Here is a 72,089-nt window from a genome sequence, read left to right as displayed (position 1 = left end):
GACAATGGGCATGTTTTGTACAGCATCTAGATGTTCAAACGGTTATATTCCATTTTGGTCTCAAACAGTGCTAAATTTAGGAAAAGTTTTAAAATACTGTCTAATGATACAAGACAGATTTTGAACAAAACAAAACAAAGAAAATACTCATGACATTGATAAAACAAATTAGGATTAAAAAATGTTTGTTTATTTTAACTATTTAGTTTTATCTGAACACATTTTATTGCCTTTTCTACCAAAACAAAGGGATTGTATTAAGTTCTAACAATGCTGATTCTCTTCCATTGCTTGTTCAAGATTGCATTAAGTTCTAACAATGCTGATTCTCTTCCATTCCTTGTTCAAGATTGCATTAAGTTCTAACAATGCTGATTCTCTTCAATTGCTTGTTCAAGGTTGCATCAAGTTCTAACAATGCTGATTCTCTTCCATTCCTTGTTCAAGATTGCATGAAGTTCTAACAATGCTGATTCTCTTCCATTGCTTGTTCAAGGTTGTATTAAGTTCTAACAATGCTGATTCTCTTCCATTCCTTGTTCAAGGTTGCATTAAGTTCTAACAATGCTGATTCTCTTCCATTGCTTGTTCAAGGTTGCATTAAGTTCTAACAATGCTGATTCTCTTCCATTCCTTGTTCAAGATTGCATTAAGTTCTAACAATGCTGATTCTCTTCCATTGCTTGTTCAAGATTGCATTAAGTTCTAACAATGCTGACTCTCTTCCATTGCTTGTTCAAGGTTGCATGAAGTTCTAACAATGCTGATTCTCTTCCATTGCTTGTTCAAGGTTGCATGAAGTTCTAACAATGCTGATTCTCTTCCATTGCTTGTTCAAGGTTGCATGAAGTTCTAACAATGCTGATTCTCTTCCATTGCTTGTTCAAGGTTGCATTAAGTTCTAACAATGCTGATTCTCTTCCATTGCTTGTTCAAGGTTGCATTAAGTTCTAACAATGCTGATTCTCTTCCATTCCTTGTTCAAGGTTGCATTAAGTTCTAACAATGCTGATTCTCTTCCATTCCTTGTTCAAGGTTGCATTAAGTTCTAACAATGCTGATTCTCTTCCATTCCTTGTTCAAGGTTGCATTAAGTTCTAACAATGCTGATTCTCTTCCATTCCTTGTTCAAGGTTGCATTAAGTTCTAACAATGCTGATTCTCTTCCATTCCTTGTTCAAGGTTGCATTAAGTTCTAACAATGCTGATTCTCTTCCATTCCTTGTTCAAGGTTGTATTAAGTTCTAACAATGCTGATTCTCTTCCATTGCTTGTTCAAGGTTGCATTAAGTTCTAACAATGCTGATTCTCTTCCATTGCTTGTTCAAGGTTGTATTAAGTTCTAACAATGCTGATTCTCTTCCATTGCTTGTTCAAGGTTGTATTAAGTTCTAACAATGCTGATTCTCTTCCATTGCTTGTTCAAGGTTGTATTAAGTTCTAACAATGCTGATTCTCTTCCATTGCTTGTTCAAGGTTGCATTAAGTTCTAACAATGCTGATTCGCTTCCATTGCTTGTTCAAGGTCGCATTAAGTTCTAACAATGCTGATTCTCTTCCATTCCTTGTTCAAGGTTGCATTAAGTTCTAACAATGCTGATTCTCTTCCATTGCTTGTTCAAGGTTGCATTAAGTTCTAACAATGCTGATTCTCTTCCATTGCTTGTTCAAGGTTGCATTAAGTTCTAACAATGCTGATTCTCTTCCATTGCTTGTTCAAGGTTGCATTAAGTTCTAACAATGCTGATTCTCTTCCATTCCTTGTTCAAGGTTGCATTAAGTTCTAACAATGCTGATTCTCTTCCATTCCTTGTTCAAGGTTGCATTAAGTTCTAACAATGCTGATTCTCTTCCATTGCTTGTTCAAGGTTGTATTAAGTTCTAACAATGCTGATTCTCTTCCATTGCTTGTTCAAGGTTGTATTAAGTTCTAACAATGTTGATTCTCTTCCATTGCTTGTTCAAGGTTGTATTAAGTTCTAACAATGCTGATTCTCTTCCATTGCTTGTTCAAGATTGTATTAAGTTCTAACAATGCTGATTCTCTTCCATTGCTTGTTCAAGGTTGCATTAAGTTCTAACAATGCTGATTCTCTTCCATTGCTTGTTCAAGGTTGCAAAAGATTGACTATCTACAAAATGCATCAACCAATGACAGATTTTAAAAAGATATTTATGATTTAAATAGCTAAATATATTCTATCTACTAAACTTTCTAAAAATAATATAGTTAATGAGCTTATTGGACCTAATTCTTCTAAAAATAACATCCAAGTCCTTTTTCATCTCAAACAGCAGCTGAGTGTGTTTGCGAAACTCCTGAGTTGTCACATCAAATCTGGAAGCTGACAAAATGTTAAAGTTGATTAACATCTCATTGGTTTTCTCATATCTGGAGAGCCTAGAAAATAAAATATGGATTGGTCATCATATTACATAGAATTAAAAGAAGAATTCTAGATAGAACTTCTGATGTTAGTTACCATATGCTCTCACTTATAACTTGAGTCCAACTGCAAATGGCACAGACCCAGATCAGCAGTCAAGGATCAATGCTAAATGCTGCTGGACTTGACTATAAGCAAAGATCAATGCTAAATGCTCCTAGACTTGACTACAAGCAAGGATCTATGCTAAATGTTGCTGGACTTGACCATAAGCAAGGATCTATGCTAAATGTTGCTGGACTTGACTATAAGCAAGGATCTATGCTAAATGTTGCTGGACTTGACTGTAAGCAAGGATCTATGGTATTTATTTAAAATAAGAACCACCAATATTCAATCCAATGAATGCCACAAACTTGGAATCATGAAATAGTTCCAGAATCAATGCTTTTTTATTTGAATAATCATCCTCTGTGTTCATATTGCACAGACCACTCTGGTGGCCTAAGTAGTTAGAGCATCCACTTCGGATGCAGGAGGTCGCAGGTTTAAACTCCAGCCTAATCATACCAAAGATATATAAAAATGGTACTAGCAAGTGCCTCACTTGGTTATCAACATTAAGAGGTTAGTGTTAGGACTGGTGTCAGGATAATATGACTGGGTGGGACATGATGCTATGTGTCTGCAGCATGATGCCCCAGAGCTAGACATCATTATAAACTGCTACACTGCAGACATCATAACGATATGACTGATTTTTTTAAAAGCTACATAAAAAAAGTCCAAATCACCCCCCCCCGCTATACAACTGTGACCCATGTGGCACATAAAGACCGTCTTACCAGTCATCTCTAACTGTGACCCATGTGGCATATAAAAACCTTACCCGTCATCTGTAACTGTGACCCATGTGGCATATAAAACCTTACCAGTCATATGTAACTGTGCACCCTTTTGGCACATCAAGATCTTCATACCATCCATCTGTAAGTGTGACTCATGTTGCACATAAAGACCTTATCAGTCATATGTAACTGTGACCCATGTGACACATCAAGACCTTCTTAGCAGTCATCTGTAACTGTGACCCATGTGGTACATCAGACTTTCTTACCAGTCATCTCTAACTGTAACCATTGTGACACATAAAAACCTTACCAGTCATCTGTAACTGTGACCCATGTAGCATATAAAAATCTTACCAGTCATATGTAAATGTGACTCATGTGGCACAAAAAGACCTTACCAGTCATATGTAACTGTGACCCATGTGGCACATAAAGACCTTCTTATCAGTCATCTTTAACTGTTACACATGTGGTACATCAAGACCTTCTTACCAGTCATATGTAACTGTGACCATTGTGACACATATAGACCTTAAAAGTCATCTGTAACCATGACCAATGTGGCACATAATCTAGGCATAATGGTATTGGCCTTTACAGTGACACTTTTGGTAATCTAGGCATAATGGTATTGGCCTATACAGTGACACATTTTGGTAATCTAGGCATAATGGTATTGGCCTATACAGTGACACTTTTTGGTAATCTAGGCATCTTTTAACAGGAGGAAATGTTCATTTTGAATGAGCTATATTTTATTACATACTAAGTCTTATAGTAACATCTACTGATATGTTTACTTTAGAATGACAATATTTCAATAAAGATGATGCCTTTACATTGGCATGACCATGTATCAATAAAGCTGATGCCTTCATATTGGCATGACAATGTATCAATAATGATGATGCCTTCACTTTGGCATGACAATATATCAATAAAGCTGATGCCTTCACATTGGCATGACAATGTATCAATAAAGCTGATGCCTTCACTTTGGCATGACCATGTATCAATAAAGCTGACGTCTTTACTTTGGCATGACCATGTATCAATAAAGCTGATGCCTTCATATTGGCATGACAATGTATCAATAATGCTGATGCCTTCACTTTGGCATGACAATATATCAATAAAACTGATGCCTTCACATTGGCATGAGCATGTTATCAATAAAGCTGATGCCTTCATATTGGCATGACATGTATCAATAAAGTTGATGCCTTCACACTGGCATGACCATGTATCAATAAAGTTGATGCCTTCACACTGGCATGACCATGTATCAATAAAGCTGATGCCTTCATATTGGCATGACAATGTATCAATAAAGCTGATGCCTTCACATTGGCATGACCATGTATCAATAAAGTTGATGCCTTCATATTGGCATAACAATGTATCAATAAAGCTTATGACTTCACATTGGCATGACAATGTATCAATAAAGCTGATGCCTTCACATTGGCATGACCATGTATCAATAAAGCTGATGCCTTCATATTGGGATGACAATGTATCAATAAAGCTGATGCCTTCACATTGGCATGACCATGTATCAATAAAGATGATGCCTTCATATTGGCATGACAATGTATCAATAAAGATGATGCTTTCACTTTGGCATGACAATGTATCAATAAAGTTGATGCCTTCAATTTGGCATGACAATATATCAATAAAGCTGATGCCTTCACTTGGCATGACAATGTATCAATAAAGCTGATGCCTTCACTCTAGCATGACCATGTATCAATAAAGCTGATGCCTTTACATTGGCATGTCAATGTATCAATAAAGCTGATGCCTTTACATTGGCATGTCAATGTATCAATAAAGCTGATGCCTTCACTTTGGCATGGCAATGCATCAATAAAGTTGATGCCTTCACTTTGGCATGACCATGTATCAATAAAGCTGATGCCTTTACTTTGGCATAACAATGTATCAATAAAGATGATGCCTTCACTTTGGCATGACAATGTACAGTGTATCAATAAAGGTGATGTCTTTACTTTGGCATGACAATGTATCAATAAAGCTGGTGCCTTCACATTGGCATAACAATGTATCAATAAAGATGATGCCTTCGCTTTGGCATGACAATGTACAGTGTATCAATAAAGGTGATGCCTTTGCTTTCGCATGACAATGTATCAATAAAGCTGATTTCTTTACTTTGGTATGACAATGTATCAGTAAAGCTGATGCCTTCAATCTGGCATGACAATGTGCAGTGTATCAATAAAGGTGATGCCTTCACATTGGCATGACAATGTATCAATAAAGCTGATGCTTTCACTTTGGCATGACAATGTATCAATAATGCTGATGCTTTTGCTTTGGCATGACAATGTACAGTGTATCAATAAAGCTGATGCTTTCACTTTGGCATGACAATATATTAATGAAGGTGATGCCTTCACATTGGCATGACAATGTATCAATAAAGATGATGCATTTACATTGGCATGACAATATATCAATAAAGCTGATGCCTTCACTTTGGCATGACAATGTATCAATAATGCTGATGCCTTTGCTTTGGCATGACAATGTACAGTGTATCAATAAAGCTGATGCTTTCACTTTGGCATGACAATGTATCAATAAAGCTGATGCCTTCACATTGGCATGACAATTTATCAATAAAGGTGATGTCTTCACTTTGGCATGACAATGTATCAATAATGCTGATGCTTTTGCTTTGGCATGACAATGTACAGTGTATCAATAAAGCTGATGCTTTCACTTTGGCATGACAATATATTAATGAAGGTGATGCCTTCACATTGGCATGACAATGTATCAATAAAGATGATGCATTTACATTGGCATGACAATATATCAATAAAGCTGATGCCTTCACTTTGGCATGACAATGTATCAATAATGCTGATACTTTTGCTTTGGCATGACAATGTACAGTGTATCAATAAAGCTGATGCTTTCACTTTGGCATGACAATGTATCAATAAAGCTGATGCTTTTGCTTTGGCATGACAATGTACAGTGTATCAATAAAGCTGATGCCTTCACTTTGGCATGACAATATATTAATGAAGGTGATGCCTTCACATTGGCATGACAATGTATCAATAAAGATGATGCATTTACATTGGCATGACAATATATCAATAAAGCTGATGCCTTCACTTTGGCATGACAATGTATCAATAATGCTGATGCTTTTGCTTTGGCATGACAATGTACAGTGTATCAATAAAGCTGATGCTTTCACTTTGGCATGACAATGTATCAATAAAGCTGATGCCTTCACATTGGCATGACAATTTATCAATAAAGGTGATGTCTTCACTTTGGCATGACAATGTATCAATAATGCTGATGCTTTTGCTTTGGCATGACAATGTACAGTGTATCAATAAAGCTGATTCTTTCACTTTGGCATGACAATATATTAATGAAGGTGATGCCTTCACATTGGCATGACAATGTATCAATAAAGTATATGCCTTCGCTTTGGCATGACAACTTATCAATAAAGGTGCAGAGTTCTGAAAACAATGGTGACCTAGGGTGAACTTGACATTGTCTGACCTGGAGAAAAAAAAATCACAAAATTGTGACATTTTTTAGTTCATAACGTCCCTAATTAATATTGCTGTGTGATAGCTCACTGAAGAGCAAAAATTCTCCTTATTAAATAGTTCATCAAGTACTAAAACTTGTCACTGTGAAACAATTCAGAAATGAAATGCCATGTGTGAAATTATTCTAGTTACAAACCTGGATTTTCATTATGTAATTATTTACTGGGACAAGTGTTAGAATGGTTGTAAACTTGCTGTCTTCACCATGAACTTCATATTTTCATGGTGTGGGCCCATTTTGATATCAAACGTGCACTGGGTGACTTTGATGTTCATGTTTTGGACCTATTCTGTGTCTGTGCGTGTGATTTGGATTTTTAATGTAGCTTTAACAAATTTTCAGTCATACTGCTACAATGTCTGCAGTGAGGCAGTTTATATTGAAATCTAGCACTGTGGCATCATGTTGCAGACATGTAGCATCATGTCCCATCCAGTCACATTATCGTGATACCAGGCTGACCAAACTCTAACCTCTTAATGCTGAGCACTTAGCGAGTCAGCTGTTAGTACTATTTTTTAAAAGTCTTTGTTATGACTCAGCCAGGATTTGAACCACGACCTCTTGCATCCAAGGCTGATGCTCTAACCACTAGGCCACCAGTGCAGTTTGGACCCATTTTAATAACTAGCTTGTACTAGGTGCCTTTGCTGTTCATGGTGTGAACTCTTTTAAATAACAAGCTTGCATTGGGTGTCTCTAGTGTTCATGGTATGGAGCCATTTTAATAACAAGCTTGCAGTGGGTGTGTTTAAGGTGAGCAGCCATTTTAATAACAAGCCTGCATTGGGTGCCTCTGGTGTTCATGGTGTGAACCCATTTTAATAACAAGCTCACACTGGGTGTCTGTAGTGTTCATGCTGTGGAGCCATTCTAATAGCAACCATGCTATGGTTGTATTCATGGTGTGGACCCACTTTATTAACAAGCTTGCATTGGGTGTCTGTGGTGTTCATCGTGTGGACCAATTTTAATAACAAGCTTACATTGGGTGTCTGTGCATTATAGGAAGAGCATAAGCACTGGATAAATGTCCTGTGCTAACCAATGTCACATCTCTATAATTATCCTTATCATGCACCTATTACTCCTTCTGCTTGGTTTCTTCGCTATCACTGATCACATTTGCAAAGGAGTATGATAAAGCAGTGATTCATGTTAGATTATGTTGCAAGTGTGTACACTGTTCTCAGTATTCAGTAATCAAATGAAATGAGACGACTTAAACAAAACTGTGACTGCTAGTCCTTACACTGGTAGGATCTGCATAAATTACCTTTTAACCCTTTTTCTTTAGCCGCCTGTAAGTGACCTCATACAAAAGACTAATTGGGGCCCCGAGTGGCCGAGTGGTCTAAAGCGCTCTTCGTTACGGATCACTGCCATCTCACGTCTGTCTGCGGCAGTTCGAGTCTAAGATTCAGCCAATGTGGGCATGTGAGAAAGCTTGCCAGTAGCTTCTCGTGGGTCGGTGGTTCTTTCCAGGGTTTTCCTGGGTTCTTCCTCCACCATTAATACTGGCCGCCATGTATAGCCTATCGTGCTGAAAAATGGCGTTAAACCCCACAACAACAACAACAACAAAAGACTAATTAATGTCTTAATACAATGCAGATCAACTTTTAATTGATTCTAACAATTCAACTAACACTCCTGCAAACTGGAGGCCAAATATTGTTTAGTACTTATAAAGATTTTCACAGAAACGCTCGCAGGCATTGCTGTGTCGGGTGACTGACACTATTCAGGAGTGATCACAAGTAGGCATATCACATTTACGATGATATACATTGAAGCTGTATTAAAAGATATAACTAAAATATCAATTTCACTTGACAAAACTAATTGGTATTAATTTTTTAAGTGCTGTCACCAATATGCATTTTTACACACCTTACTATCTCTCTCTTCCTCTCACTCTCATTTATATATATATATATATATATATATATATATATATATATATATATATATATATATATATATATATATATGTGTGTGTGTATCTTCTGCACAACCATACAAATCTGCTGGGGAACTAGACTTTCAAAGCTGGTTGCTATTGTTCTTGTCCTTGGTTTAATTTCTCAGAGAAAGGCGGCCAGAATATCTGGTGAAAAGATAACCCAGGAAAACCAAAGTATGAGCCACCAACCCACAGGAAGCTACTGGTAAGCTTTCTCACATACCTGTATTGGCCAAGCCCAAGACTTGAACGCGCATGGACAAAGGCGAAATGGCAGTGATCAGTGATTTACATGTTGTCAAACATACGATTTGATCCGGATATAGTACGAGTATATTGCCTGAAGAATCCTTCAGTCAATATAAATTCAAAACATTATATTCAAAATATAAGTGCAAGTGTATAAAATATACACCAATGTGTGTTAATGAGAGTGGCTGCAGATTTTTGCAGGTTTAATGAATAGGCAATATCAACCATTAAACAGCCAGGCAATATTATTATAGGTGTAGTGCTGATTTATCAGCCTATGAGTCCTGCTACCCCACAAGCCAATTCAGGTTTCCTCTGACCTTTCCCACCCATTTTCGATATCTGAACATTTTTGTTGGGGCATAGAGTCAGAATCATCTTCCCATCTAAAAAGTTGGAATTTTCCAACATCATGCTGTGTCACCATTGGGTAACTTATTATATTTCGGTCAAGCAAACTTCAACAACCTTTCATTGAGATATAACTACTTGAAATGGATACAAATACAATTTATTTTCTCAGAAACTGCAAGCATTCATTTATCTGCTGACATACAAAAACAACAGATCTTATGACATTTGTATTGCTAGTCACATGACTATACAAATCTCAAAAATACATGTCAATGACTTCAGAGATCTAACAGTGACATGATATAACAATAATCAATTTCCAATGTGTTGTAAGAAATAAACTATAAAAAAAAAAAATAATAGATGAACGTCATGCAATCTTTACAGAAAAATGGGAAGGTTCTGAGGCTTATAACTCGGATTACAAATTAAGACGTCTACCCTGATATGTATGTTCTTCTGGTCGACCCAATTAACATAAATATCAAGGTACACGTCTTACATCGTATCTTACAGTGTATGACTATCCACCGCACCCCCCACCCACCCGGACATAGTGTGTAGGTTAACTTGCTGGTTTTGTGCTACACTTTGATCCTTACATATCCCTTTGGGTTTGAACCATTGCTACGACATCCTCTCTATTTAGCTTCCCCATTAGGGACCTTGCAAACACCTCTGCAGAACCAGTTTCATCTTGTTCTTCTGATGAGGACGGTACAAGATGTGTTGTCATTTCGTTTTGTCCCTCTGTTTTCACGTTAAGAGTCACCTCCCTTTGATTTGAAGTAAAATTCCGGTGCCGTTCCAATTAGTTTCTTGTCAAAAACGGTAACATAAATTATGATAAGGTTTGTTTGTAGTCGGTATTATTAAAATAACAATTGATTATTATGAAATAAGCTGATGTTTTGTTACCAATATTACATAAACAATAAAGACAAAAAAGTCAACATGATTTGCAACAAGCATACATCAATGGGAGAAATCAGGTATCACATAACTTAAAATTTATTTATATAGATATCTGTCATAATGAGCTGGCCAAGATGCCAAGTATACTTTACTTGTGGGAAGAAAAAAAGAAAGAAACAAAGAGCAGAGAGGAAATAGAAAGACACGTGACGGTCATAGATAAGAAAATGTATTGTCTTTCAGACAATAAAAATATGTGACAATGATAAAACAATTACTAATTACCTAAAATATGTATATGAGATAATACAGTGAAATAAACAGCGACACAGATATTATTTGAATGCTGGCTTGTTCCGACCATGTACGGGCTGATTCAGACCAAACGCCAGGCTGATTCTGACTATTGCTGATTCCGACCATTTACGGGTTGATTCGGACCAAAAGCCAGGCTGATTCCCACCATGGCTAATTCTGACCATTTACTGGCTGATTCGGACCAAAATGCCAGGCTGATTCAGACCATGCAAACTATTATAAGAAAAACAATCGAAAAACATACCTGATTTATTTGTAGTAGCTATTACTGCTTTTGCAACATAGTAAGAGAATGCAAGTGAGTATAGTTGGATAACATAGCTTCAATGTAAATCGCAGTCAAAAAGGTCGTGGGAACGTTTAGCGTCAAGAATTTTGATACCCCCTAGGAACGTTTAGCGTCAAGGGGAACTGAACAGGGGGAATAATGGGACTGTATAACGACAAAGGAACGTGGGGTTGTTGTATAGGGTAGCGGGTTTGTTCAGCTAGGTCAGCGGGTAGCGGGTAAGTTCAGCGGGTAGTGGGTGGCGGGTAAGTTCAGCGGATGCCGGGTAAGTTTAGCTAGTTCATAAACTATACCATTAAAACAGCGCTTGGCGGGGCGGTACATAGAACTTCTTTATAGACAGAGACACAGACATACGACACATACATAGATTGATGAACATCACTCTATCACACAAACAACTATACAACCGACTAGAAAAAATTTAGGCAAGAAAGCAAATCTTTCTGAGGCATATGAGTGGTCCTGAAAAGGACCTTTGGTTTTCTCGTTAACATCATTCGGTTAACATAGAGGGCATTGCATAGGTCTTCTTCTCTTCCTCAAACTTCTTCTGTCTTCAGGACCATAGACGATGACTGTCTTCAGACAGCCTTGTCTCTCCACATAGATTTTTATTTTCCAAACGCTCGTAGCGGTGATATGGATGATTGTCCATGATGATCTGACATAAATGGGTAAGTCTATACGGATCAGCAATGACGATACGAGAGTAGATGAATCAACGTTAGTCCACATCTTGTCACGAGAACAGGCGAAGGGAATGAAACGAACCGCGGTTATTTATAGTGGAAGAGCGGATCGAAACGGATTGAGGTTTTTCTTTCTTCTTCAAAATCCAAACAGGCGTTACAAAATTCACAGTGTGGGGTCTGTCTTCCAATCCGAAGAAAGCTGCCTGTGACGTCACATTCCCTGTATAGATGCGCCTGCGCCTGCGCGCTGTGCGCAGCGAATCAATGCGACAGTGTTTTAAAACAGGAAGGAAACTAAGAAGACTATGAATTGGGGTGCACAGGCAGCGTAGACGAGAAGCGAGAATATAGTAGCGGCTACCAATGTCAACACAGTCTTACTTCCAGAAGAGACCGATTTTAATCGGGATTTAGTCGATTTTCTTTCTTGTTCGCAAGAATTTGTTCCTATATCAACACCTTCACCGCCGTCTCCTTCTTTACCACACGTCGATGGTTTTAAACAGAGACAGAAAGAAGAATTGGATAAATTTTTACATCAGCAGAAAGAAGCAGAACAAGCTTTTCGCCTTCAACAGCAACAGTGAGAAGAAGAAGAGGCAAGAAGGAAACGACAGAAAGAAGAAGAAGCAGCAGAAAGAAAAAAGGTTTAAGAGAGAAGGAGGACAGTGAAAGTCAAACGGTGACGTAGTCCTACAATGTAAGACATAGCACATGCTGTTTTAGTTTTAGTGCTATGTTTTGCTATCCAAATAACCGCCTTGTATAGCGTGTTCCAATGTCGTTGACATCGGAATGACCAATCAAAGTTTCAGGAACATCTCACACACTTGGCAGCCTATATCGACACTCTTCCACTAATGTATGTGTAATTAATATGCTTATTATATGCTCATTTGTTTAACCGTTAACTTTACATTGTCAGAATCGTGCAGTATTAGCCGATACTGAACCCGCGCGCCAATAAATATATAGCATTCACTTGCATAAAGGAACTACTTTCTGTTGTAAACAAACACTGGGCGCAGACGCCAGCATTTTTTATTTGTAAACAAATCATGTACACTTGCGTAAGAGGCGCTTTACGTTGTGGTTGTTTAAATTTGTTTCTGAATGAACTAAAACAGATGTTTCTTGGACTGCCACATACCAGCTGCATTGGTACATTCCGCGTTGATACAATGTTTCGGATTGAGGCTAGCTACAGTATACAACAGACGCAAGAAAATATCCTTACAAATAACATACAAGTGACAAGTCATATACTGTCTTCTTCAGCTGGTGATAAGAATGACAACAAAAAAATATACTTACAGTTTTACATCCTGAATTTCCTCAAAATGTACTTTTTTAGTTCAACAAATCCGAGTTACATGAGCCATTTCATTGATTCTCAATCTTGATTACACATTTCGAAATTGTACTGTAATTTCGATTATTATATGCTCATTTTTTTCCCGTTAACTTTACATTGTCAGAATCGTTCAGTATTACCCGATACTGAACTCTCGCTACAATACACATATAGCATTCACGTGCATACAGTTACTACTTTCTATTGTAAACAAACAAGGGACGCAGACGCCAGCACTTTTGATTTGTACACAAATTATGTACACTCGCGTAAGAGGCTCTTTACGTTGTGGTTGTTTAAATTTGTTTCTGAATGAACTAAAACAGATGTTTCGTGGACTGCCATATACCAGCTGTTTTGGCACATTCCGCGTTGATACAATGTTACGGATTTAGGCTAGCTACAGTACTGTATATAACATACGCAAGATAAGGTCCTTAAAAATAACATACAAGTGACAAGTCATATACTCTCTTCTTTAGCTGGTGATAAGAATAGCAAAGTAAAATATACTTACAGTTTTACATCATGAATTTCCTCAAAATGTATTTTCTTAATTCTGTAAATCCGAATTACATGAGCCATGTCATAGGTTTTCAATCTGGATTACACATTTCGAAATTGTGCTGTAATTTCGATGATAAGTGCAATTGCATCCTCCTTACAGCACTCAAAATGAAATAAGCATTAAATTCCATAGCGTCTTTTCAATAATTGCAATTGAAAGACTTCATATTTTTCCCACATTATGATTTCAAACATTCAATGACAGAAACAGAAAAACATTTGCAGATATAAACACGCTTCTTCCGCGCCGCTTCAATCCGATGTATTTCATGTACAATTTTAATAATGTTATTGTGTAATGACAAATCTGCGCTTGTGTATTTAGTTTGGAATACGGCATTCATTCATTTATGTTGTTTCTTGTAGTGTATTTTGTTTATATGATTAAGCCTGAGGTAGAATTAAAAAAATGAGCATATAATAAAAATGTTACTGCATTTGTATGGGAAAATATGAACTCGTTTTGTCGGATGGATATACTGCACTCCCAAGATCGTGCAGTATTCCATCCAAAAAACTCGTTCATATTTTCCCATGCAAATGCAGTAACCTATAATTACTGTGCTGTCTCTATACTGGCAGAATGAAAATATGATACAAGCAAATGGATGCAATTTCACGTTCCGTTGACATACATTTGAATTTGTTGCAATGCGACGGTAGTCGAGGTATGCCAAAGTAAGTTCAAGTAGGTTCATGTTGGGGATATGTTTCTTGAACGAAACGAACCGTTGCTTACAGTTCCAATAGGCATAATATATTTTTATTCGTTTCGTTACAGAATAATATTTCAACTTAACCCGATTTCGGCATTTTCGCAGAATAAAGTAAGAGGTAGAAACGTGATTTGCGCATCGCACAGTAGTTGAAATCTTGGCTCATATTCATGCCAGCGATTTTGAAGATGACATGAGTGACTCTGAATCCAGACCCAGGGAGTCTACACTCAGCCAAAGTCCACCATTAACTCATCAAAAGTACTATCACATTCGAGAGACGGAAATCGCTCCTCTAGAAAATTTAGAACTACGGCTTACATGTACACGGTGAAGTTTAAAGATTTCAAGTCCGAAATTCCGTTAAAGAAAGCATAGGGGTTCATCACCGAAGTGTGGGATTCTTTGTTACCCACAATGAAACGGCAATGTGCAGGCAAAAAAGATGATCGCTTGAGAATTTCCATTCATCACGACAGTTTCATGTCCCCCATTTGGATCGAATTTAGCAGCCCAGCAGAATTGACACCTAAAGTCATCGACAAGATTCAACGTGTGCGACAATCCAAGGACAAGTTTCACATCACCGATGGAAAAATGACACTATTCATGACCCACATGTCTCTTCCCCAAGGGACAGGACGCAAAAAATGTTATTGGTGGACGAACTTCGCGGCACCAAAAAGAATCTCGTCCGAATTAACAACCCCCAAGACAAGATGTGTCTAGCCCATACCATCGTATGCCGACAAGAACGACACGGTAGAATAGAAAAGAGCGTGTAAAACTGTTCAACAATCGGACCAAGGCAAACAACGAAGAGAAGCAGAACTCCTGTTACAGCAAGCGGGGCTATCCAAAGGCACACCCTGTAGCATTCTTGAAATGCAAAGATTGAAAGACATCTTTGCTCGACGCTACACCTTGAAATTACACCCTCAAGAAGTGTGCGGACCTCTTTTGTTTCGAGGCAAAGATTTCAGAGAAGGAAAATACATTCACGTCTATTATCACGATGAACGTTTCGATGCCATTACCAGTATTGCCGCATTCCTGGGATACGGTTATTACTGTGAGAAATGTGACTATGGCTATAACAATCGAGAGCAACAAAAGCATTGTGGATCGAAATGTGAGGGATGTTTGGCATCTCAACCCTGTCTGGATGAAGGACAAGAACGAGTGCATTGCCCTGCTTGTCAGCGCACTTTTGTCAGTCCAACCTGTTACCAACAACATCTGAAGACGCAAGGTTCACAGAAGGAAAGTGCTTGTCAACTCCTGAGAGTGTGTCCCTTCTTGTGGACAAGGCATACGTACCAATAATGCCAAGGCTCACGTATGTTCAGGAAAGAAACGATGTCACATTTGTCACCAAATCGTGGACTTGGAACACGAATGCTACATCCAAAAATACTATTCCAAACAAGAGGAGGAAGATGACCAGAAGAAAGGAAATGTCATCTTTTTCGATTTCGAATGCATGAAAGAGACTGGCATTCACATTCATTTCTGCGTGGCTCAACGAGCGTGAGAGAAGTGTATCCAAGAGCATATCTTTAGTCATTGCCATCACTGCAGCAAGATTCCTGGAGGACGTGAAAAACATCTTTCGAGGACCGAACACGTTGGCCGATTTCGCCCGATGGATTTTAGACCCCATCAGCGTGATGTGGAGCCAAGAGGACATCGACTGTTATGGAGATTGTCGTCGCCATGCCACAGTGATGGCTTACAATTTCTCAGGATACGATGGACAGTTTTTGTTTAGATACTATACGGAACAAAGTACCGAACGTCCTAAAGTGACTTTGAACGGAGCCAAAACCATTTTCATGCAAGTGGGCCAAGTGCAGTTTATAGATTCGATGAGTTACTTGGTCATGCCTTTGAGTCGAATACCTAAAACGTTTGGAATGACACAAATGGCCAAAGGCTATTTTCCAAACTTTTTCAATACCGAAGCCTATCAACACGCCGTTCTACCCCATTTGTCTGAGGCTCACGACTGAAACCCCGACAACATGCTTACCGAACAACGAGAAGCTTTCTACGCTTGGTACCAGACTGACGCATCGGACCCCTTCGACTTTCACGAAGAAATGTTAAAGTATTGTCGTTTCGATTCGTGCCCAAAAACACCCTGTAATTAGCCCTCAAACAACCAGTTTTTGTCAAACGTCAATAATCGGTCAAAGCTCAGTACTGGCTTCATTACTTGTGTGAGAAGGATGACAAATGGATCCAACATGCCCGCATCGGTGGAGGTAAACCGACCATCATAACATATTCGGGGGATGGCTAGGACATGGAAAATCTCAAGATCGTGTACGAGTTTAACGGATGCTTATTTCACGGATGCCCCCTCTGCTACCATCAACTTGACACTAAAATTAGTTTGTACAACGTACCATCGAAGACTTGTACGATGACACTTGTCAACGGCGCTTGAAGTTAGAACAGCAAAGATACCAAGTGGTGGAAATGTGGGAACACGAGTACGATTATCGTTTGAAAACCGATCCCGAATTTAAATGTATCATTGGAAAGTTAAAAGCTGGTGGACGCTCTGTACTCGCGAGACAGTCTGTATGGAGGACGAACGAATACCACCTGTTTGCTGTACTACGCCAACGAGAAGAAAGGATAAGAAATCAAATGCTGGGACGTATGTTTGCTGTATCCTTACATGTGAAAATATTGTCGCTTTTCCGCAGAGCACCCGCAACTGCTGACAGAACACATTGACCTGGACAACATTCAACAATACGAAGGCTTAATCAAGTGCAAACTCTTGCCTCCCAGACTTGTACCGTCCCATTTTACCTCACCGTTGCCAAGGAAAACTGATGTTTCCCTTATCCTGTACTTGTGCCGAAACGCGCAATCAAGACCAGCCTTGTCAGCACACCCAGGAAGAACGTGCCTTGACGGGAACATGGGTCAGCGTGGAATTGTTTAAAGCTCTGAACCTGGGATACCAACTGTTAGAAGTGAACGAAATTACCCAATTTACCAAGACAGAACAGTACCACAAGGGTGACGAGACTCAGAAAGGCATTTTCACAGACTACGTGGATGCCTTTTTGAAACTGAAAGAGGAAGCCAATGGTTAGCCTTCGTGGTGCTACATTCCCGAAGACCAAAAATAATTCAAAGAGAATTACTGGGAGCAGGAAGGCACCACTTTAGACAACGTGGAGAAAAATGAAGGAAGGCGATCATTTGCCAAAGTGATGTTAAATTGCTTGTGGAGTAAAATGGCACAACAACCATATTTCCCTAAGATGGAGTATTTGACAAACCTTCCCGCTACTTCCAGATGATTCGCGATAAAACCAAATACGTGAAACACGTGAACGTCCTTCGTTAGGATTTGATCTTAGACAATTACGTAGAAGAACTGGACTTTGTAGTAGCCGACGAATTTGGAAATGTTATCATTGCGGCCTACGTGACAGCCCATGTTCGCTTAAAATTGTACCATGTTATAGATCTGTTAGAGATCGCGTCCTGTACTTTGACACTGACAGTTCGAATCTACATCGATCGCCTGGGTCACTGTTACCCTAAAATCGAAGGAGACCGTTTAGGAACCTGGACGGACGAGCGCTCACAAAGTACCCGCCCACAAAATCAAAGTCCAGGAGAGATCGGGCATGTTACAGAGATTGTCCAAGTAAGAACTGTCCCGATTTAGTCCTTTGCGAACCATTCTAAGACGTGTAATCCCTGTCATCAAATTGATACGACGTAAAGACAATCAGTGGCGGTATAAAAAAGACTTGTGACAAAAGGATGTGTCTCAGTGTTTTTGTGCGCCTGAATGCCCAAAGATGTCTCCTCAAAGAAGTGCAGACTGTCACCATCGTCGTTCTTCTGTCCAAAAAGGAAAAGGAGAAAGAAAAGGACAGTCTCGCCATCCGAAAATACGCTTAGACAAGCATCGACGTCACTCCCAGAAAACCCATTGTCGTCCAAAGAAAAAAATGAGCAACCAAAAGAAAGGATTCTATAGCGATTTTAGAAAAAAAAACAACGTCACCTTTATGACGGAGCGATAGTCAGAAAAAATATAAAAGTACGTGTGACAGGTCATCGACGTCAGTGTAATTCTTGGTGTGTGCCCTGGAAACGACAATCAAAGATGTCCCCCCCCCCCCAGAAAACATTCCTCTTCTACCCCTAGAAAAAAGGAAAGGACTTTTTCCTCATTTAGCCAAATCTTGGGACATGTTGTCCGTCCTGTCCAAAGCATATCCATCCATGCGAAAACAAATCATTCAAACTACCTCCACAGAGGTCATAGATACCGTGTGCGAATGTTGTTTGTATGTCTTGAAATGCACGATACCTTTTTCTAAACATCAGAAATAATGCTTAGCAAATCATCGACACGTTCTTCGCCAAATGGTCCAAAAGAAATTACCCATTCGTCAAAAAAAAAAAAAAAAAAAAAAAAAATGTTGGTGCAAAGCGAAGATTTTACTTCTGTTAGGACTTCTTGCCAAAGCAATAGTAGGACCTACGTTGTTACTCCTAGGAAGTGTTTTACCCATGCTTCCAGGAAGATAAAAGGGACCTCTGGAGTCAAAAGATCTCAGACATGACCATTGAAATAGAATGGAAGGATGAAAACTGGCCTTAGTGCCTTACAAACGCTACCATCGCAGACTGGGCTGGAGACCCAAAATGTTGACTATGTAAAGATCATACAGTTGAGAAATCTGCAGGATTTTGCTCGGCAACAGAGAAATCAAAGAGTAACACACAAAAATATTAACTGAATTTTTTCAAAATGTGAAGTTATATTTGTCAAGCGTGTCACAAACGGCAAGTATTACTGTGTTCAAACTTACATGGTTTTAAATTTATAGATCCATTAAATTCATGTTGGTAATGATTAACCCTTGTGCTTTTTTTTTTTTGTTTTCATTTTACTTCTACCACAATCAAATCTATCTATCTCTCTATCGTTCGTTCGTTCGATCGACAATGTTTCTCGAAAAGAGTGTCGATCTTTTGTATTTAAAAAAAAAAACATCTAATTTGGATCAAACAATAAAACTAAAATGTATCCAATTCAACACACAAATTAGTGACATAGTGCACAATGTGGGAAGTGGTACACGTGTTAAGCGAACGGAAACCATGTGGAATAATGTTTTTTGATGATCTGCTCAATATACTGTAATTTATCCTGAAATTAAAGCTGCTCTGTGAGGAAAATATAAACAAAGTACACCGTTATGAAGAGATATTTATTCACAGCTAATCTCAGCACAATTATAAATTGAGTATTCAACACTATCACCTGACAACCCACCCACCCCTTTTTCCTTTACATCGATCCCATTATTGGTTTTGACTTTTTTTTTTTATAGGTCCCTCGATAACTCGCGCATCACTTATAGTGTGGTCGATGTTTTTGGACCCCGATGTGCGCGAGTTATCAAGGGAGAGGTGTATATGGCAAATACAGTACTCAACAGTCTAACCCATTGTGCTTACTATTTCACTCATTTCTCAAATTTTAAGGGACATTTATTTTAGCACAAGTACATTTTACTATATTTGGACAACAAAAAACAAGTTGATATTTGTATTTTGTGATTTATATTAAATTAATAGTTTCTTTTTATTTGCCTTCTTGTAAGCCAGAATTGCAAAAGCAAGATGCTTCATTGACAATGTTATATAATGTCTGGTATCTGACAACCAGTATTGGCTTCTGATTAAACACATTTTACATCCCGTTCCCTCCATTATCCCCATTTAGCAGCACAGGCATCTTGATTTTGCCACCTCTGCCTGTCCATGCTTTATCAATCTGTCTGTCCTAGGAAGCTGGTTAGCATGAATACTCCTAAAATCTCCCAACCTTGTAAGCAAAATAAAATCTCTCAACCTGGTAAGCAAAATAAAATTTCTCAACCTAGTAAGCAAAATAAAATTTCTCAACCTAGTAAGCAAGACATACCCAGACAACATAACAAAATAAAATCTATCAGCCTAGTAAGCAAAATAAAATCTCTCAACCTAGTAAGCAAAATAAAATCTCTCAACCTAGTAAGCAAAACATACCCAGACAACTTTAATATTTTGTATTGTTAGCATGATCACACACACCATATTCGTAGAAGTGTTTTAACATTGCATCCGGATCTTTTTTTTTCATTGAACATTTTGTACTGAGTATGTTCACTGCATGATGCATATGGTCTGTTTCAGGTCACATGTTACTTGATGTGTCTGTCTAAAATAAATAAGATGCTGTCAGACCTGCTTGAAGGATCATAAGTAATTATCTGTCTTAACCAGTCATTTATTTTAAATCTGTTTAATCAAGCTTCATACAAATAAGCCTTTAATTAGTATCTACCTCTGTCAGAAGATTTACTTTCTTAGTCCTGGACATGGCCACTAAAGACAGGTTTAATTGTTTATTTGTTTTTTGGCTTGGAGGGGTTTTATCCCTCAAAGCTTATGGCACGTTTTCTACTGTCTATTACTAGTTATAGTTTATATTTCTAATAATAATGCACTTTATGAATTTAGTCCATCTGGCCTTTTGACCCTAAATTGCAAGTCAAAATATTAAAGGGACATAACTCAAATTATAATCTTAGGAGGTTATGATTGGTCAGAGTGGTTATTCTCCCATGGAGAATTTTGATAGATTCTGTGTTGCACTCTAAACAACACAGAAACATTTCAGTAAAAAATGTTCATTAAAGATAATTTTGCATAAATATTTTCACAAAATATTGCATGACTCTTAAGATCAGTTCTCTGTTAAGAAATAAAGAGAATAAAAGAAAACATTTTATAATTAAGATAACATAGACTCACTCAACCATACCTTAATTAGACCAACTGACATACTCAGGTAGACTAACTCAACCATGCCAGATGTAGACCAGTTGAATACTCAGGTCTACTAATTCAACGATGGCAAATGTAGACCAAAATTGACATACTCAGGTTGGTTAACTCAGGCATGCCAAATGTAGACCAAGGTGACAAAGATAGACTAACTCAACCATGCCAAATGTAGACCAAGTGACATACTGGAGTATTGTTTACACTTTATTAGACCAAAGTGACATATAACGGGGATATATTTAGACCTTAATTATTTTGTATTTTCAAATTTTCATTCATTCATTGCACATTCCATATTTTAAACCCTGTTTCATCCACACTAATTAAAACTGGTATATGGGTACATCAGAAAGAAAAACTTAATCTTTTCAAATTGATTTAATTTTGATGCTGGAGACTATAAGCCTTATATCAGCAGACTTTATTCATGAGCTCATTTTTACAAGCTCAAAACATCATTTCAGGAAAAAGTCATTGTGACCCATTTAGATTTCTTTATTAATATATATTTTCAACCTGTACAGTTGACACTGCTTTCCCTGTAACACTCCATTTTCCAGTCACAAGTGACATCATGCAAGACAAAGAAAAGTATGGTCATTGAGAGAATTCCTTATTTTTATCATAAGACAAGATTGCAGGGCTTGTCAAGCTATGCCCTTGTTAGACTAGTTATTTTCCCTAAAGCTATCTATACCCTTGTCAGATTAGTTTACCTTCCCTAAATTTATTTATGCACTTGTTAGATTAGTTACCTTCCCCAACGCTATCTATGCCCTTGTTAGATTAGTTGCCTTCTCTAAAGCTATCTATGCCCATAGATTAGTTACCTTCCCCAGCGCTATCTATGCCCTTGTTAGATTAGTTGCCTTCTCTAAAGCTATCTATGCCCATAGATTAGTTACCTTCCCCAACGCTATCTATGCCCTTGTTAGATTAGTTACCTCCCCCAAAGCTATCAATGCCCATAGATTAGTCACCTTCCCTAAATTTATTTATGCACTTGTTAGATTAGTTACCTTCCCCAACGCTATCTATGCCCTTGTTAGATTAGTTGCCTTCCCCAAAGCTATCTATGCCCTTGTTAGATTAGTCACCTTCCCCAAAGCTATCTATGCCCATAGATTAGTTACCTTCCCCAAAGCTATCTATGCCCTTGTTAGATTAGTCACCTTCCCCAAAGCTATCTATGCCCATAGATTAGTTACCTTCCCCAAAGCTATCTATGCCCTTGTTAGATTAGTTACCTTCCCCAAAGCTATCTATGCCCATAGATTAGTCACCTTCCCCAAAGCTATCTATGCCCTTGTTAGATTAGTTACCTTCCCCAAAGCTATCTATGCCCTTGTTAGATTAGTTACCTTCCCCAAAACTATCTATGCCCATAGATTAGTCACCTTCCCCAAAGCTATTTATGCCCATAGATTAGTCACCTTCCCCAAAGCTATCTATGCCCATAGATTAGTCACCTTCCCTAAATTTAAATTTGTGATTCCTATGCCCTTGTTAGATTAGTTACCCTCTCCAAAGCTATCTATGCCCATAAATATGCAGCCACTACAAATGATTTGTTGTCCAAATGGAGGCCAGGACTTTGCCCATTAGACCAACTTCTCACCATCTGCACAGACATGATATTCCATCTCAGAGGATGGGACAAACTCGTTTGGCTCACATCAGGTATATCACTGCAGTACATCCTCCAGAAATCACAGTCAATACACATGCAAGCACAGAGGGTTTCGAGGCACACCTCCTTCCATCATTCTGGGAAGCCTGTAGAGCTTGGTCCCCTCAGGATTGTCATTTACATATCAACATTCTTGATATTAAAGCCATTTTAAAAGCTTTTCATTGGTGACGGTAGGATCTACATGGGAAGGGATTTCTTACTCTGTCTGACAATTCCACTGTGGTGAATTATGTCAAACAGCAAGGTGGAACCATGTCCCCAACACTTTGCATTCTTGTTTTTAATTTTCCTCATGCAGGTTCGTTGTATTCAAAGCTCAGATAACATGTATTAGTGGACTCGACCTGGAAGAATTAGCTAATACAGATGGAATGATCCCTTCATCATTCAGTTTTAACTCAGATATGTATCTGATGGGATCATCCAATGATGGACCTATTTGCAATAAGGTAGAATGACAAATTCCCAGCCGTGGTCTCACCAATCCCAGACCTGAAGTCCTGGACAGTTGATGCTCATTCGTTAGATTTTAATGGCCTAGATGCTTACCCTCCAACACCTCCAATTCAGAAAGCAAGAGAGTCGGAGTGTTGTCTTGTCATGACTGATCCACTCAGATGGACAATCATTGATCAACAACCTCATTAATCTCGCAGCAGAAATCTCCAGGAATCAACATTGTGTCTCATTTGTTCAAACAACCACAATGGCATGTGTTTCATCTCAACCCAGAGTGACTGAACCTACACATCAAGATTTAATTAAACAAACCCACAGGAACAAATGGTTCTCACAAACAGTGGTGGATAAATTGCTCAAATGGGATATCCATTCATTTAAAAGTGCATAAAGGTAAATGGAAATTTTTCACACATTGAAGTGCCCAAGAATACATTCCACTGCAGGCATCCATACCTCAAATACCGGTAGCTAACTTCCTAATATGGCTTTCTGATGAAAAACAATTGGTACTAATTGCAATCAAATGCTACTGTTCCATGATCACTAACACCCTGTATCATCGAGGAAGAGAGGATTATAAGGTCCATCCATTTAGTATGTATGCAAACATCTGGCAAAGCTTGACCCCTTCCCCATCCATGCATACCTTTTTACACACCCCACCTGTGTATGTACACTTGACGCACACACACACACATGAATTATATAGAACGTCCTATATTTAATCCACGCAGAAACCATAAATGATTAATAATATTAATGTGTTTAATAAAACAGATAGTCCACGGATGTTGAATGTCTGGCTGCATAAAAGAATTACGCTGCGTAAGTTTAAACAATTTGTATAGTGCCCGCCAAAGCTCAAATGCCAACTGAACCCAGTCAAACAGGTTACGTATTAGACAAATTATTATCGAGGTCTCATCTTCCACCCCTACCCCATGTCATGCGTATGTACATTATCAGTAGACCCCCCATATGCATTTGGGTTACCCCCCTCCATGTGTATGTACTAAATGGACGGCCACATATTGGACAAAACAAAGACTTATATGCTCTTCTGTCCAATTTGTTTTGCACATGTGTGATCTTTGCAGAAAGTGGAATCTAACCTGGCTGAACAAGACACCATTTGAGTTGCTCTCAAGCTCACCTCTCATAGAAGACCTGTTTCCTCACTGCATTAGCAAACAGCAGCAGAATCAGTGAAATACATGCTCCATCAGTGGACCTGAACTACATGCAGTTCCAACAAGATGGGTCAAAATCACTCATGAATGTCCCTGCCTTGATTGCCAAGAACAGGTTCCCATTCATGGGGAATCAGACTTTTGTAATAAAATTCCTGTCTAATCAGGACACTTCGTCTCATGATTGCCTTCAGGACCCAGTGCGAGCTCTCAAGTGACACTTAGGAAGGACCTAACCAGTTCAAGGGAGATCATTTTTACCCCTCACAGAGGGAAAGGACAACAGACACTTTCATCCTGGATAAAAAAAAAAGGGTTATTCATTTCACATATCAGAAAATAACCCCAGACCAAATGAATTTGCTTTCCATCGTGGCACACGAAGCTAGGGCAGTTGCCACAAACATTGCTTTTGAGGGAAACAGTTTTTTCTGGCATTTTCCATGCCATGGAATAGAGATCTGGGTCCACTTCCCCAGCTTTTCTCTCTGAGATCTTTCATTCTGCGAGGATCAACTGGGTCAGGTGGGACCTATAGCCATGGTGTAACAATTTACCTGAATGGGCCATTCAGCAGCTTCATATAGACAATGGATTCATGACTTCCACTGGATTTGTCGTAATGTAAAGTTTTCTCTTTCAAAGCTGCTTCCCTACATTCTGTTTCACATACCTTAGGGGACTGGAGGTAGTCTGTCCAGTATAAGGGGATGTATCTCCCTATTGCTTTCACCCATTCTCCTAAGATATTATGATCAGGTAATGTACTTGAAGAAGAAACCAATTTTTTTCTTATAAAATATATTTCTTCAGTAACACTTATCCAATCATAATACACATACACCCTCCCAGCCTCCCCACAGTTATATCTGTATAGAGAGCATGCCTTCCACTCCAGTAGTAACTGATGAATTCACAGGATTTGTTGCCAATCCCTGCATCAAAGGGATATCACTTTATTTAACTGCCATATACTGCCACCTAGGTGGATTTGTGAGGTAGTAGTAGTTTTTCTAAGGTATTATGACTGGTAAGTATTATATAAGAAACACATTTTACTTTAAAAAAATTGGTTTCTGTCTAATAGTTTTCAAATTCAGCAGTAATTTTTGCTTGCAGTTGCTAGATTTTATTGATATGTATTATTCTTACTTTCTGCTTTTGATAATCAAAATGACAATCAGAAGGAAATTGTATTGTAACTAGAGTGAGAGCTTAGTTTCGAAATAAATATATATTTTTCTAAACAATAAATGAAAACATTTAATTTTAGGTTCATTGGCCAGATAAATCAAAACATTTCTACAGATTTGGTGCAGATGGTTGTTTTGATCTAGAAATATGGTATGTTATCAAAAGCTTCTTACTACAGAGAGATATTTAAAGTACTATTCATTTAATATGTACCATTTTAAAGTATCATTTATTTCATACATACCATTTTAAAGTACCATTTATTTCATACATACCATTATAAAGTACCATTTATTTAATACGTACCATTTTAAAGTATCATTTATTTCATATGTATTATTTTAAAGTATCATTTATTTCATATGTACCATTTTAAAGTACCATTTATTTAATATGTAAGTCTTGAATATTGCTCAGATCACAAATGGACATAAATATTAACATTAGAGAGAATAAAGTTTAATTGTGCAATATATGATCAGGTACACAACCTATAAATATGTTTGTGTCTTAGAATACAAGGTACACAACCCATAAATATGTTTGTGTCTAAGAATACAAGGTACACAACCCATAAATATGTTTGTGTCTTAGAATACAAGGTGCATGGTTTATGCCCTTTTCCACATACAGAGTGGAATCTGGTATGTTTAGTGAAAGTAACAGTATTTCCTCAAGTCCTGGAAATTCTCTTAGTGGCTGTTTTTTATATATAAAAAATCCATAAACTTGCAATTAGAGAAATCACCAGTACTCTGTTCTAACTCTGTTTGGTACCTGAGACTGGAAATAACATCATGGTTTGTGTGCATTCTCTGATATTACAGATTTGGGTCGCAATTAATTTTCCTATATAGTATCTACAGTTGTTTAAATTACTGAACTTTCCACACTGTGTCCAAATCATCATGAGTTCTTGTCGTAGCTTATCTGGCATTTCTTTGAGGGCTGGACTGTAAACAAAGCAGCATGTAATGGATCACAGATTGCAGATCAGTATCAACATCTATGCCTCAAAACTTCCTATGCACTGTCACTGAAATACATGCAGACAACCATATCATGCTCAAGTTCTAAACAATAAAAAATTACCTTTAATTCAATATGAACAATGCCTAAATCCAAGTCATGTATCGCCACCAAAATGAGAGAGGAGAAAATGCTCTAAAAGTAGACTAACTAAGCAGGAAGTAATAACCGTGACCTAAGTCCTAATTGAGCATTTGTATGTGAACTATTTGTGAAATGTTTTATGACTAATCACTAATAAATAAATTCTCATATTTCTTTTTGTGTAACATTTTTGATCATTTGGCACTGCATTTTTTATAGTTAATCAAGTATGCCTTCATTGAATCGTGTTCGTATGTGAAATCTGACTGCGTGCCATTTACAACAAAGTACAAAAGGCAAACATACATCTTTTTTAGTTGAACTTCAGTTTAATCAATAACAAGCAATACTTAAGTCCATTTAATAAACTAAAATTATAATGAAATATGCTTAATTCATCACTCTTAAAAAACATTCCTAAATCGACCCAGGGCTATTCATTTATGTACTGAATACAAACTTGTTTGCCGAGAGTATGTCTATTATTGAGGAGTGATAGAGTCTTAAGTCAAATTCCTAGCCCAGCATTACTACTGATTTGTCATGTCTGTTCTTTTTTCCTCATGATCAAAAATTACTCAAGCAGCATGTATGCCAGTGTCATTATCATCAAAGATTATAGTAAGTTAGTGAATATTTTCCAAATAGTCAAAATAGGGTGCCTTGCAAGATTCATTTAATTATACATCTGTCATAAGGTAGAGCATTATGTTATGATGTCCACCCATCCATCTCATCATCCTTCCCACTATTTAGGATGTCCACCCATCCATCTGATCATCCTTCCCTCTATCTAGGATGTCCACCCATCCATCTGATCATCCTTCCCACTACTTACGATGTCCACCCATCCATCTGATCATTCATCCCACTATTTAGGATGTCCACCCATCCATCTGATCATCCTTCCCACTATTTAGGATGTCCACCCATCCATCTGATCATTCTTCCCACTATTTAGGATGTCCACCCATCCAACTGATCATCCTTCCCACTATTTAGGATGTCCACCCATCCATATGATCATCCTTCCTACTATATAGGATGTCCACCCATCCATCTGATCATCCTTCCCACTATTTACGATGTCCACCCATCCATCTGATCGTCTTTCTCTCTATTTAGGATGTCCACCCATCCAGCTGATCATCCTTTCCACTATTTAGGATGTCCACCCATCCATCTGATCATCCTTCCCACTATTTAGGATGTCCACCCATCCATCTGATCATTCTTCCCACTATTTAGGATGTCCACCCATCCAACTGATCATCCTTCCCACTATTTACGATGTCCACCCATCCATTTGATCATCCTTCCTACTATATAGGATGTCCACCCATCCATCTGATCATCCTTCCCACTATTTACGATGTCCACCCATCCATCTGATCATCTTTCTCTCTATTTAGGATGTCCACCCATCCAGCTGATCATCCTTTCCACTATTTAGGATGTCCACCCATCCATCTGATCATCCTTCCCACTATTTATGATGTCCACCCATCCATCTGATCATCCTTCCCTTTATTTAGGATGTCCACCCATCCATCTGATCATCCTTCCCACTATTTAGGATGTCCACCCATCCATCTGATCATCCTTCCCTCTATTTAGGATGTCCTCCCATCCATCTGATCATCCTTCCCTTTATTTCCAATTTTGTTTCTGCACAATATCTCAGATGTCAATTCCCTGTAAATGAAGAATAAAAAATGGTTTCTGCACAATAACTCAGATGTCAATTCCCTGTAACTGAAGAATAAAAAATGGTTTCTGCACAATAACTCAGATGTTAATTCCCTGTAACTGAAGAATAAAAAATGGTTTCTGCACAATAACTCAGATGTCAATTCCCTGTAAATGAAGAATAAAAAAATGGTTTCTGCACAATAACTCAGATGTCAATTCCCTGTAAATGAAGGATAAAAAATGGTTTCTGCACAATAACTCGGATGTCAATTCCCTGTAAATGAAGAATAAAAAATGGTTTCTGCACAATAACTCGGATGTCAATTCCCTGTAAATGAAGAATAAAAAATGGTTTCTGCACAATAACTCGGATGTCAATTCCCTGTAAATGAAGAATAAAAAATGGTTTCTGCACGATATCTCGGATGTCAATTCCCTGTAAATGAAGGATAAAAAATGGTTTCTGCACAATAACTCAGATGTCAATTCCCTGTAAATGAAGAATAAAAAATGGTTTCTGCACAATAACTCAGATGTCAATTCCCTGTAAATGAAGAATAAAAAATGGTTTCTGCACAATATCTCAGATGTCAATTCCCTGTAAATGAAGGATAAAAAATGGTTTCTGCACAATAACTCAGATGTCAAATCCCAGTAAATGAAGAATAAAAAAGAAGGTTTCTGCGCAATAACTCAGATGTCAAATCCCTGTAAATGAAGAATAAAAAATGGTTTCTGCACAATATCTCAGATGTCAATTCCCTGTAAATGAAGGATAAAAAATGGTTTCTGCACAATAACTCAGATGTCAAATCCCAGTAAATGAAGAATAAAAAAGGTTTCTGCGCAATAACTCAGATGTCAATTCCCTGTAAATGAAGAATAAAAAATGGTTTCTGCACAATAACTCGGATGTCAATTCCCTGTAAATGAAGAATAAAAAAATGGTTTCTGCACAATAACTCAGATGTCAATTCCCTGTAAATGAAGAATAAAAAAAATGGTTTCTGCACAATAACTCACTTTTCAATTCCCCGTAAATGAAGAATACAAAATTGTTTCTGCACAATAACTCAGATGTCAAATCCCAGTAAATGAAGAATAAAAAAGAAGGTTTCTGTGCAATAACTCGGATGTCAAATCCCTGTAAATGAAGAATAAAAAATGGTTTCTGCACAATAATTCAGATGTCAATTCCCTGTAATTGAAGAATAAAAAAATGGTTTCTGCACAATAACTCAGATGTCAATTCCCTGTAAATGAAGAATAAAAAATGGTTTCTGCACAATAACTCAGATGTCAAATCCCTGTAATTGAAGAATAAAAAATGGTTTCTGCACAATAACTTGAACTTTCTTTCATGAACAGATACCAGACTTCCACACTGATATTATATCCAATGAGTTGATGTCAATGTTCACATTACATCCTGACATTTTATCCAATGACCTGATCTCAGAGTTTAGATATCACCCTGATATTATAACCAATGAGCTATCGAAGTTCACAAAGTGGCATATCCAGCAGAATTTGGTGGTGGTACTGTAGAAATATCACAAAGTGGCATATCCAGAAGAATTTAGTGGTGGTACTGAAGAAATATCACTTTAATGTAGAAGTATCACAAAGTGGCATATCCAGCGGAATTTAGAGAGTGATGTCTATAAACTAAACTTGCAGTGATTGTGAGTTTACCAATGGGATTTTGGTTCTTTGTAAGGACCTTGGTTCTTGTTTTGCTCATTTCTGCATTCAAACATGAATTGTGTGTGGTATTGGCAACCTTTCAGTCTAGTTTGGTAACAGACACTTCACCCAAATTCTGATTGTCACTTAATTTGGATTCGTAAGCAACACACATTAATGCTCGATTTCTCTATTGTTTTCAAACATGAATTAAAATCACTACTGGAACAGTTTAATAGAATTGTTTCTAAAAATGTGTGCCATTTGTCTTGGAACTTGTATAGATACTCTATCAGAATATTAGAAACAGGTAATGCAAGTTCAGTCACTGATGTGCTGCCTGATTCAGGCGGAAACAGGTAATGCAAGTTCAGTCACTGATGTGCTGCCTGATTCAGGCGGAAACAGGTAATGCAAGTTCAGTCACTGATGTGCTGCCTGATTCAGGCGGAAACAGGTAATGCAAGTTCAGTCACTGATGTGCTGCTGATTCAGGCGGAAACAGGTAATGCAAGTTCAGTCACTGATGTGCTGCCTGATTCAGGCGGAAAACCAACTACAAAAGAAGTTTAATACTCAAAGTCTTCGTTTTTTGTTTTTGGAGTTCGTTGTCGGCATTTCTTGGTGGCACCACATTACACAAGTACATGCTAGAAGATGTACAGAATTGACAGGTTTTAAGACCTATTTATCTTGATAAGGAAATACAGAAAGGAATGATGGAGAAAGAATTGAGCAGAAGATAAATGATATTTGCCTAAATATGGAAATATAGGTTTGAATAACATACACAAGAGTCAATATGTTTGCTAAATGGAAAAAGAAAGTGGTTCTGGAAGTGATACTGTCACTGTGGCAATAAAAATAGTATCACCACTGTAGTGATTCAAATTTTCTCCCACTGATATATCAACATGATATATATATAATAATATATCAATCTGTCTTGGATAAACCAGAGTTCTAGGAAGTCACATTGTACAAAACTACTCCATGAGTTTATTTACAAATGAACTTTATGTCAGATCCATTGTAAATATGTTCATCCTAATTATATCCCTAAAAAGTGACACATTTCTGTTGTGGATTGGCTACATGATACATACCTTTGGCAGACATCATGATAATTGTATCTATAAGCTGCCAAGTTTGTCATATATTGGTCATGTGATACATACCTTTGAAAAGCACCATCATAACAAACTAGAGGCTGCCAAGTCTATGTCATAGATTGGTCATGTGATACATACCTTTGAAAGCCACCATCATAACAAACTATAGGCTGCCAAGTCTATGTCATAGATTGGTCATGTGATACATACCTTTGATAGGCACCATCATAACAAACTATAGGCTGCCAAGTCTATGTCATAGATTGGTCATGTGATACATACCTTTGAAAGGCACCATCATAACAAACTATAGGCTGACAAGTCTATGTCATAGATTGGTCATGTGATACATACCTTTGAAAGGCACCATTATAACTATCTATAAGCTGACAAGTCTATGTCATAGATTGGTCACATGATACATATCTTTGTCAGGCATCATCATAATTGTATCTATAAGCTGACAAGTCTAGTCATAGATTGGTCATGTGATACATACCTTTGTCAGGCATCATCATAATTTTATATATAACATGACTTTATGTGATGGATTGGCTACAAAAGACACATAATGTATATAATCAGTTATAAGTTTAAGTCCAGCTACCAACAACATGGACCCTGATCTACCATCACATAATTTTGCTAACACAAATCTATTTTGAGGGGTTGGTTGTGGATTGATCCAACAAGTAGATTAATTTGTATTTGGTTTCACTTTTACCAGATGTAAACAAGTTTTGCATGGTGTATGCATACAATTATGATAAATGATCCTTATTTTTATCTATCAGTTGTTTATCATTACTTGAGCTGCATCATATTTTGAAAATACATGTTAAGACAGATAATTCAGTTTGTAAATAACATTTTATACTAAATCATCAAATTTACATTAATATCTCAAATTGAGAATGACAGATTTTGGCATCAGTAATCAGTGTATAGACAATTTTCAGGATGCAATGAATAATATAAATTGTTTTAGCAATACATGAAAGAATATTTCTTAGAAAGACCAAATTGATGTATAAAGTATCCAGAAAAGCCATTCCTGTCTATCTAAGCAATATCTTTCACCAGAGATGCTGATGGTACTCCACATTTAGGGTCCATAAGAAGTAAAAATTACATTATACTCAGGCCAAAGAAGGAATTGTTTAAAAAAAGTTTTCAATATACTGGTCCACTGGTATGGAACAATATTCTCAGTGACATAAGGCAGGCTCCTAGCATATCTTCTGTTCATAATGTATCAACTGGATGAAATCTTTAGACAATTGAACAGTTCAAGTACAATAAATACTGACTGCTTTTCTGTAATTTTCACAGTTGAATTTTTCAATGCATAATATTTTATACTTTATACATGTTTATGTGTTCACAGATGCCTGTGCATATGTTCCAGGCTTGATACTTTGATTTTTAAAATCACTTAACTATCTAGTGTCAAGCCAGATTCTTCACATCATGTTGTATATAATGTATATATTGTACATAACAGATAGAAGGCTTCAAGGTAGATTAGTTTTGTAACTAAATGAGTTACCCTCTCTAAATAAAGTCTTTATTAGTACATGTAGTAGTAATATTAGTAATTTATTTTTCTGTGAGAAATTACTTTCATACAGTGACTGTTATTAGATTGTCCACAGATTCTGTAACAAGATATAAAATGGCTGTTTCAGGAACACATACTTGGGACCCAGGGAATGCACTCTCCACTTAAATAGTCGCCCATAGATGCAGTGTAGAATTTTATACCATTGTCATATGAAATTTATGAGTCCCCTGGCTTATATGTTAAACAAAACTGCTTTCCCTGGGTGCCAGGTATGTTTAATGGAACAGCCATCATGTTGTGAGATATCACAGGTACACTTGTGTCAGAGTAAATAATTGATCCTTTGAAGGATGCTGACTTTTTAAGATAGCTTTTTTATTGTGTGATGTTTACTTTTTTCTTTTTGCTAAGATGAATGCATTTTTGAAATATTTAAATTGTTAATGTTCATGTTTTGCACAGTGTAAATGATAAACAGTATACACATACTTAGCTCTTATTCTTATCTACCATTGCTGTTTTGGGCTGAAATTTAAGTCATATAATAACTCAACATATGTAAGGGTTTGTTTTAAAAACAATTTGACAAATATATCTTCATCCTCTGTGCTATGAATGTTACAAAAGAGCAAAGCATAATGGGAACCATGTATGTTGTTTGTCTATTAATTATCTGCCTATCATCATTTGTCTTACTTCATCACCAGTCTGTGCATAAGATCTGTCTTACTTGAAAAATTAAAATATGGAGTATAGTATAAAGGAGTCAAATTAAAATGGGGAGTGTTACTGAAAGAAGTCAAATTAAACCACAGAGTATAGTATGAAGGAGTCAAATTAAAACAGGAAGTGTAGCATGAAGGAGTCAAATTAAAACAGTAAAACAAAGTATAGCATGAAGGAGTCAAATTAAAACAATGTATAGTATTAAGGAGTCGAATTAAAATGGGAAGTGTAGTATGCAGGAGTCGAATTAAAATGGAGTGTAGTATGAAGGAGTCAAATTAAAACAGAGTGTAGTATGAAGAAGTCAAATTAAAACATGGAGTATAGTATGAAGGAGTCAAACTAAAATGGGGAGTATAGTATGAAGGAGTCATACTACAACCAAGTATAGTATGAAGGAGTCAAATTAACACATGTAGTATAGTATGAAGGAGTCAACTTTTAAAAATGTATTGTATGAAGGAGTCAAATTAAAACATTATAGTAGGAAGGAGTCAAAACAGGAAGTATAGTATGAAGGAGTCAAATTAAAACATGGAGTATAGTATGAAGGAGTCAAAATAAAATATGGAGTATAGTATGGAGTCGAATTTTAAAAAACAGTATAGTATGAAGGTGTCAACTTAAAACATGGAGTATAGGAAGGAGTTGAATTAAAATGGAGTATAATATGAAGAAGTCAAATTAAAGCAGGGAAATTGTATGAATGAGTAAAATTTAAAGTTTGTATAGTATGAAATTTAGTATAGTTTGTAAATTTGACCTCCCACAAACCACAAAAAACCCCAGGTGGAGAGGTAAAAAAATTCATACTCTCTTGCTCATGGGCAGCCTGTGTATGGTGAACTTCCTTGGGCAGTTTGTGTATGGTGAACTTCCATGTAGCCTGTGTATGGTGAACTTCCATAAGCAGCCAGCCTATTGTTGTTGTTGTTATGGTGAGGTTTAAAGCCATTTTTCAGCACACAATAGGCTATGCATGGCAGCCAGTATTAATGGTGGAGGAAGAACCCAGGAAAACCCCAGGAAGAACCACTGACCCATGAGAAGCTACTGGCAAGCTTTCTCACATACCCACATTGGTCGAATCCTAGACTTAAACCCATGCAGACAGGGGTGAGATGGCAGTGATCCATAACAGAGAGTGCTTTAGATCACTCAGCCACTCAAGACCCCTCCCCACCCAGCCTATGTATTGTCAACTTCCATGGGCAGTCAAGGTATGACGAATTTCCATTTCCATGCAGCCTGTGCATGATAAACTTCCATAGTATGAAGGAGTCAAATTTAAAAAATGGACTATAGTATGAAGGTGTCAAATTTAAAAAATGGACTATAGTATAAGGTGTCAAATTTAAAAAATGGACTATAGTATGAAAGTGTCAAATTAAAACAGGATTATAGTATGAAGGTGTCAAATTAAAATAGGGAATATTGTATGAATGAGTAAAATTCAAAGTCAGTATAGTATGAAGTAGAGTATAGTATGTAAATATGACATCCCACAAACCACAAGGGACTCCAGGTGGAGAGGTAAAAAATATATACTCTCTTGCACATGGGCAGTCTGTGTATGGTGAACTTCCATTCAGCCTGTGTATGGTGAACATCTATCCAGCCTGTGTATGGTGAAATTTCATGCATCCTGTGTATGTTGAACTTCCATGGGCAGCCTGTGTATGGTGAACTTCCACAAGCAGCCTATGTATGGTGAACTTCCATGCAGCCTATGTTTGGTGAACTTCCATGGGCAGCCAGCCTATGTATGGTGAACTTCCAAGGGCAGCCTTTGTATGGTGAACTTCCATGCAGCCTGTGTATGGTGAACTTCCATGCAGCCAATGTATGGTGAAACTCCATGGGCAGCCAGTCTATCTATGGTGAACTTTCATAGTATGAAAGAGTCAAATTTAAAAAATGGACTATAGGATGAAGGTGTCAAATTAAAACAGGATTATAGTATGAAGAAGTCAAATTAAAATAGGGAATATTGTATGAATGAGTAAAATTCAAAGTTAGTCTAGTATGAAGTATAGTAATATTGTATGAATGAGTAAAATTCAAAGTTAGTATAGTATGAAGTATAGTATAGTTTGTAAATTTGACCTCCAACAAATCACAAGGGACCCCAGGTCCTATGTATGGTTAACTTCCATGGGCAACCAGTCTATATATGGTGAACTTCCATGGGCAGCCGGTGTATGGTAAACTTCCATGCAGCATATGTATGGTGAACTTTCATGGACATCCTGTGTATGGTGAACTTCAGTGGGCAGCCTATGTATGGTGAACCTCCATGGGCAACCAGTCTATATATGGTGAACTTCCATGGGCAGCCTCTGTATGGTAAACTTCCATGCAGCCTGTGTTTGGTGAACTTGCATGCAGCCTATGTATGGTGAACTTCTATGCAGCATATGTATGGTGAACTTTCATGGACATCCTGTGTATGGTGAACCTCCATGGGCAGTCTATGTATGGTGAACTTCCATGGGCAGCCTGTGTATGGTGAACTTCAATGCAGCATATGTATGGTGAACTTTCATGGACATCCTGTGTATGGTGAACTTCAATGGGCCGCCTATGTATGGTAAACCTCCATGGGCAGTCAGTCTATGTATGGTGAACGTCCATGAGCAGCCTGTGTATGGTGAACTTCCATGCAGCATGTATATGGTGAAATTTCATGCTGCCTGTGTATGGTTAACTTCCATGAAGCCTGTGTATGGTGAACTTCCATGCAGCCTGGGTATGGTGAACTTCCATGCAGCCTACATATGATGAACTTCCATGCAGCCTGTTTATGGTGAACTTCCATGCAGCCTATTTATGGTGAACTTCAATGGGCAGCCTATGTATGGTGAACCTCCATGGGCAGCCAGTCTATGTATGGTGAACTTCCATGGGCAGCCTGTGTATGGTGAACTTCCATGCAGCATGTATATGGTGAAATTTCATGCTGCCTGTGTATGGTGAACTTCCATGGGCAACCTATCTATGGTGAACTTCCATGCAGCCTGTGTATGGTGAACTTTCATGCAGCCTACATATGATGAACTTCCATGCAGCCTATTTATGGTGAACTTCCATGCAGACATTTGGGAGATATTAAAAGCAATTTTGATAATTTACGGGCTACTCTTGGGTGGTTGGGGGTGCAATAAGCTCTGCAAAATGTGTGTCCTAAGGTAGAATAATTATATAGAAAAGTATATGCAATGGTACCCTGTAAATAAAATTCTTAAAAATAATTTTATCAGGCACACTTAAAACTTTCAAACATTTTTACTGGTTGAGGACTATATATTCCTCATACTTACTTTATACGTCAAGAAAAGTGTAAAGTTACTAACTTTTCCTGACATTTCCATGCAAAACATAAAGCAAAGCATATTATGTGACAATACCTGACTGGGTTCAAAATGTAAAGTCAAGAACAATTAGACTGAATGACAATTGGTTTCAAAATTCTAACTTGAGCTAATGGAGTAAGAAAGTCAAAGATTAAGGTCACTAACTGAAATAAGAAAGATAAGTTTTGCACAATGACTCGAATTTTCCAAGATCTACAGTTACCAAGCTTTGTCAATGGCTTGAATTTGAGGTTGGGAAGAAATATTTCAAAGTTAGGCTCAAAGATCCAAAGTCAAGGTCACTCTGAAAGAAGAAAAATGTTTTCTGCACAATAATATCAGCTCTTTGTCACATACCTAAACCTAAACTTTGTGGATAACTTGCTCTTGGGGTAGAAGTCTACAGATTTGAGGGTCAAAATGTTAAAGGTGAAATTCACTATGACTGAAAGAAGATAAATGGTTCCATAGCAAAATGTCACTTTTGAATATAGAGGACTATTAAACATGTGTGTGTGTGTGTGTGTGTGTGTGTGTGTGTGTGTACAGTAATGTGCTGTTCATACTACTCTTGTTATCAACAGTAATGAGAAGTTGGAAGATAGTGTAGTTGATTTACAGTAGGTTGTGAATTCATGGTTATTTCATCCTTAGGTTCCATTGTATGTTTTCTATTACAATAGTGCAGATATTCTTTCAATTGATGGTATTTAGATATATAGCTTTCATTATTTTACAGCAGAAAGAAGTCATTATTATATCCTAATAACATCCTTTATTGCTTTCATACAATTATGATTTTTGGCTGAACAGGTCTTCTTTGCTCAGCAGTAATGCAGTATATTGGTTTCCTCACAACACTCGTGGGGATATTTTTTTATCACAGTATAAAAGTAATACAGTAAAACCTGTCTTTAGAGACCACTTCTATGAGAGTCTACCTGTTTTGGGAGACCAGGATCTCCATGCACTGATTTGTTAATTATATAGTGTTATGACCTGTTATGAGAGACCACATGTCTTGAGAGACTATTATTTTTGGCAGAAGGGGTGAACTTTCAAGACCAGTTATACTATAAAACAATTATTGTTGTATTGTTGAGTATGAATTAAAATGTTTATTTGATAATGGCGATCCTGAAGATAATGTTGATGAGATTGGTGTGTTGGAGGCAAATTTGAAAATTCTCCGCAAAGAAAAAAGTTAAAGGTATGATCTTAGCACGAAAATAAGATGGAAAGTGGAGGGGGCAGGAATAAAAAAAATGAATTGAACCTTTTAAACCATTCATCAAGGAAAATTCTTCTTATAGATACACTTGAAGAATTTGAAGGGAAAATATTTTCTTTTTAAAGAAAGGGACTCTAATTATAATTTCAAGGATGTTTAACAAATCAAACATCTGGAATTATATTTTACAAACCTATACAGAGAAATAAGAAGACAATGGGGAAAGAATAACACAGCAGTGACAGCTATTAAATAATTAATTGTATAACAAGGTAATATGTGCGTATGCAGTGTATATCTGTGTATGTATTATGTATGTATATATTATATATGTGAAAATTAATAATATTTGTCTTTATAAATGTATATAACTTGACCAAATAAAACAAGTTTTTAAAATATGAAATGTTTTCCATATTCAACTTAATACCTGCAAATGCCATAAACACATATTGGTCTTTTTGATTAGAACCCCAATATTTTTAAAACTAGTACTTCCTGCACATTTCCTGATCCCAGCATGCCTTGTGGAAGAAAAGTGCCTTATGCATGTCTGAGGCCTGCTAACACTTAACTTGATGGGTGAAGTCAGTCGAAAGACAAATCTGATATATGCTCTGTCCTATGCAATCATATGGGGAGAAATAATGCACCTCCAAAGTGGGGCCCCAAGTGGCCAAGTGGTCTAAGCGTTCTCCATTATGGATCACTGCCATCTCACCTCTGTCTGCGTGGGTTCGAGTCTCGGATTCGCCTAATGTGGGTATGTGAGAAAGCTTGCCAGTAGCTTCTCGTGGGTCAGTGGTTCTTTCTGGGGTTTTCCCGGGTTCTTCCTCCACCATTAATACTGGCCACCATGTATAGCCTATCATGTACTGAAAAATGGCGTTAAACCCTACAACAACAACAGGTATCACAGTACCAATTGTTTTTCCATAGACCTTAATGCTAATGTTTGGAGAAATAAATATATTTTCTATCCTACTTTAGCATGCATGTCACACACTTTTCGAGAGAGCAGTGTTAGATTGTCAATTTGACAAGGACAAAACCAGGTACTCCATTGCATTTAAGAGAGATAACTCTGCTGGAACTAGACAGAGGTAAGAGTTATCTAGTCACAACAGACACATTTTCAGACATGTGTTCCACATTTTAAAAAAATCATAAAAAATACAAAATATCATCTACATAGGAATTAACATAATCTCACATGTTGACAGGAGGCACAACGTTTTTTTAAGCCTAACAGAAAGTACAACTCTTATATAATGCACCAATCACAGCTGGTTTTGTTGTTTATTTCAAAATACAATGTTCCCTACACCTTAAGCCCCGCCCACCTGGACTTGCACAATTGGTACTGTTATACCAACATCAACCTCCAAAGTGATCCACCCCAAACAGTAAAGGGAGCTAACTCATTTAATATATATGTATAATTGGGACATGAATAATGAAATAGACTGGGCATTTATTATGCTGAGCTTAAAACTAACAGAAAGTAAGCATGTGGTTGATACATCATATACAGTGTATAATTTATATCGAGGAAATGTTTGTTGTCATGCATGGCTAATACATCAGATACAGTGTAATTGTACAGAGGTAATACTAAATGTACAGCATGGCTAATACATCAGATACAGTGTAATTATACAGAGGAAAAACTAAATGTACAGCATGGCTAATACATCATGTACAGTGTAATTATACAGAGGAAAAACTAAATGTACAGCACAGCTATTACATCAAGTACAGTGTAATTATGCAGAGGAAAAACTAAATGTACAGCACAGCTAATACATCAGGTACAGTGTATAATTTATATGGAGGAATACTAAATGTACAACATAGCTAATACATCATACAGAGTGTATAATTTATATAGAGGAAAAACCAAATGTAAAACATGGCTAATACATCATATAGAGTGTAATTATACGAGGAAAAACTAAATGTACAGCATGACTAATACATCAGATACAGTGTATAATTTATATAGAGGAAAAACCAAATGTACAGCATGGCTAATACATCAGATACAGTGTATAATTTATACAGAGGAAAAACTAAATGTGTAGCATGGCTAATACATAATATACAGTGTATTATAAATATATATAGGGAAAAACAAAATGCACAGCATGGCTAATACATCACACAGAGTATAATTATACAGAGGAAATACTAAATGTACAGCATGGCTAATACAACATATAGAGTGTAATTGTACAGAGGAAATACTAAATGCACAGCATGGCTAATACATCATATAGAGTATAATTATACAGAGGAAATACTAAATGCACAGCATGGCTAATGCGTCATATACAGTGTAATTATACAGAGGAAAAACCAAATGTACAGCATGGCTAATACATCATGTACAGTGTAATTATACAGAGAAAAAACTAAATGTACAGCACAGCTAATACATCAGGTACAGTGTAATTATACAGAGGAAAAACCAAATGTACAGCACAGCTAATACATCAGGTACAGTGTAATTATACAGAGGAAAAACTAAATGTACAGCACAGCTAATACATCAGGTACAGTGTAATTATACAGAGGAAAAACTAAATGTACAGCATGGCTAATACATCATGTACAGTGTAATTATTCAGAGGAAATACTAAATGTACAGCATGGCTAATACATCATACAGAGTGTATAATTTATATAGAGGAAAAACCAGATGTACAACATGGCTAATACATCATATACAGTGTAATTATACAGAGGAAAAACTAAATGTACGGCATGACTAATACATCAGATACAGTGTATAATTTATATTGAGGAAAAACCAAATGTACAGCATGGCTAATACATCAGATACAGTGTATAATTTATATAGAGGAAATACTAAATGTACAGCATGGCTAATACAACATATAGAGTGTAATTATACAAAGGAAATACTAAATGCACAGCATGGCTAATACATCAAATACAGTGTAATTATACAGAGGAAATACTAAATGCACAGCATGGCTAATACATCATATACAGTGTAATTATACAGAGGAAATACTAAATGCACAGCATGGCTAATACATCATATACAGTGTAATTATACAGAGGAAATACTAAATGTACAGCATGGCTAATACAACATATAGAGTGTAATTATACAAAGGAAATACTAAATGCACAGCATGGCTAATACCTCATATACAGTGTAAGTGTACAGAGGAAATACTAAATGCTCAGCATGGTTAATACGTCATATACAGAGTATAATTTATATGGAGGAAACACCAAATGCACAGCATGGCTAATACATCATATACATATGCCGGCCGAAAGCTTTTTTTTTTTTTAAAAAAAAAAGAGATTCAGTTGTATCATGCACTACAGCATGAAGTAACTAATGACAATGTGAGACAGGAAGAAAAGAAAAGGAAGTGGGATGACGGGTTGAATCATCCTGCTATATAGTTTCTACCGGTAATGCGACTCACTTGAATGACGTGAGTTTTATATGGCTTCGTCAGTTCGTCACTTTCTCTTGGTCAGAAACGTCAGTCGTCAGGCATATATTTTGCATGAAAAGGATCTGGGAGTGGTGATCTGCCGATGACTTCCAAATTGAAAATAATTCACGTGTACCGTATTTAAAAACGGAAATATGGAAATACTGCTGGAAAAGTGCTTTGGTTGAAAATTCAGCAGTACTACAGTAGTACTCAGCAAGTACTGCATTTCAGTACGTTACTTTTTTTGTTGGAAGATATACCCCTGAAGTCGTCAAAGCATTGCATAGTACGTGTAAACAATTGAAATGAAACGCACATGTCCATCAGGTGCGTCAAAGCTAAAAATCAGCAAAGCAAAAAAAGCAGCTCTGCAAAAAAAGGAGACAAACCTTATTTGATATTGGAATTACGACGACTCCCAAGACCTCAGATGCCCCTTCCAGTAGTTCATCAACTCAGAAAGAATATGACCCTGACATCCAATCTTTTGTTCCAGCAGCTATAGAGAGTTTAGAAGCTGATACCACTGATCATGACTTAGGAAGTTCAGCAAAAACCAAAGTGCAGGTGCATCTGTTACTGATAACACTGCTGACAGTGACAGTACAATTGCACCAGCCATTTTTGAGGACAGTCAAATCACTGAAATTGGTCAGAATGATAATACTTCTGCAAGGCCAACTGGAGCAGTTTTGTTGCAGCCACTTGACATTGGGGAATTTGAAACTGAAACAGTCTTACCCACTCATCTGGAAAATTTTTTCAAGGCTGGTCACATTTCCTTTTCACTGGAGCTGCCAAAAGATACTGGAAATCACATTTCCAATGTCTGTTTTGAAAGGTAAAATGCCAAATGGGGAATCATTTTCGCGAGATTGGCTTGTATTTAGCCGAGTAAAGATGGCACTATTTTGTTTGCCATGTCGATTATTTTCACCTGAAAGTCAGGTTCAACGCTTGACTTCATCACTTACAATGACGAAAGGATGGGGACCTGGAAAAAATGGAAGAATCTTATCAGTCGTATTCCTGAGCATGAGCATTCAAAAGCCTATAAACAGTGCTACATTCAGTGGCGTGAATTAGAAGTTCGAGTGAAGAATGATCGGTCAATTGAATATTTTCTGGATCGCCAAATCCTCACCGAAGCAGCTTCATGGAGAAAATTCTAGAACGAATCTTGGATGTGGTTCTGTTTCTTGGTGAACGTGGATTGGCTTTTTGCGGGAAGTCCAACATTATTGTAGATCCTCATAATGGAAATTTCTTAGAATTGCTAGAACTGATTTCGCATTATGATTCATTTCTCAAGGAACATGTGATGAAAGTTACACGGTCACAGGAAAAGGGTCAAAGGCTTCAAGCGCATTATCTCTCAAATCGTTCTCAAAATGAATTCATTAGACTTTGTGCTACTGAAGTTCAGAGACGAATCGTAGAAGAGTGTGAATCTGCAAAGTATTTTTCAATTATGGTTGATGCCATCCCTGATGTGAATCATACTGAACAAACTACTTTTGTCATACGATACGTACATGAAGAACTTGGAAAATTTTCCATCGAAGAGCGGTTTTTGATCTTTGCAGATTGTGCAAAAAAGACTGGATCTGAAATTGCAAGATTAGTCCTGGAGACTTTGGAAACTTTGAAAATTCGCTTTGAGCACTGCCGTGGCCGAGGCTATGACAATGGGGCCAACATGTCAGGAAAGTACAAAGGTGTTCACGCCATTTTCCTAAAGAAGAACTCACTTTCTATACTCTCACCATGTGGCTGTCATTCATTGAATTTGTGTGGACTGAATGCTGCCTCAAGCTGCACAGATGCTGAGACCTTCTTTGGAATTGATCAAACTGTCTATACCATCTTCTCTGATAGTCCACAACGCTGGGAAATATTACAAAAGAAGCTGCATGGTGTGTCTCTGCATGGGCAATCTGGGACGTGATGGACTGAGAGACTTGATAGCATTCGCCTCTTCTCTAATCACTTGTGCGGAATCATTGCCTCTTTGGAAGAAGTTCAGAGCTTGAATCTGACTGCAAAAACACGAACAGATGTGAAAGGTGCCATAAAATATATGAACTCCTTCAAATGTGTTCTCATGGGAGGCATTTGGATGAAAGTCCTCACATTGATTGATCGCTGCAACCAGGTCATTCAGGAAAGAAAGGCAACTGTTGATGTTGAGGTGAAAACTATTGAGGCATTGATCAGTCACCTCAAATCTGTTCGGGATGACTGGCCAACAATTTTGAAAGAAGCCAAAACAGTGGCAGTGTCTGCAAAAATCAGTTCTGAATTTCCAATCCATCGGAAAGTGAAGCGTAAACATTTTGCTGGAGAACAAGTTGAAGGCGATGAACACATCACAGATTCAACGGAAATGGAATCAGAAGAAGAGGCAACTTTTCGGACAACTGTTTTTTTTTTTTTTTTGTTTTTTTTTAAATCACATTATTGATTCAGTTATTGGTGGACTTTCAGTTCGTTTCACAGCCATTCAAAAAATCTTGGCTACATTCTCTTTCTTGTGGGAGTATCGAAAACAGTCTGAAGATGAAATTAAGAGTGCCTGTTCTGATTTTTCGAAGAAATAATCATGTGACGTAACTGAAACTGAACTGTCTGAAGAACTGCTTCATATGAAACAAATTCATGCAGCAAATTTTCGTGAGAAACCTCTTTCTTCATTTGACTCGTTGAACAAGATTTCAGAACTGAAGCTTGGTGAACTCTTCAGAAATGTAGTGATAGCGCTGCGTATTTTCTCTACAATACCAGTAACAGTTGCCTCAAGTGAGCTCGGAGCCACCAAATCCTCTGCACGGCGCTGGAACACAGCTAACTACAACCTCTGTCCTGTCAACTCATTCATCATGAGAACACAGCTAAGTACATCCTCTGCCCTGTTTCATTCATGATAACACAGCTATGTACTTATCATCTAAAAAGAAATGAGAAAAAATGGAATGAAAAAAAAATGTAAAAGCTAAAAGAACATTATACGATGAAGACCATTAAGATGAAACCACAACAAAATGTGAAAGGAGATACCATGTAAGTAACAGAAACCAAAAGCCTTATGGTAATTATATTCTACCAGTCAATCTATTTTCATCTTGCTGAATAATTCTTGCTTCTTTTATGAACACATTAGTCTTTGGGTCACTTCCTCAAAACTTATTACGTTTTCAATCCTATTTTATGCTTAATTTATCATATTTTGCGTCATTTAGCAATTTTTGTATGGCATATTTTCTTCTTTCACTTAAATTGTTTCCCTTCTGCTACTTTTGGTCTAATTTCTCCATCACTGCTCGAGTGTCCCTCTTCCCCATTATCAATAGTAGTAGTAGTAGTAGAATTTGTTGTAGTAGTGGTAGTAGTTAATGTGTGATTCTTTTGTTCTATTTGTGCTGCATATATTGTGGTACTCTTTACAATCGTGTTATGTCAGTTAAATTCTATGAACATTACTTGCACCTATTATCTTCTGTTGTTTCTGTTTTTCCCAGATTGTGTATGTTGTCTCTTGCCAAATAATTTAGGAGTTAATTTTTGTCTACTCAAGTGACACTACAATTTTTCAATTACATTATAGTTGATTTCTGTTTTATTACTCCTTTGGTAATCATATAGTCTTGCTTCTCTCTTTTAGCCTCTTTTTTGATGTTTATGGCAACCTGTGAGCCTCTCAGAATGTATGTTCCTTTTGCTCTAAGGTGTTAAACAAATCACAAAATCTTTTGCCTTTGGAACATATGTTATCTTGGAGTGGAATTTAATTTATCCATAATACATATTTACTGGAATGAATATTTAGTCAAAATAAAAATAAAAAGACAAACCAAAACAACACCAATAAAGTTTATCAATAAACTGGTGTGAATCCTATAATGCTCCAAGGTAGACAACTCAGCTTTGTAAGAGTATTCTCCCTTGATCCTTACGTCAGAAGGAAGTACTATGTGCGCCATCTTAATGCTAAAAGTTCTCGACGTTGCAGAGAGAGATAATTTTTCCAAACACTCCATCCCTTCTGATTAAAATATGAAACTTTGAGGTTGCCAATGAAATGACAGAGACGTATATTCTCTGTCAGAAGTGATGGAGTATCGCAGTGTTGTGTACAATGCCGCCAGGGACGGCAAATTGAGCCGTCTGAAAATTTTTCTTGATCACAAATCTAAAGATGAAGTGTCAAAACTTGTACATGCCAAAACAAATGGAGCTACCCCGCTGATAATGGCCTGTCGGAATGGACATTATGATGTTGTCAAATATTTAGTCGATGTATGCAAGGCTGATATTGAACAGGTGGGATCCGTGACTTTTGATGGAGAAACGATTGAGGGCGCTCCACCCCTCTGGTGTGCAGCTGCTGCAGGGCACCTGCCAATTGTGGAATATCTTGTAGAGAAAGGGACCGATGTTAATAAGACCACTCTCACCAATTCAACTCCGCTTCGAGCTGCCTGTTTTGACGGCCACTACGATATAGTCAAGTTTCTGGTGGCACACAACGCCGATATCGAAATAGCCAACCGCCATGGTCACACCTGCTTAATGATATCATGTTATAAGGGACACAAGGATATTTCACAGTACTTGTTAGAGCTCGGGGCAGATGTTAACAGGAAAAGTGTGAAAGGTTAATGTGAATGATCTAATCGCTGTGCTTATTTTTGACATTTGAAATTGTCTTATTTTAGAAATTCAGGGATAGGTTCATTTGTGATAATTCCATGGTGTTTTTCCCAAATCATTTTAGGATTGCACTATGTCGTGTGTGGTTCATTTCCTATGTCAGAACAATTTTCCAGCAACTTTACTTTCCAATTGAAAAATGCTCCTTTTTGTTTCTCTTGGATGTCAACATTTGCTTATTTGCTCAGTTTAATTTCAACATTTCTTTTTATGATAAGTAGCAATATACCTGTGCCCATACCTTAGCATCATGTAAAATAAAGCCATATAGTGACACATGAAGAAGGGCATTATATTGGTGGGGTGGGTGGTGGGTAGGTAATGACTGTTCATTGCAGTGTTTTACACCCATTAGACAACATTTTGGCGTGTAGTTGAGTTGATCTGATTTATTGGGCTATTATATTTACAACAGATTTTAAATATTAACATGTTTTAGAAACAATGTTTTCATTTAAAAGGGATCTTTTATTGTCAAAGAAGGCTCTGATGTAGGCAATTTATTCTAACAAGAAAGTAAAAGTGATATTTGTTCTCTTTATCATTGATATTCAAGAATAACTATATTTTGCTACAGTATAAAATTATGGGTTTTTAAAAAAAAGTTTAAAAGTTTTTACATTTTGCCTATAAGTTTGACTTACATCAGCAACCATATGACATCCATTGACCAAGATTAAATTTTTTTTTTCTCCGAAACTAATTGCTACTTTTGTTTTACAATTTACTAATCTGATTTCTTTCTTGATGTTTATATATATGCCACATGGGATAAGTGCATTCCATGTTTACTGGTAGATTAACTTGAGAGATCAGTTGCAGCAGTGTTACATCAGGTAGTCAGTCACTATCAGCATAGAGTGCTCTCAAAACACATTCAGAATGAAGTTATTGGGAGTTGAGACATTGTAGCAATTTTCCTATAGATAAGAATACTAATACTTTAATAGTCACCATCTAAAACTTGACATCACTTACTTGGTATCAACATCAGTGTTCAAAATAAGGATTGAAAAAGGAAGCCATGTGAAGGATTTTGCATGGCATAGAATGTTTTGTAACTTTCCTTCTTCTACTATGCAGGTCTCCAGTTATGAGCTCATGTAATGACTGTTTTTTCAGTGCACTTTTGCCGTTTTACATTCAGCACATAAAGAAGTTTCAAAAGAGCTGTTAATTGGTTCTTGAATAAGTATCCTTTTGTTTTTAGCCAGTGTCAGTGAAGGAATTTGTACTTTACATGGTTTGACTTTATGCCATTACTTCTTCCTGAGTAAACTAACACCACTGCATTTTTTTTTCTCCATTTGAAAACCCTGTTATTGCTAAAGAATATCAGGGATGGTTTACCACTCAACAGTTAAAAGAAAAAAATGGTTGAATAGCTGAAAACTGCCCAGTAGGTTAGTTCTCTCAAGGGACTTTTGTTTGATCCTTTTTTTTTTGTTCAGATTTGATTTTGGGGAAGTTTATTCCCTATGCAATACAATGAATATTGCTAAATCATTGATTTTTTAAGTCTTTGATTTTTAGGAAGCCACAGTAGCCCAGTTAGTAGTGCATCTGACACCTATGGGTCACATGTTGGACCTGTGCCCAGGCCATCTTTGGTCTCATATTTCGTTGGAATGATATAGCCATTAATGTGTTAAAATTGCTGTTGAAACCAACAAAACTCCTCATTTTGCAACAATTCAGTGGGTTTTTTTAAACATAAAAGGTGTCAGTATGAATTTTCAGAATTCTTTTTCAGCCTCTCCCCCCAAATACCTGAAATGTTTCATACTGACCTTGTGAAGGACATGGTAAAACTCTGCTAGGCCAGAAGGGTACCTTGAAGTGTGTTTGGATAGATCAGCAGGGCACTTGCAATGTATACTGGTATATATAGCAAGAAAGATAGGAAAGTTAAAATCACTTTGGCATTTGCAATTTTAATGAGAAAACAGGCTTGAAACTTAAGGATATGCATGCATAATTGTAGGATTAAAAACAGGTTTCTAAGGGCTTGCTTCTTCAATTAATAGTACATACAGTGAATGAGTGTTACAGTATTATAGCTGAAATTAAATGTAAAGGAAAACAAACGATCTTAGACTCGAATTACTTGTGTGATTTGAGGGTCTTTTGAATAAAAGTGTATGCATTTCATTCAAGCAATATCTGTTTTAGATCCACTGGTTAAAGACCTGAAGAGTTTATGGGATGACCTATTATCTCTTTCCCATCAATTGATTAACACAAGTTTATTATGTCTACTTCTTCTTGTATACTTAGATAATTTCACATTACACACACATTTATTCCAAGGTCTAGTTGGTCCTGAATGTAAACGGTGCCACTAAAAAATCTAATATAGATGCCACAGTAGCCAGCTTGAAAATCTTGTTATTGTTACTCCTGAAGGGTACTTCAGACCAACGGTATGTCAGCTTGAAAATCTTGTTATTGTTACTCCTGAAGGGTACTTCAGACCAACAGTATGTCAGCTTGGTGCTGTTTTAGCTCAGTTGATAGAGGATCTGGCTTGGTTGTCATGGTTTTCATACCTGTCCTAGATAGCCCAGGTCAGTAACCTTGTGTGTCCTTGCAAACAACACTTAGATTGGAGTTTCTCTGCATGATATAGCCACTGTAGTGTTGAAAGCACCATTAAAAACCAACCAACCTAGTCACTTGAGCATATTGAAAGATCTTTCTCAATTTTGAATAAATTCAAATAACTTTAACTTGGTACTCTGTCTCAGTCAAGCAAGGGAAACAATTTGCATTATATATTTATTATGAAAGCCATAACGAGATTTAGACCAAAAATTGAAAAGTAACAGAAAGTCCTGAACTGTAATGTTTTAGGGTAAAGCCTTAAAAAAAAACAGGTAAGGGTGCTATTGAACAAGATCATGCCACAATGCTAGGCTAAAATGACTGGTATGAAACAATTAATGAAAAATATCTCTTTGGTCATGTTAAATGTAAATTTGATAGAAATTGCTCCTCATTAACACAGCTACATTGGGTACATAAAATAGAAGTTTAAGAACCTAATGAATATTTAAATTATATGTAAATTATGTATCAAAACCCTAATTGTCATGCACTATATGACCACTTTGTTACATTTCACCTCAGTGAATACCAATTAATTGAGAGATGTGATTATCTGTACTTTGATTATTTGAATTTTAAAGCATTCACTCGAATATTTCAGAAGTTTGTCACCCCACAATGATTGAGCCATGTTTGCATTTTCTGTCAAATTTATCAACCAGCTAATAGTAATAGGTAATCGCAGTCTATCTTAAACAAGATCGTGCTGAATATAGTCTGGGTGAAAACAATTCTTTTATTACCCATTTGATCATTTATAAATGAAAATTCAACTTCTGTCACCATTATTACTTCTGGAGGGGTTATTTTTCTTCTTAAATATAAACAAAGTACCAATATATATGACTTATAACAGTAAACTTATTGACAAATAATGATGACATTTTCGATTATGATCTGCTAAACTTTCAAATCAATACTAAATCAGAAACTATCTGCCACAAGTGTCAATTGTTTGCAGTAGGTAACAATTATTTTTCACTCAGGTCAGTTTTCTAGAAATTGCTTGAAAAGGAGAATGATGTTGATGAGACCAAACTTTAGTATATACAAATAAAGACTGGTATCCAAACACCCAGTATCTTGCACATTCTTATTTTCTTCCCCAACAAGTTTGGGGCCACTGCATCACTTTACTTGACTGAAATTCCTATTTAAAAAAATTCTGCTCAGTCAAAAGATTGCATTTTTTTTTAGTCCTGAATAATGTTTGCAAGTCTAGAGTAAAAATTTCGTAAAGTGTTGAATAAAATATTTTGATAGATAGGCCGGTTATTCAAAGTTTTAATGTTATTGTCAGTAGTTTTTGATGGTGCAGATTCCATATTATGATCCTCTTTCGTTGCATTCACATGTTACTGCAGAAATTGCAAATGCAGATAGTATCTTTAGGACCAAAGTTCAACAACTTTGTTTCCTCACATTTTATTACCACTCCGGTGGCCTAGTGGTTAGAGCGTCCGCCTCTGATGCGATAGGTTGTGGGTTCGATCCCCATCCGAGTCATACCAAAGACTTACAAAAATTATACTAACAGCTGCCTCGCTTGGCGCTCAGCATTAAGAGGTTAGTGTTAGGACTGGTTGGCCTGGTGTCAGGATAATGTGACTGGGTGGAACATCATACTACATGTCTGTGGCATGATGCCCCAGTGCTAGACATCACTATAAACTGCCACGCTGCGGACATTGTAGCGATATGACTGAAAAATTATTAAAGCTGTGTTAAACTCCAAATTACACACACACATCCTCACATTTTTCTGCATTCATTCTTTAACGGAGTAGAAAAATATTCTTGTGTGTTTTAGTACCTTTTAAAATGTTCACTTTACAGGTGTTGTAGTCGTGTGAAATACATCATGTGAAATAGAAACCCACCCAAAATCTGTAAATTCTTGCTCTCACATTGTAAGCATATTTTCATCATATCCTTAAAAAAATAACTGTTAATGCTGATAATGTTAAAATGGCAAATAATTATTTTAAGAGTGAAATAAATATGTACTTTTTTCCATTCTACAGGTAACACAGCCTTACATGATTGTGCAGAGTCAGGTAGCATTGACATTATGAAGATACTGCTGAAGTTTGATGCCAAAATGGAGAAAGATGCATATGGGATGACTCCCCTGTTAGCAGCAAGCGTAGCAGGGTATGCCAAGATTGTAGAATTCTTAATCTCAAGAGCTGAATGCTGCAGACAGGAAATGATTGATGCACTTGAGCTGCTTGGTGCCACATATGTTGACAAAAAACGGGACATGCTTGGTGCTCTCACCTTTTGGCGAGCAGCAATGGAAGAACGTTTTGCAGAAGGAAATACTAAACTTCCTAAGGAACCCATCATATCACAAATCTCTGCTTATGAAAATGCAAAGGAAGTAATAACACTTGAACAACTAGATGATTTAATTTCAGATCCTGATGCCATGAGAATGCAAGCATTGTTGGTGCGGGAAAGAATATTGGGTCCTGCCCACCCAGACACATCATACTATATCCGATACAGAGGGGCACTGTATGCTGACATGGGTAACTTTGATCGGTGTATTCTGCTTTGGATGTATGCACTAGACATGCAACAAAAAGTCCTTGAACCGCTCAGCCCTATGACTCAAAGCAGTTTCTTATCCTTTGCAGAATTATTTTCTTTCATGACAACAGAATGGAGGAATCGACCAGCACATCCTGTGGGTTTTGAGGATATCATAGCCGTTTTTCTTAGAGCCATAGATGAGTCAGAGAGGGGGAGGAAGCACCTGTTGACAGTTGCCCAAACAGATAGGGACATGACTCATTTTAATAGGCTTCTTGTGATAATAATGCATGTCTTATGCTTGATGTGTAGACTCAAGAAGAACATGTCAGGTAATCAGCTGCATAATTTTAAACAGACTGTATATAGATTCATTCGTTATGAACCAAGAGGTACCAACGGATTTACACCACTTCATCTTGCTTGTTCAAGGGAGACAACAAATGTTGGACGTTATCCTGTTTGTTCTTTTCCATCATCATCTGTTGTAGAACTTCTAGTGGAAGTGGGAGCAAATGTAAATGCTGTGGATGTTGACAAAAACACACCATTGCACATAGCAGCAGTCAACAGGCCTTGTCGTGCAGACGTAATTCACTCCCTGCTGAAAAATGGAGCCCATATTGATGCTGCAAACAAGGATAGGAAAACTGCAATGCAACTAATTAGGGGTATGTCTATCTATGACATAGTTTCCCCATTAGACTACATGTCCCTGCAGTGTTTAGCTGCACAAAAGATAGTAAAATGTGCTATACCATACAAGGGGCAAGTTCCTAGAAGATTAGAGGCTTTCATTGAGATGCACTGATGTTAAGCCTCATGCTGAACCCCGACTAGCTTTAGCTAGTCTTAGCATAAAATTAGCTCTTGCTGTGACTTTGTCCATTAGTAACCATTGGAATGTGATAGCTTTCAAGATTTCTTTTCATTACAATCCAGCTAGATAGAAATAGAGGGGCATCCCCCTCTGCCTTCATCCTCACGTACAGGATATGCCTTCTAAACTCTCTCCCCACTGTCTCCTAGATCGCTCAAGCACCTTGTCAGATCTTTGTTGTTTTCTATTTACTTCACTTACTTTTCTGGCAAATGTAGAATAAACGGAAGAATGTGCTTTTGTGTGTTTCTGCTTACAGAAAGTAAGCGCTAAATTTCATTATTGACATCAAGTCTGTTTTATCACAAAGATGCCCTTCTTTACAAAAACTACCACTTCATAGTCCCCATATTCCTCTCCCCTATAAGAAACTCTTAGCTAGAATACTGACTTTTAAATATATTGAGCAAATCTCTTGGTGTAAACTATGTAACTAAAATTATTGTTGGCCAGAACTATCTGCCAGCACGTTAAGTGGTGACAGATTAGGGTCTAAACTATGCAGTCATGGATTTTTTGTCCCGTATCAAATTTAAAAAATGAGGGGTATTTCCAAACTTTTGAATTAAAAATTACCAATTCAGACATGCCAAAACTGAAAATTATAAAAACAGTTCTTGATAAAACCAGAAAAAAATTGTTATAGATACTGTTGCATTGATATATGGGAGTAATTAGGCAATCAGTAATTTCTCCCTTTTTTAAAAAAAAACAACTTCCAAGTTAAAATAGTTTGATTACATGCCATACAGTTATCACTCATAACATGGTACTGGGAGTCCATAAATACAGCCCTAGTTATTTAGTGTGCCATATATAAAAACTTGCATGTTTGTATGGGGTGGAAGGGGAATAAACAAAAGAGTAGTCAAACATATAGGAATCATATTTATGTAAATTACATATTTTTATCACATCATGGTATTTGTGCATTTAATTTTCACAAATAATGTTTTAAAAAGAAAATAAAGATATAATATTAAGATTATGTACTTTTCTTTCAACCCATATCGTTATACTTTGGTACGTCAGGTCATACGTGTAACATGAAAACTGATGAAACAGCCACCTTTACAAATATACTTACCAATGTACAGCTGCATTGTCATTATGTCCAAATTTATATAAATTGATGAAAAATCTTGGTCCCTTGCAAAAAACATTGCATGATTAAATTCTGCTTTGTACTTGATGCCAACTTATCCTGACACTGAGAAAGTTATTTTATTAAGAGCTCAAGATTACATATTTACCACTTATAAAATTAATTTGCAATTAATTAACATCTGTTTGTAAAAAAAGGTGCAATGAGTAATGTCAACTTTGTAAAATATTTTGTCATGTAAGAGCTCCATAACAGAGATTAGTAACTGAATGTCGTCACACTTGCCACACACGTATGTAATAAGATGATATCCAAAATAAGTGCATTTATTCTCAAAAAGTACTTAGCCAGATATAATAAGCACAGTTCACTAATATGAGTGTATATTGCAGCTTGAAATGCTTCATGAATTTGTTTCAGACTAGTTCATTCTGTTAAAAAAAATTATATATATTTTTATAACAAAATTTTTGCAAAGTTTATAATGATTTATGGCTGCACAATCTTTTACTGGCCGAATGTACTGGCTTTTTGCATACACGCCAAGCATTATGCTTTTGGCGTAATCATTATGCTTTTTTCCACTAAATTACACCTTACGTGTAAATTTATTCGGATTATGCGTTTTTGGTTTTATCCCCCTCCAAAAAAAGGGTATAATTTGTTTTCTCATTTTTATTAACATCCCATTAATCCCATAGACCATATTCTAGAAAAGACGGCTTCTGTGTAACAATGACATAAGAGTACACTTGTCCGTAGACTTACATGCACTTTCCTAACATTATTATGTTATATTTATAGCAGTTGCCCTATTTACAAGAAATATGCTGGTTCTACTTTCAAACTTTTGACCTCTGTTTCTATTTATAGCAGCTGCATGGCTTAGTTAGAACAGACTGGTTTTTTAACTTGTAATCTTTACTCGCAGATTCTTTGTTCAAATTGATAACTGGTACAGAATCAGTCTGTAGGTATTTGGCGCTGAAAGTCAAGTCGGATTTATTCTAGTCGATGCGTGTGTTAGAGCAAAAATGTTTTTCAAATAATTTCATATATGGATTAGAAAAGATGAAAAATCGATTCAGAGATGAAGACGTGAACAACATATTACAGCATTCCATTCTAGGGCAGCTTCATGCCCCTTGCAGGCTGTGTGGAAAGGATTTTAATATTGGTCATAGTGGTAAAAGAAAGAAACCTTGAGTTAGCTCATTTTCCTAACTCCATTACTATAGTAACTTCTTTATTTATAGCAGAACTTAATTGTGGACACAAATTTTATAAATGCAGAGGCATTATGTACCGAGTTCTTAAAAGAACACAGACTACCCCAAGCGGTAGAAGACTACATTGGTCCTTTGTTCAAACGAATGTTTCCCCGATTCCAAAGTTGCTGAAAATATGCATGTGCAAGAACAAAATCATCTAATATTGTTAGGTGTTTAGCAGAAGATACTTCACTTAAAAATGCAGAAGCCAAGAAAATTGGGCCGTTTAGTATTGCAACAGACAGGAGTAGTGATTATGATGACAAAACGTACCCAGTCTGTTTAAGAGACTTTGACAGTGAAAAGGTCAAAGTCAGAGTGCTCTTCTTTCATTGCCAGAATTAACAGTAGATTCCACTGGAGAAAACGTTTATATTTGCTTGATAATGCTTTGAATAAATATATGTTGGCAGAACTGTATGGGGTTTTCAGCTGATGCTGCATCAGTGATGACTGGAATTCCTAAAGGAGTTGCATACTATATTTTGAAAAATGTCTTCTTTATTGTACATATCATGTTGTCTCTGTCATATGATGCACCATGCTGCAGGAAAGGCTGCTGATAAATTAGAAGTATCAAGTTGGTACTCTACCTGACAATGCACTTCATGGGGACAGAGTTGATTTTTTCATCTTGTTTGCCAGCTAAAAGACACAGTAACTGGAAGATATAAATTTCCTCTTCTTTGTCAGGTTATGAAAGGAATATTGGTTCTTTACCATTCTAATGCTGACTGTGAGAGATTGTTCAGCATTGTTAACAAAAGTAAAACTGAATTTAGATCCAGGCTCTGTAATAACCCAGCACTTAGTGCTTTGCTGGTGTGCAAAACATTTATAGTCTCAGCTGGTACAAAGTGATTTGAAATGCAGTATGAGAGTATGTTGCTTTTTAAAGCTCAGTGTTGTATACAAAAACTTGAAACAGAAATTGATGTGAAGAGTCCAGAGGGGTAAATAAATCATTTTGTACATATGCTCATTGAATTTTTATCATGTTATATGTGGATTACTCTTTATCTGCTCGGATTACTCTTTTTGTCCACTTGGATAACACTTTTCCCTCGCCAGGGGTTGGCATGTATGTTTTTGTCACACCGATCCTTTCTCAAATCCAGATATGGCTTCTGGCAGATTTTCTTCATCTCTGCAATAGTAAAACCTGCTTCCTGCTGATCCAGACCTATATGTTTATTTTTATTGTCGTAGCAGTAAAACTGGACAATTTCAGTATTAGACTTAACAAGGAACAGTCCTCGTCTGTGTTGATCCGTTGCTGAACATTGCCAAGTGATCTTAAATGTTTGCTTACCTCATCTTTAGGCCATACAAATTCGAGTTTGCATTTCACAAAATATAAGTAATTATGAAAGATCCATCTTTTTAAGAATAAGCTTTCCTTTCCTGGACATCTTTGTCGAGATTAAACATTTCTATTCAGGATGATTTAAGTGATCATTTTTCCATCCTATTAAATAAACACATTAGTGAATTCATTCTTAAATCATGCTGAGTTCACGACAGAGTGATACTTCATTGTTTTAATGGTAGTTTTTGGTCTTTATTTGTAGCAAATGAGTATCTATCAGTAACTATCACTTTCTCTCTGGTGATTGGTTGATGTACTTTAGCAGCATTGAAGGTCACAAGTTGGTAGTTTTGCATGATGAGTACCAGAGACAAAAGTATTGTAGGCCATTGTTTATTGACACCTGAACAGAAAAGATCACAGAATTCAGTGCCGTATACACAAGACCTGCCATCACTAATTTGATCTATTTGTTTATAAATGTCTAAACAGTGATCTAACATGCAAGTCGTTTGTATGATAAGTGACTCTGTGTTTACAGAGGTTAAGTTGGTGACTTTAATGCTTAAGAAAATTTGAAAAATTGACAGTCGTATGTACTGTTATCAAATACAGTAGATGACACAAATTAATTAGAATAGTGGTTCAAGAGATGTGATTACTTGTCAGCTGTGCCATAGCATGTTAGGAATACAATATGTGTCATTGACTGATCATAGTAGTTGGCTAATTAGAGTCAAACATTGACTGTTTAAAATAACTTGTTCTGGAAATACTCAAATCAAATGCAGTGGATTTCATGTTAAGTTTTTGATAATGATGGATGTTTAAAATTGTTAGCAAAAGTTTATTTTCATCCTTTTTCCCATGGGTTTCATAATGACATTGCTTTATATCTGGAATGGTGTTATAGCAAAGTATTTTATAATGGGTACAGCTGTATTTCTTATTCTGGATCCCTGGTCTGTCTTGAAAAACCAAGCAAAAAGTCCCTTGCAATTGGGTGCATAAAATAAACATAAATATGGTATAAGCCATCATTCAAATTATAACTTTATGTTTTGCAGAATCTGTTAAAGTAATCCTTTGGCCCATATCAGGGTTTCTCTTTGACCCCATAAGGAGAGTCCTTGCCCTGGGGATCATCCTATCAGAGCTAAAATTCTTCTTTTTGTACTTTAAAAAACATTAATGCAGGGATAAAGCAGTCAGTTTACAGTGTGTGCATTGCATTTTCTTCGTTGAAAGATCGACATCATACTTCCAAAAGAGAATATGTTGCATAGATACTCATCCAGATGTACATTACTGTTTTGTGACTGGAATGGTTAGACTAAAGTGTGGTCTCTATTATTATCATTGTTGTAGGGTTTAGCCCCATTTGTCAGCACAAGATAGGCTATATATACATGGTGGCCAGTATAACTGGTGGAGGAAGAACCACCGACCCATGAGAGAATCCTTTATTAGAATAAAAACTACAAATTATCTAGCTGACATAGAAATAGGCAATCTATAAGGCAGGATTTTGCTTAACTTCAGACTGCAATGGTTCAGTTTTAAGGTTCTGTTATAGTTTTTTACCTGTCTAGATAAACTGCAAATCCTCAACTGCATATTGTCTTCACTAACTTTATTGTTTAAATCTACTCGTAAAAAGTTTTAAGATGTGTCAATAGCACAGTGGATACTTTAAGAATTAAAACAACTTAATTTTTAGGTATATATTTGTCCAAAACAACCTGTCTTGGGTTGAACTTTGCAAATTTATCATTCAGTTTAAATTGACAATTATGCAGTCAGGTCACTGAATTTTCATTCATTTAGATTTGTTTTGCCCCTGTACATTTGAACAATTTTTTGTGTGCTCACTTTGGCTGCTACCTAATGAATCAGATACAGGCCTGTGTCTGGCATAGATTGTCTTTTATCAGTCATGTGTTGTCCATCACCTTTGCTATTTACAGCATGTCAAAAATAGCTGAGCCAGTTCAGTTTCAATCAAATTTGGTGAGAATGTCCATAAGGACATGCTCTACCAGTGTTCAGGATGTTTCCTCTTTCAATGTCATGGCTTCCATAGCAAGCAAAATGGAAACCTATTTTCGACCTCTCCAGGACAGCTCAGCCAGTTTGATCAAACTTCTTGGGAACTGGTCTACAGTTCTGACCTCAATCCTCTAAATCACTTGCTGATTGGTCTACTGTTCTGAAATCAGATGATCATTGACTACAGAAGAATCTACTTCCAATTGCTTCCATAATCTGACAAAGTTACTGACATTTTGGGCTGCATACATTATAAAGTTCCAAGTGTCTACATTTTTTCTGCAAAGATGCCTTTTTAATTTGTAGCGGTGTTGCAGAGTGGTGGTGTTGTGAGGTTGTACCTTCTTACACGGTGTCCACTTTATTGGCTATCATTATCTAGAGGGTGAGCAGATATATAGAACAGAATGACACGAGCCTGGGCCTTACATGAAAACCAACAATTTAATCAATTACATAAGCAACTGTGATAATACATTAAATTAGGAAGATAAACTTCAGTTTTAAATAAATCATTCAGCTAATTTCAAACACAAATTTTTAAATAACTGATCTGTTTTAAATGATAGGATTGGTCCATCATAGAATCCAGTGAACAATTGAAGTCATTGCCTTGTACAACTTAATAACCTGCTTATTTCTGGTTCACTCCAACTTCACTGTGGCTGTTCTTCTCGGTCCTTTCGCTTTTTTCCTTATCCAGCCTCCCTACTGTCTCGCCTCTTTTCGGTCCTCAACTTCATGTGGGTAGGTGGATACAAAAGTACGTAGATACATGTACTTAGGTAAGTAGGTACGTGAATATGTCAGTGGAGCTACTTCCCCTTTCAGAATAAACAGAAGTGAACTAAATTTTCTGTCAGATATCCAGTTGGAAATAGATAATCGTTCCCATTTCATTATGTCAAATATCATCCTATCAGAATTCAACACCAAAGGCTATCTGGTCCAGCTAAACATGACAGACCATAAGCAAACCTAGTTTCATAAGATTAATGTACTAACAGCTATTTAATCACTGACTCAAATTAACATCACATGAGACATAACACATCCGTTCTTGTCTCAATTGCACAAATGAATGAATGAAATTCATTACATTGATTAACTACATTATTTTCAGCAATTACACACATTCAAGTCATTATCATACATGAAATCATCTAAGATCAGAGAATTCACATGGATTCTCATAACTCGTATCACCTGAAGTAATGCATTAAATTCTTAGATTCCTATAACAAGACGACAAATACAAACAGTTCATCAAACTTATAAAGAAGTTCATTGTACGAATTAAGATGAACTCAAACAGTTATTCTCATATCAAGAAAACTGGTCTACGGAGTTAAATAAATTAATGCAAATATAAGCAAATAAATTCAATCATTATACTGGTATCAACGATATTACATGAGATTGACACAAATACCTTGTGCTTTCAAGCTTTGTTTGCTTGTACCACAGAATTCTGTCCATTGATTTTCTTGACATCCAGTCCCTTTGATAGATGTTTTATGAGAGAATTTCTTTCAAATTCAACCTCAGAGTCCCTTGTATTTTCACTCTTGCAGAAAAAATGCAGACTGATCAGATATTTTGATGAGGGAAATTTTAAAGACCAAGAAATTTCATGTGGGAACCACACTCCTTATTTAGCATAACCAATTGGGATTTAATATATCTACTGCCTTTTATAACTAGGAGCCAAAATTGTGGTCAGCCTGACTCCTAGATTTCCAATAACTGATTCTGGTCAATTTAAAATCTGACAGTTCCAATATAGAATCGAAGTTAACCTTCCCATTTCTTGTCAGTTTGACGTTAAAGTAAACAAAGGCTTAATTAAGAATCATTTCTTCTCTCAACACAGACATTAGAAATCATTGCATTGAAGCACCTGTCCCCATAGATCTAATTGTTCTCTGGCCCAAGTTAATGTGCTCTTCATGGATGGACAGAAATTTGTAACTTTACATAATTGATGTCATTAGTTCTACAGGCTCCACACACCAGATTGTCATTTGGATACCCGTCAATTGATTTGTAACGTAATGACCGTGGAATCAACATTGCATTTAATAGACAGGGTGATCTTTCAATAGGTGGAACATCGCATACCCTCTACCACACTGAATCACACTGGACATATGTGGGAACATGTTTATTCGTTGGTGTCTGGAGAATGTAGTTCCCAATTTGTCTGACAAAATCCAATGTTGTGACCTCAAACAGCAAGACGGAACTTAGTCCCCAGACCTTTACGTTCTTCTTTTGGGAATTTCTAAAATGGTGTAAATTCGTAAACGTAGAGGCTCAATGTACTATGGCCATGGCTGTAACAGCAACTATGAACTTGCAACAAAGTGGAAGGAGATGCAAAGCTCTTTCCCTGCACCTTTTATAATGACCATCATAGGCCAAGCTAAGCTCACAACCATAATCATCTAATCTCTTCTTTAATGATAAGGTTAACAGAATTCTCAACAATCCACCAATGATACATTCTTTCAGTACCTGATTTGCAAAGTAACCAACCAAAGTTTGCAAGGAAGTCCCTAGAGCACAGGCTACTAGGAAGCAGTCCTACCGAATTTACAACTGTCAGAAAACAGTTCTCCCAAACTAAAGTGGAGGGCGATCGTTTACGCCAGCATTTTCATGAGACCCCACCTGTCTTAAATGATAATATTTCACTTCCCCCTAATCAAAGATCCTGGTACAGAGGAAAGCTTCATTCCTGTTGCTGATTTGGGCCGATTACCATAACATAATGATCCGACAGGTGGTTTCCGTGGGAATCTATCAGGTTCAACGCTTCTCCTTTGCCCAGAGTTCCTTCCGCTACAAACGCAGCACTCAGAATTTTGTCATCAACCTAAGTGCATTCAGTCAACGCTTTTGCGTTTGTGGGCTCATGATAAAATGCAAGTATGGCCTCTGATGATCATTATTGACATATCAACATTCTTGAGATGAAAACCGTTTTGCAAGATATCGTTGGTGGCTGAAGAATGGAGTTCCCATTTTGTCTGACAAAATCTATTGTTGTGACCTCAAACAGCAAGACGGAACTTAGTCCCCAGACCTTTACATTCTTCTTTGGGAATTTCTAAAATGGTGTCAATTATAAATCCACATCCATGTTCGACATATCCTAGGGTTGCTTATGTATTGGCTGATTTGTCCTGCAAGAATGAATTAACACAAAAGGAATGATCTTTTCATCCGGGACGTAGAGAGCAACCATGGGCCTTGGGGTAATAAACACTCAGGCCTCTCCTCTCCGGGGATATATCGCCAGTTCCCCTCACCCTTTTGTTGACCCTGCTCTCCATCCCTAGGTTTTCAAACAGCTGTTGCTTTGTGGGATAGACCTATGATGGACCTATTATCGACAAAGTGAAATGCCGAAGTCCCAACCTTTGTCTCATCAGTCCCACACTCCAAAGGCCTGGATAATCGATGCTCTTTCTTTATATTGGAATAACACTTCTTTTGTAACATTGGATCCAGAACACTGTACAGGAATCTAAAGAATCAGAAGGTCTCTTCATCCTGCTTACTCCACGCTATTGCGAAATCCATCATCTGCTTTCATGGGTAATCGGACTTTGGTAATAATTCCTGTCTATTTTGTATACTTCATCGCAAGGGCATTTACAGGACCCAGTGCAAACTCAGAAGTGGTTCTTACGGAAGACATCCGTTACGTTGAAGGAGATCCTGCCATTTCTTGCCAACAGAAGAGGGAAAGGACGAATACCAAGACAGACACTTTCGTCCTGGATAAAGTGGGCTATCTGTTCCGCATATCAGAAATAACCCCACACCAATGAATTTGCTTCGCATCCTGGCTCACAAAGTTAGAACAAAAGCCACACACATTGCGTATGAATGAAACTGTTCTCTAACCGTTATTATCCATTCGGTAGGATGGAAATCCGAGTACGCTTCTTCAGTTTTCATTTCAAGATATTTTCATCCTAAATGGCTTAACTCGAAATGGACGGACCTTTACCTGTGGTGCAAAAGGTTATTTTTTCCGAGTCGTTCGACAGATTAAAAGGACCGCGTCTTCGCAACTATGACTGAATTTCTGGGAGGTAAAATTTTCTCTTTCGATGCCGCTCCCCGATATATGGAGTCTATTCTCCAGTCTGGTTATCTAGAAGCTGTCTCACATACCTTAGGGGACCGAGGATTGTCTCTCCAGGGTAAGGGAATGTATTTCCCTCCACCTCTTGCTTATTCTCCTAAGTATTATGATTGGATAATCGCATTTAAAGAAGAAACACTTTTTTCTGGTAAAATATGTTTATTCGATAATACATACCCAATCATAATACACGTACACCCTCCCAGCCTCCCTACAGTTACATCCATATAGAGAGCATACCTTCTGCTCCCTTGGTAACTGACGATTTCATGGGATTTGGCGCCAATCCCGGAATGAATCAATGGGAGATCACTTTCTAACTGCTACCATGGTGCGTAGATAACTTGTAACTTTTTAGCTTAAACGTTTTCATCTTGTATAGCTGGATTTGCAAGATAGTAGTAGTTCTCCCAAGGTATTATTGTTGGGTATGTACTTTCAAAAGCATATTTTACTAGAAAAAATAGGTTTCTAAGTCAAGAAACTTGTTCATATAAAATGTACATTTTCAAGGGATAAGTAAACACATAAAAAAGTAAAGCTGGTGCAATTTTTCTCACACATGACATGATATTAGGTGTCCGCCTCCCTGGGAAGATTCAGGTTTCGTGATGTTCGAGTGGATGCAAGACATAAAATGTTTATTAGCATTAATACATAATTGCTACTATTACATGGCTTTCAAGTTTTTATTTTGTTTGATTTTATTTTCTTTTAAAGATTAATATGTTGCATGGTGTATGTTGGGTAGGTGTGGGCACAGAAAGGATATATGGGACACCCTCCTGCTTATAATGCACTTCTCTCTCTCTCTCTCTCTCTCTGCCTGGACAGTTTAAGTGTGGGACATTACAAGAAGTTGTCAAACATAGGGAGGGTGGAAGAAGTTCCCATCTTCCTCACCATATCATCACAGGGCAGCTTCACCTGTTCCCAAAAAGCCATCAGCGCCACTGAGGGATATATCCATGACTCGTTTCAAAAGTTGGAAAAAGACATGAGAGCGAGTAGCAGCTCCTGGTTGGGGATGAGCAGCACCACATCAAGGTCGGTGTCCCAGTGACCGAGATAAATTAACCGCGCCTTCCTGGTGAGAAGTGCACTGATCTTTCTCTGATGGATCTGAAGTCTCTTAAATCTTCATTGCCAGACTGGTCATTGACACTAGACTGTGCACTGGTCATCTGCGAGTCAGCAGGCTTCAAATGCCATTTACGGGCTTTGGTCTTGTCTGAGGACAACGATCGTCTTGATAACCTCCGTCCATTTGTTACCACTTAACCCATATGTGGATAGGAAGTCGGGCTCCACTCATACGTCTAAAGAGGATGTCCTGACTGGTATGCCAACCTTCCTTTTGTTACACTTAACCCATATGTGGATAGGAAGTCAGGCTCCACTCATCCGTCTAAAGAGGACGTCCTGACTGGTATGCCAACCTTCCTTTTGTTACATTTAATCCATACTGAATGTGCAGACCAAAATACCAAATAAGTACCCTTCCCCATGAATGTATTAATGTACCTGCCTTGGTTTCAATGTATGGCAGACATGACAGGCCATGGACTCACTTCCTCATATCCGACCTTATCCGACGTGGTGGAGAAACACCACTATCCTTAAAGATAGTAGAGAAGGAATTAGTGCAGTTTTGATTGGATTTTCTGATGACATGTCTTGGGGAAATGCTGGCAAATTTAGCAATGTCATGCTCACTTGGATCTCTTGTTTATAATTATTATGGTCGAATATATATACTTGTTCAACTTTTATGTTTGCTCTGACCTGTTAGGTGTGGATTGTCTGACTTGCTGGGTACTTCTGTTGACTTCATGGTGAGGTGGGGACCAGTGATATACTAATATAAACACTAAGTCATATTGTAATCTAATGTTTATCAATATGCGCACTAGTTCTGTCCACCTCTCCAAATTCTACACCGATGTTTATCTACATTGTTTCTCAATATATTTGTCCACTCAGAATATCTATCACTCCATCATATCTATTATGTATCATTTCTCTTAATTCCCCATCTTGCATATCTCTGATTCTTATTTTCAACTACATCTTATCTCTGCTGTCCCTTTTTCTTCATCTGTCCTCTTTCTTTCTGCTTTTCTGCCCCTCACTATACCTTGTGTGTGTGTGTGTGTGTGTGTGTGTGTATATATATATATATATATATGTATATATATATATATATATATATATATATATATATATATATATATATATATATATATATATATATATATATATATATATATATATATATATACTGAGCATGTCCATCATTATACTCTTTTTGAGATGAAGCCTTGCAACAAAAATGGTTAAATAATCTAACGACAAATGTTGAAACTAGAGTCCTCACAAGCTGTACATGAGTGATTCCAATCCTCAGTGACATTCAAGGATCAAAACTCACGAGATGTGCAACATATGCTCAAACCCATCAGAGCTCTTCTTGAGATAAGGCTTCAAGGCAAATTTGGTTGAAATCAAATAATAAATGTGAATCATAGAGCACTGAAATAAACTTTTATCTTTTATACACCACCTTAGCAGAGGGTGTCCTCAGCTTAAGTGTGTATGTGTGTGTGTTCTTTCTCTATCAGGGGTAGAAATATCCATTGCCTGGAGCAACTAAAAATTAATGCTGGTCTACCATTTTTATCAATGTGAAAGCCTGGCCAGGCAACAAAAAGATATTATTCAGAAATAATTAATTTTTTATTCTTTCCGGCAACACATATTTCATTATTGTGCTATCCCTCTAGATACATATAGCAGGGTGCCCAAACTGACTCACTATAATGCTGTGGCTGAGTGTTGGGTGAATCCAACTAATAAAAGGTATATCAGCTACTCATTAACATTCCATACAACCAGCCTCATGATGAACTCTTGAAGAAGCAAGGCTAAAAATGTTGATATTTGGCTAACATGAATATATGACATAAAATCACAAAGCAAAAGGTCACAGACAAAAAGTCACAGGACAAATAGTCATTATTTGAAATTTCACTGTTACAAGAGACATGTCATACAAAATCTCACCGGACATAAAGTCACACTTTGAATTCTGTAACATTTCAAGTTTTTGTATGATACAACTGAACTATGTCTTCAATAATAACAATACTAAAGTATCAGCCATAAGATTGTTTTCTAGCATTGAAGATCTTAAATGAGTAAACTGCGGTGACCCACCATCAGTATAACTCACAATTGTAACAAATTTAGTTCCGTCTGATAAATTAACATAACTTCGACTTATAAACGTATTTCTATTCGTTGTATCAACAATTATAAAATCGAGTTCAGTATCATCTATAATCAATCTTGTGCAATGTCGTTTATGATCATGTGATCCTCCTTGGGTGAATTTACCGATTATTTTTCTGCCAAGATCTTTTGCGATTTTATTTTCATAATCAGTAATATCAGAATTTTCATCATCAGAATATTTCTTTTCTTGTGGCAACCAAACTTCCTTCTGCGGATGATTTGATATAATTGCAGCACTTACTGTTAACAATAAAAATATTTTTACATCGAGCATATATCGTAATAATACTGTTGGTGCCCACATTTTTTATAAACAATGTTTGCCAAACCAGACCTAACAAATCGGATGATTACTTTCAGCAAACTTAAATGACTTGATACAAGTAAATCAGGTAAAAATCCGGTAATGTTCCGTTTATCGATACTCTGGTCATCTCGTGTATGGGATGTCCAGATCGCTCAAAATACTTAGAACACGTTCCCATGCCAAGAAAAATTCCCAGATAACATGCGACCATATCAACCGAAACAATATCCATATAATCGTGTTTAGTATTCCATAATCCACCGTGTCCGTATTCGACACAACTGCGTTGCATTTGTTCAAGAAAATCGAGACGAGTTGGTTTCGACAAATTTGTCTCTCGATCAAAATGAACAGCAACTGACGGAACGGCAAAATAATTACTCAGTAACTGTTTAGCATCATCATGGGTATATTTCAGTGGAAGATATTTCATTTCTTAATGGCGAGATTCTGTACGATAAATATATCCATTAGACCGCACAAACTGATCATAATTTCCATTATCGGAAATTTGAAACAGTCATACTGATACAGGGTCGTTCTTACTTATTTCGTTAATAAAATCAAATATATAACCTTGGTAAAATTTAACAATTCGATTTCGCGGAAATTCTGTTACTGCATTAATCCACTCATACGCATTAAGATCAATAATTTCAATCGAACCTCTTTTCGATTTATATACCAAAATTTCTCCACTTTTCGTTCTTACTGTTATCGGGAATTTTAATTTCTTTCCTAATTCAGCGACGTCTTTGACAGCCGCTCCGGTATCTTTAACTATTTCTACCCACTCGTTTATCATTTTACGTCTTTTATCCGTTAAAACGTTTCCACGTATCGCGTTTGTGAAATTTTCCTTTTCTCGTTCGACTACACAATTTATTTTTGAAAATTTCATCGGTTTTAGATTACAAACGCTAGGTTTATCATTTATCGGATAAATTCCATCAATAACCGCGGTTACAGGATACGCTCTTTCATAATACGGTTTGTCAATACCAGTCAACATTCCTGGCTTAGAATTTTTACTTAATACGGCAATTGTTTCATTATGGAGGACAGGGTCACGTTTGTCACTGATAATCCAAGTATTATTGTTTGTTTTCGCTAATACAATAAACTTTACTCTTAAAAAAATATCTCAGATTGTCGAGATAATTAATAATCGTTGCCGCTCTTTTGTCGTTCATTGTAACAATGACGAATTTGTCGACACCATAGGTGTTGCGTGTGATTTTAAACGTTGACCACACATGAGATGCACCATCTTTGCTACATTATTTCTTGGCGTCATTAATAGTATTAATCAAAGTTTTATTCGTCGGATCAACCAGACCTTGCATCGGTAAGACAGGGGATCTTCTGTCAAGATTACATTTATCTTCAGAAGGCTTAATCTTAATCTCTGTTAAGAACTAACGCAAGTGGCTTATGGTAGGCTCCACAACTCCTTGTGACAGAGCTTGTGTAAACGAATTCTGCAGATATCATTTACAAAGTGTACATACAGAGAGTTTAGAATCTAAACCATGTTTGAAATGTGGTGTTTGGGTTAGAGGGAAAACACAGTTATGTGTGCCAAATGGCGGTAAAAATACAGAGAACTGAAAATATATTATGATTTTCAAAAAATAACACTGATAATAATGATAAAGTTATAATAAATGTGAAAAATTATCTGGCTAGATTTTAAAAATAATAATTTAGAAAAATAGTCATTTAAACAAATAATATTATATATAAATGGAGCGGAAAGAATTTGTGAGACATCCTACCATCAAGGATTATGAATCATTCCGTGAGTGTGGAATCAGGCACTGTCGACCAAAAACCCAGTTGGTAATGTCACTAATACCAGTTATCTCATGATCAATACTAAAGGGAATAAACATTATTCCAGTCATACATTTGTCTATGAATGTTTTTCAGGGTGGTACTCGAAGACGTGCTTGTGATCGATGATACTGATGAAAAAACTCAAGAACTCTTTAGATAATATGCGAGCCGTTACACAAAGCCAGAACAGGATATTTGAAAATACTGAAAAACATTCCAAAATTGCAAGACTTGTTAAATCTGTAAATACGGAGACCGGTGAATAAATTATATCTCAATCAATAAACGCAGATGGAAAATATTTTGATATTCACCCGCGTTCGGTTCAATATGGTGCAAATAATATTACCAAATTTGCTTTGTCGAAAAAATTAAACAAAAGATAACTTTTCATTATTGTTGAAGGAAGATATCTCTGTCAAGCTAAGATATATCCGGTAGTGTTGCTACTAATATTATATTAATATTTATTTAATATTTTGTGACACATTCTACATCGCTAAATACAACTGTTATTTTATCATTTTGATGCTTCTATCCTCGATGCTGAAACTTCTAAAATCATATTATATAATTATATTTGTCGAAGTTTCCACAGTCGCATGTGTATGTATTTTTGTGCTGATGAACAATCTTGATAGAACAATTATCTGATCATTCTAAAACTTCTATTACTGAAGGGGATAACTCTGTCTCTCTCTCCGGCATAGTAATTCTATAGATACCTCGCTTGTTATAGCGAATGATCTCAAAGAAGGGATATAACTCTGTAGCATATCTTTCTCCAATGAGCTTAATTTTTTGTCATCGTAATTAATTAATTATCCAGCTGTGTAATGATTAATATCAGTGAAGTAACATACTTGTATAATAGTTTAAACTAGTTAAAGGATATTTACGGTTCCTAACTTATCGACAAAATCAAGGTAGAAACAGTGGTTACACACGCCGTGACATGTACACTGCAGCTAAGCTATTTTCACATCTTTAAGTAAATAGCTGTATTTCAACCCTGACTTTGTCAAGGCAGATATATATATATATATATATATATATATATATATATATATATATATATATATATATATATATATATATATATATATATATATATATATATACAATTATTGTATACAGTGGGTTTAGAAACAGAAATAAATCCACGCCGTAAATTTACTCAATATTGTAAAATAATCATCTCTAGCAATCCAGCATAGGTAACTTTATAATAATTTCTGAAACATATGAACAAGATTGGAACGTAGCGCATTGCTAGCGCGGCGGTTTGCCATACTTGCCGGTCTGCGTTCGAATCTCGTGACTGACATACTGTCGATGGTGGCGATAATAGCGGTTTTTCTATATAAAGATGGGGTCCACCCCAAGGCTCGAACTTGAACAGAAAATACATCATTTGCACTCTCCGGGGGTTGATTCTTGGGGTGTGTGTGCAAAAATCTGATGAACGTAGAGAAGGCTTCCGTATATGTATTGTGCGGTCCTTAGAATTAAGATTATATGTATTGTGCAGTCCTTTGAATTAAGATTATATATGTATGATCTGTACCTGCTCTAATGTCGCTTGGCAATCTAGGGTTTTGCATGAGTGTTGTACCGTCCTTAGAATTAAGATAGTAGATATATCGTGCTCTCTGAATCTGCTAGAATGTCGGTTGGCAATCTAGGATTCGCAAGGGGTTTGTGTTGTGTAAATATTTTGTACCCTCTGAACATGCTAGAATGTCGTTTGGCAACCTATGAGTTCATATGGGGCTTGTGATGTCAAATGTTGTGTAATATTTTTTTTTATTTGAAATATATACATACTATATAATGAATTACGAAAATGTATTGATATTATTTCTGCAATTAATATTTTTTTTTTAAAAAAGGCGTAAAAATTCAACTTGATCAAGAGATAATTATCTGTGATTTTGAATCATTGCCAACACGTAAATTTGAAGATAAATATGCACAACCAGCAGCGTTCAGATTTATAAAACACATCCAACAAGCTATGTTCTAATCTTTGGCTACTGTGAAAGATACGGATTTTAAAAAAATCGTATCTCTTTCAAGAGTAATTGAACAATTAGAACAGAACTAGCTCACGAATACAAAACGAAAAAAGTTTTAACAGCGGAAGGGAGTTTTAAAATATTGTCAGATCGTGAAAATGAAAATAGTAAAGGGGATTTGGTAAGTGAAATTAGTGACAAAAGTGAAAAAAGCAAAGAGGATTTTGAAAGTGAAAGTATTGACAACATCACTGATGAAAATGAAAGTTACGGAAATGTCGTGGTAATTTATCCTCTGACTTTAATTCTCCCTGAGAAATAATAGAAAATTATGTTCCAAATATATTTGTTTATGAAATTATCATTATACATTTTTCGATAATCTGAATATATCCATGAAATCATTAAGATCTTACGTAGAGATTTATATTCAAATTTTCATTTCTTAAATCAATTAAGTGTCCGGATTGGTCAGTAACTTTGAAATGTATCCTTGATAATAACGGATTATGACAACGTAGATAAACAGGATTAATAGGTTCTTGCGAAATCAAATATCCAAGAGGTACTTCTGGTGTAAATAAATCCAAAGTATCTCCTTGTTGAGCATGATTTGATTTTTCAACATCAATTGAGAACTGCCATCTATTGCATCACATACAAGATTTAATGCGATTGTTAAATTATATTTTCAATTCCTGGTGAAATATGCCTGCCGCCACCGTCATTGTTATATTTGAGAAGAGATGGTAGTGACGCTGTTTTTTCTCCATGTTTCAACAATTTTAGGAAAGTTTTCGTTGGTAAGATCACTGACTGATTTTTTTGGTTCGTCACTTTTAAATCCTGGCAGTATAAAATAAGACATATTTCCCACGGTTATTTTATAATAATCAAGACATATTTATCTAAGATGTACATTTCGATACGTATTATTTTTCCAAAAAATTGGCGTTTCAATAATAACTAAATTGACGTGCTCATGATCTGATATAATTTGATTTAGATTTTGTATTGTTTTAATGATTTGGTTTTGTCCATCGTCATTGTATTATTGAATGATGCTGGAAAATAAGTTTCGTAGATTTTTGAATGTAATTCGATGCTCATTTTTAATTTTATTACTGCATGAATTTAAAAAAAAACAACTCATCGTTAGGAATTTCAATAGAATCTTTAATAGTAAATAATTCTGTAAATCCAGGAATACCAGAAGGAATTTCAATACTTTTATAATTCAAATAAATATTTAATTTTTCTGGTGTTCTTAGAAATTGTTTTTCACGTAAAACCAGAATGATATACCACCCCAGTCCATGGATATTCTTTTCGATATTCTGGGTTGTTTATAAATATTTTCTTATCCCTGAGAAATTCATTTAACTTTGATTCTGGCGGTCTTTCACATTATAGAGGAACTTCCTGCCATCCTAACACTGATCTAATTGACGACTGATAAATATCTACAACATAATCTTGCCAATATATTTCAATCACGGCTGATAAAGTCCGTTCGTGAACTGTTATAGCTATTTTGGATTATTTTCGTATTACAGATTTAGTTCTGCTCTGTAATTCATCATTGATTGTTCAATCTGATAACTGCCTGTTGAAATTCCGACAACTTGCGAATCAGGAGTTCCATCATCTTTATCTTTTTCTGCAGATACAAGCGAATTATTTGCTGGTAATCCACCGAATGATTTTAATCTAATATTTGTCCATCTATCATATACTCGTAATTGTGCAAGCTATTTCATTTGCACGAATTGCAGTTGAAAAATTAACATTAAATTCAGGATTGGTTGAGCTTACCGATATCATCGATGTTTTTGACTGAGTTGTATTAACAACATTCTGTTGTAGCAATTTGTTTGGAGTTGACATTATTATTAGTATTATTATTTAAATCAGGCGTTTATTCTATCACAGTCATTGGTTCTTTAAAGATTTTAATCATCTCTGTGAACTCAAAATTTGATATTTTTCCATTACTAAGACTTGTTGATAATAACGAGGATAATTTGGAGTATGCTAACGTCGCTGTATGTAATCATGTAATTTTGTATTTGTACACGTGCATATTTGTTTTGTGATGATATAAAGAAGGCCACCGATTGTTGTTGCAGCTGAAACACAAATTGTTACAACTGCTGGTGCCATCACTAGCGATGATGTTTTGTTGATAATAATACAATGGTTCCAACAATAACAGCAGACGCTGAATAAACAAATATATCAACGACAACTACACGTCTGCGATAATTTTTTACTTTTACTCTACAGTCGTCAACGATATTTTTTACTTTTGTTTGCCATTCACGTGCTTACTTATATC

General features: G+C 36.6%; 3 protein-coding genes across 3 annotated transcripts in view; 2 read left to right on the top strand and 1 right to left on the bottom strand.

The window, feature by feature from the left end:
- LOC149800694 (kxDL motif-containing protein 1-like) overlaps positions 1-10,192 on the bottom strand; it is a 13,654-nt gene extending 3,462 nt beyond the window's left edge. Inside the window, exons 1-2 of the mRNA XM_089954729.1 lie at positions 10,028-10,192; positions 2,249-2,401 (exon numbers count right to left, since the gene is read on the bottom strand). Coding sequence (XP_089810855.1) covers positions 2,249-2,401; positions 10,028-10,161 — 287 coding nt within the window. The 5' untranslated portion in view covers positions 10,162-10,192. The remainder of the gene's footprint in view (positions 1-2,248; positions 2,402-10,027) is intronic.
- Positions 10,193-42,821: 32,629 nt separating this feature from the next.
- On the top strand, positions 42,822-43,613 carry LOC149800693 (zinc finger MYM-type protein 1-like). The gene has a single exon (XM_089954445.1). The coding sequence runs from the start codon at positions 42,822-42,824 to the stop codon at positions 43,611-43,613; it is 792 nt and encodes a 263-aa protein (XP_089810571.1).
- Positions 43,614-45,632: 2,019 nt separating this feature from the next.
- On the top strand, positions 45,633-53,383 carry LOC149800692 (protein fem-1 homolog C-like). Its single transcript, XM_089954728.1, has 2 exons — positions 45,633-46,319; positions 51,007-53,383. Exons 1-2 carry the CDS (start codon positions 45,776-45,778, stop codon positions 52,329-52,331), a joined length of 1,869 nt encoding a protein of 622 aa, XP_089810854.1. The 5' UTR covers positions 45,633-45,775; the 3' UTR covers positions 52,332-53,383.
- The last annotated feature ends 18,706 nt before the right edge of the window (positions 53,384-72,089 follow it).

This window comes from Sinohyriopsis cumingii, chromosome 4 (genome assembly GCF_028554795.1).
Source record: "Sinohyriopsis cumingii isolate HCF-2022 chromosome 4, ASM2855479v2, whole genome shotgun sequence".
Taxonomy (NCBI): domain Eukaryota; kingdom Metazoa; phylum Mollusca; class Bivalvia; order Unionida; family Unionidae; genus Sinohyriopsis; species Sinohyriopsis cumingii.
Note: the sequence above shows the minus strand (reverse complement) of the source record. Positions and strands in the feature narration are given on the sequence as shown.

Bases quoted from the DNA above. Each gene is read 5' to 3' on its own strand.
- LOC149800693 (XM_089954445.1), top strand. From the start codon at position 42,822: ATGGAGAAAATTCTAGAACGAATCTTGGATGTGGTTCTGTTTCTTGGT.
- LOC149800692 (XM_089954728.1), top strand. From the start codon at position 45,776: ATGGAGTATCGCAGTGTTGTGTACAATGCCGCCAGGGACGGCAAATTG. The intron at 46,320-51,006 runs GTTAATGTGAAT...TCCATTCTACAG, and splicing joins TAACAGGAAAAGTGTGAAAG to GTAACACAGCCTTACATGAT.